Source organism: Pyrus communis, chromosome 2, assembly GCF_963583255.1.
Source record: "Pyrus communis chromosome 2, drPyrComm1.1, whole genome shotgun sequence".
NCBI classification, from domain to species: Eukaryota; Viridiplantae; Streptophyta; class Magnoliopsida; order Rosales; family Rosaceae; genus Pyrus; species Pyrus communis.
This window is the reverse complement of record NC_084804.1, coordinates 29,617,194-29,681,421: the sequence shown is the minus strand read 5'-3', so window position 1 is coordinate 29,681,421 and position 64,228 is coordinate 29,617,194. Positions and strand designations below refer to the sequence as shown.

The following is a 64,228-nucleotide window of genomic DNA, read 5'->3' as shown; positions in this document are numbered from 1 at the left end:
TTATCAGGAGGAGCGAGTCAAATGACTGGACTTTTGAGATCATTGGAATTAAAAGTACAAACTTTTGAAAACTAAGTGGGACTATTTACTTGATGTCCTGTAACCATACAAAATAAAGGTCGAAAACAAGATTAACGTGGATAAATAAGATGCACTTATGTTTTTTTTTTTTTTTTTTTGGGTTTGCCAATAATTACTTATGTTTTTCTAGTTGAAAAAAATTTATTCTAGTACTCAATGTAATTCAACTGTTTTTTTAAGGGTGAATTGCCAATTTAGTCATTGAATTATCACTTGAGTGAAGATTAGGTCCCTAAACTATTTTTTTTCAAAAAAAAAAAAAAAAAAAGAAAAAACAGTCCTTGAATTATGAAAATTTGCCAATTATATCCCTAATATTACATTCGAAACTACTATTTTCAATTTTTCGTCAATTTAAGTCACGTTACTTGCTTGTGATACACATTTGAGAGTTGATTGATAATTTTTCATAAAGAAATAGTGTATGGAGTTAACTTTGGAGAGTAAATTAGACGTTAGATTTGTAACATACATGAAATGTTAAGGCTTTACAGGCGAGAAAATGATTATATTACACTCTAATGTGTGTCAAGTGACTTAAGAGAAATATTTACACGTGCCGTGGTTATATAAGGAATATGAATACATTTAAGACTATAATATTAAAAAGAAATTTCTTATAGACTTACAACATCACCAACGTACAAAACAAATTTGGCTCTTCAGTAAAACGATAATTTAGCAACTGTAAAAATGGTAAGAGTAATTTGTTAATAAATGTGTATTGATAATGTTGTGAATAAGTAGTAGATACAGAGATCCTGTTTGTTAATGAATCTGTCTGTATGAATTATGAATGATAATGTCAATAAACTTGCCTTGTATATAATATAAGGCCTCAAAACAAATAAGGAATAAAAGATGACTTTGAAAAAATATTGTAAAAGCACCTCCTTAAATATAGGTTGACTCATCATTATAAAATAGAAAAATTGCTTAGTTGGATTAAAGTCAACGGACCTAAATTTATAAGCAAAATATTCAAAATTAAACCTAATGATCGACAACGAAATTGGTCTTAAATCTAATCAACCCTTTTTAATTATTTGTCACTCATACACATATTAAGATTAAGAAAGAAAGCAATTAATTTCAACCTGTGAAACCTGCCTAATAACAGTTTGAGTGAGTTAGTTTGCCCATTTTATTGGCTGGCAATGGGTTAAAACAATATCAACCTGAAAACTATTGGGTTGACCAATAATTTGGAGTCTAACCCAACCAACCCACCCAATGCAACACAAGAGTTTAATCACCAGAGTCTTTGTTTCTCAATGAAAGCCTTTGAAAATGTTTCCATATTTATTCTGCATGCCTATCATGGTTTAGGGTTTAATCATAAACTTAAGGCTCATTTGCCTATAGACATGTTATAAACACCACATTAGCTTGTGTTTTTAATCAAAGAAAGGTGGAGTTAAATACGACTTATGAGAAAGCGGTATAGAATGCTAGGAACAGTCGTTCACATGTGTATGAGTAACTGTCAATCGTTGATACATGTAAATTTCACAATACATTAATAGTTGACAACTTGACAATCAATATTCACCTGCATGAGTAATTGTCCTTAGCATAACAATTAGACATTATGGCAAATCTGAGTATGACCTATGCAAAATCAGCCATTAGATTGTTAGTGTACAAAATCCTGTATTACTTATCCCATCCTAATACAAGTTCCACTTTAATTTGGCTTGTAAAGCATGTTTACTATATAATCACTTCAACATGTGCTTAATAATATATGATAGTTTTCCAAAGAAACCCTAATAAGGCAAAATTGCAAATTAGGCCCCATGTACAATTTCACCCCCATTTCAATTTCCTCTGCAAAAAATTATACTGCCCAGACGTCAAGAACCCACTTGCTAATTTTGGTATATAATAATTCCATATTTCTTCATAATGAATTTTCAAGTTGTTAAATTAAACGAGGTGAGTATAACCCACATTGTTTGGCTTACAAGATGAAAAAACCCAACGAAATTCAATAATTCTAACTTAACCTCATAGTTCATGCAACAACCTCATCTAACGAGTTCTTCTACATAGCTCAATTTTAAAAATAAAAGGGATTTTAAAATCGTCTTCAGCTAGTTCTGTACCACTTAGTACTATGGTCTAGTATATTTCTATTCATTTCTCATTGAAAGGTTTTAGGTTCGATTCTCTCCAAATGCGAATTTGAATAACATTATTGTAGTCATTGTAAGTTTTAGTTCACTTCCCTAATCATTAATAAAAATAATATCATTTGTTAAAATAAAAAAATAAAATAAAAAAGGGGGTAGTTTGGCAATTATGAAAACTTTCTGAGGTGAGATGCTGTCTTCCTCTTCTTCTTCTTCTTCTTCTTTCCGATCTGGCCAACGCCAACACCTTCTCACTGTCTTTTCCTTTTCTGGCAATGTTGTTCGTGGGTTGCCACGAACTTCATCCTAATAGTTGGCTTCTTCCAACCTCTTGCTGGCTATCCTTTCTTTGTGGTTGTGCTCGGGACGTTCATCGAGGTGAGATGCTGCAATTACTCTGGCGATGCTTGGCTGTGGATGAGGACTTGATCGATTCACGATCGGTGGTGACTGGTGTAGAACTTTCTGGTGTTTGTGGTCTTTTGTGCGTTTTGGGCTTCAACTTCTGGTTGGTCCTTTGTAGTTTATCTTTTGGCCCTGTGGTTTGCTTGTTTATGTTTGTTTTTTGGGTCTTGGGTTTGTTTATGTATATGTTTTAGTTAGTAAAAAAATTGAAGAAGCATTTTTTCAAAAAAACAAAAAAAAGATAAAAAAAAAAGAAAAAAAAGACTGGGTGTCAATTTCAACGGCTTCTGCCTTTTGGCAACAATGGCAGGCAGGCGTGCAGCGCAGGACATGACACTGGGCAGCCTTGGGATTGGGAAGCTGGGCAGGATCTATGGCTCGATACACGACGGACGTGATTGGATGACAGGTGTTAAGAAAACGCCCAGAATCTGTGTCGTTCAGGGTAGAGTGATACGTACGTAGGGGTCGTATTATATGATTTAATTGTTTTTTTATTTTTTTTGGTAATTTTTCTGACAACAGATATGGGAAAACCAAATGCGTAATCATTGTACTTGTAGTTGTAGGTCATGTCCTAAACCTTTCCATATTTCTGTTTCGACCCATTTTTTTTTCTTTTCATGTCATGTCCTAAACGAAAATTAAATTTACATGCAAGTTGCAACATAAATTATGCATGTATGTCTTCGTAACAAATATATATTTTTTTTCTTTTGGTATTAAATTTATTATTTGCTTTTCTCCAGGAAAAGGTTAATGATGAAGAAAATTTCTTGGCCAAAGCCAATTTTTCGTTCTTTTTAATTTCATGATATTCTATCATACTAGTTCTTGCCCATACTATGACCGGAAAAAAAATAAAAAAAATCCATTACACAAAAAATTTTACCCTCCAACCTAACAAGTTTAATATTAATTTTTGAAAATTAAGATTAATAATAACTAAATTCTAAATTTTAAGTCCCATCTTAACTGTTGCATTTGTAGGTTTTAATGTGCGTTTTTTCTGCTAGATATCAAGGTGCGTTTAGGAGGAAAAAGAGGAAGGAGAGTATGAAACAAAAGCTTGAAAGTAGAACAACTAAAATGTGCTTTCAACATCTTTCCTTTACTTTTCGTCATTTCTCCTTTCTCATGGTTTTTTTTTTTGAACAAAACTAAAGCTAAAAATGATATGATTATCAATCTAAAAATGTATATGTTTAATACTTATAGTTAAGTAAAGAAACATCTCATAAAGTAGTTGAATATGAAATTAGAGGAAGTTTCATTTTATTTTGATAAATTACAACAATCTCTAAAATCTAAAATGTGAAAAAAATAAATAAATAAATTTTGGAAAGAGTTCTAAATAAATGTGTCACGATCATAATATTCTTAGTTATCCATCTCTTTGACAATGCATGCATGTAACTCAAGTGAAGAAATGTATCATGCATTAATATTCTATAAAGTGGCATTATCATGGGCCACCCTTGCCCTCATCAACCATAGTTCGGCATCCTTCTTCCCTTCCTTCACAGTCTCAATCAAATGTGTCAATCATTTGATCGGATGGACTTCACTTAGAAAAAGCTTTTAGTTAAGTTCATTTAATTGCTTTTGTGTTTTCTCAAGCCATGTGACTTCATGTTTTAAGAAAATAATAAAATGTAGATTTTTGTTCTCCTACGCACTTCTATTAATTTTTTTTTTCTTCTTATTTTGTTTGATTACTGTTGTCAAAGATAAAGAGTCTAGTGGTAATCATTTTCAATTATAAGTGAGAGGTTTTATGTTTGATTATCGTCAAAGGCAAATTTGAATCACATTATTGTTAACTCATTGTAAGGTTTAGCTCACTCCCCTACCTTCTTAGTGTAGATAATATCGTCTGTTAAAAAAAATATATATATAAAGAGAGGTGTGAAAAACTAAAAATTGTGTGTGAAAATTTACTCTCCATGTCTTATGGTTAAATGATAAAAACGTATCATTTTGTTCTCTTACATACCGTTGTTTAATCATTTTTATTGTTTTTGTGAGATTTATTCAATGTAATTGCCGTGAATAAAGATGATTGTGTAAAAAACTGAAAATTGTGTGTGAAATCAGCTCCTCATGTTTTATTGTTTGTAGTTTAATAAAAAAAAATGAGAATTATTATTGACACTTTAAAATTTTAATTTGCACTCCTCATAAGACTATTTTTCGTTCTATATATGAAAAGTTTGGCGTGCGAATAATAATGTTAAAACATGTTGTACATTGTTGTTATTGTTGCACATTGTTGTCACGCAATTTTGTTGTACTTGTACATTATGTTTCATATGAGAATGATGTTTATATAGTAATGTCTGAAAGTACTTATAAAAAAGCAGCATTGAGATCGATTTCTTATACTTGTAAAGAACTCGATCTTGAACAGAGGCTAAAAAGACAAACCTTATGTTGTGGGTTATTGGCCAAGGCTTTACCATACTTGGACTTGATCACGAATCCAATGTCTTAGATGAGTTTAGCATCCTGACACCTTCACTTTGCTTCGGTATAATTGTTTGCCTTTCAAATTTGCTTGTACGAGAGATGAATATGCTTCGGTACTCTATTCCCACTTTGGTTGATTGTGACGTATCAAAGTTGACTTAGCCAACCACAACCATGTTATCCGTAAAATTATATGATTCGACCAGAATTAAAGATCTTATCGCTCACATTTTTGCTTCATGATTTAGCGATTTATGTTAGCTGAGTCGTGATATTAATCTCTCTTTCTTGTCAGAACAAGGTGATCCCAGTGCCAACAAACGCCGAAATCAACAAAAAAAATTGGGATGATTCAACGGTAAAACCTTAGAACAAAAATATCAAGCCTCAAAGTTTATTTGATAATATGAATAAGATGAGACAAATCTTAGTTATTTGAATAGAAAAAATAAACCCTAATTTGTAAGGCACCATTGAATATTTTTTTTCCGATAAGAAAAGGCAAGACACCTTGAATTTACTAAACATAATAACAAAATTATAAACTTAATAGGATGATGAATTTCACTGGTGGTTAGAGCTTTTCTAGTCAATTCACTATGTCTCAGGTTCAAATTCTACCCTTACATTTTACTTACATTTTAGTGTAAATTAGTGTAGAGTATAGTTTATGCTAAAAAATTAATAACATATAAAAAATAATATCCTAATAAATACTCATTATTGTTGTAGGCCTATTTGATTGAATGATCTAGGGTTTAGAGAGAGAGAGAGGGGTTCGACAACATTGAGAGAGAAGAGAGATTGATTTAATTGTGAGGCATATTTGATTCACCCCATTGTGCCTTTATTTATAGTAGTAGCATAGGTAAAAACCTTTCCCTTTAGGATTACAAAATTGAATAGGTAATCTACTCCTAATAGGAATATAAGATACATTCCCAGATTCCCTAGGATTTACACAAACACATTCCTATTCTAAGTATGACTGCAACACTCCCCCTTGAGTGTGTAAATACTCAACAAACCATCGCATCAGATCTTCAACAGATCAGGTAGAATAGTTGATGAAGTCATCGGCATAACGGGTGATCACGAGTCTTAAATTTAAGTGAAGTATGCATTTGTAGTAAAACTCACAAAACCTCGCTATGGTAAAACCCAAGGCATGGAGAAAACCTATAGACTAAGAAGAAAAGTGAAAAGTATGCATAATGTCTAAAAACAAACGTCAAAAGTGGACGAAGGTAGTAAACTCAATGGAGTATGATCATCCCAGGATGGGTGCCTCATTAAAACCTCATTAGGTAGCAAAAACCAAGTGAGAAAAATGCTCCTAATCGTAGGAAAAAGAGTACATTAAGATCATATGAGTATGCATCTAGATACTCCTCCTGAGTTAGACATAACTTCTAAATAAGAGAACTACAAGAGATTCAACTCAGATAATTTACGCATACCGATTCCTTGGACGAGCTTCTGAAATGTAGACTTGGGCAATGAATTGGTAAAGAGATCGGCCAGGTTGTCCTAGGAACGGATTTGCTTGACTTTAATGTTCTGATGCTGCTGCTACTGGTGTGAGTAAAAGAACTTCGGTGCTATGTGCTTGGTGTTGTCTCCCTTGATGTATCCATTCTTCAACTGCTCGATACATGCTGCATTGTCTTCAAAGATTGTTGTAGGAAGGTCAACGACTGATGTAAGACCACTAGTGCTTCGAATACGTTTAATAACTTATCTCAGCCAAAATCACTCATGCGATGCTTCATGCAGGGCAAGAATCTCAACATGGTTAGACGAAGTCGCAACTAGCGTTTGCTTGGTAGACCTCCAAGATATAGCGGTGTCTCCAACGGTAAAGATATAGCCTGTTTGAGAACGTGCTCTATGTGGGTCAGACAGATATCTAGCATCTGCGTAACCAACAAGGCGAGAATCAATCCGAGGGCCACAGAGGGCGGCAACACTTGGAAATTCGCTGGTATAGAACAAGCCCAAATCCGTAGTACCTTTGAGGTAGCAGAAAATGTCTTTAACACCATTCTAGTGCATGTGTGTGGGCACATTACTGTATCTTGCCAAAAGATTCACAGCGAAGGAGATGTCAGGTCTAGTGCACTGAGCCAAGTACAATAAAGCCCTAATTGCACTTGGTAAGGAACTTCGGGTTCCAAAATCTCTTCCTCATCCTCCTTTGGACGGAAGAGATCTCGTTAAGCATCTAAAGTCCGAGTGATCATGGGTGTACTCGAAGGCTTCACTTCATCCTCATTAAAACGACACAACACCTTTTGGGTGTAGTTCGATTAATGTACTAGAATTTCATCCGAACAATGCTCGATCTCCAGGCCGAGACAATATCGAGTTTTCCCAAGATCCTTTATCTCAAATTTCGATTTCAAGTGTGCAGCAATTTCCTCAAGCTCTACGGGAATCCCAATGAGATTCATGTCATCGACATAAACTGCAACGATTGCAAATCCGAAATGTGACTTCTTTATGAACACGCATGGGCATAGTTCGTTGTTCACATAACCCTGACTTGTCAAATATTCACTCAGACGATTATACCACACCCGCGCGGATTGTTTTAATCCGTAGAGTAACCTCCTCAACCTAAATGAGAGAGTGTTTTGTGGTCTAAAACTATTTGAACTGGTCAATGAAAGTCTTTCTGGAACTTTCATGTAGATTTCTGTATCTCGATCCCCATAAAGATACGCGATTACCACGTCCATAAGCTGCATATTCAGTTTTTCGGAAACTACCAAACTGATTAAGTAGCGGAACGTTATAATGTTTATTACGGGGGAATATGTCTCCTCGTAATCAATCCCTGGGCGCTGAGAGAAGCCTTGCGCTATGAGGCGTGCTTTGTATCACATTATTTCATTCTTCTCATTACACTTCCTGACGAAAACCCACTTATAACCAACAGGCTTCACGCGTGGTGTTGTAGGAACAATAAGTCCAAACACTTTACGTTTCGCGAGCGAATCGAGTTCGACCTGGATTGCTTGTTTCCAGTTTGAGCAATCGGTTTTACGTTGGCATTCATCATGGAACGTGGTTCAATGTCATCGCTAAGCATGATGTCAGTAGCTACTGAGTACGAGAATGCATTATCGATGATCATCTCATTCCTATTCCAAACCTCATCCAATATTGTGTAGTGGACCGAAATCTCATGATTCTTGGGAGGTTAGTATGTTTCATCTGAAGCATCATCGTAATCTAGAATAACCTCATGCGTTGGAATGGATGAGTGAGCGATGGTCGGATTCAAACTAGGGCCACTAGTTGGTGCCATTTTCCTCTTCCGGGGTTGTGAATCCTTTGAACCAAGGGGTCTGCCATGCTTCAGGGTCAGAGCAGATGATTGGCTAGTTGCCAATGTACCTTGTCGCGTGGAAGGTGCGGCCTCTCCATATTCGAGGATGGTTCAGCCTTCCCAGGCGGGTTGTTGACGTACGCGGGGTATGTCTATCCTTGCAGGTGTGTTTGTAGCTGGTATATGTGATCTTGTCACCTTAACTAGATCATTAAAAGTATCCGGCATGCTTTGAGCAATGCTCTGAAATCCATAATTCGACACACCTCAGTTTCAGACTGGGTAGTGCGGGGATCTAAATGAGATATAGTGGGAGCATACCACGACAATTCGCGACGTTCTACGAGAACATTAGCATGCTTATCTCCCTCTAATGACGGGAAGACTGTCTCATCAAAGTGACAATTCGCAAGACGTGCGGTAAAAATATCTCTTGTCAAGGGTTCTAAGTAGCGAACAATTGATGGCAAATCATAACCAACATAGATTCCCATTTTTCTCTGAGGACCCATTTTGGCACGTAGAGGCGGCGTTATTGGCACATAAATGACGCACCTAAACACCCGTAAATGCAAGACGTCAGGCCCGTATCCAGTGACCAACTGTAACGGTGAATGTGGTTGAGTAGCGGTGGGCCTCAAGTGGACCAACATAGCTGCGTGCAATATTGCATAGCCCTAGGCAGATACCAGTAGTTTGGTTTGCATAACCAAAGTCCGAGCTATAATTTGAAGGCGCTTTATGAAAGCTTCTGCCAGGCCGTTTTGGGTGTGAACATGGGGCACAGGATGTTCCACATCAATCCCTACTGACATGCAATAATCGTCAAAAGTATGTAACGTAAACTTTCCAACGTTATCCAGTCGAATTAACTTAATTGGATAATCAGGATGGTGAACCCTTAGCTTAATGATTTGAGCTAGGAGTTTAGCAAACATGGCGTTGCGTGTGGACAACAAGCAAACATGTGACCATCTTGTCGATGCATCAACCAACACCATAAAATATTTAAATTGTCAGGAGGTTAGTTAGATTGGTCCACAAATGTCCCTTTGAATCCTCTGAAGAAATTTAAGGGGGTCGTGAATAATCTTTGTATGGGAGGGTTGAATATTCAATTTCCCTAAAGAACACGTTTTGCATGGTGGAACTCCAACATAGAGATGTAACTTATGCCCGTGAGAAGATTTGAGGATACGACGCATCATGTCACGTCCAGGATGTCCCAAACGGTCATGCCAAAGCAACAAAGTGTCCTAGAACTCAAGGATAGGGCCGGCCACACTGTGGGCTTCTATGCTGCGAATGGTTGTAATGTACAACCCACTCGGTAGCCGTTCTAACTTCTCATGAATATGCTTCTGGCTATATTCGTATAAAATGATACAAAGAAATTCAGAACCATGATCTTCAGTGGTTTCAAGATGATATTTATTATCTCGAATATCTCTAAAACTCAGCAACGTTCTTTTGGAATGTGGAGAATAGAGTGCCTCCTTAATGATCAATATTGTACCATTAGACAACATGATAGTGTCTTTCCGTATCCTACAATCAGGTTGGATGGGCCTGAGAGAGTTGTCAAATGATCTTTCTTGGATATTAAGTTAGTAAAATAGTGTCGTTCATGCAAGATGGTGTACATGGTTGCACTATTTGCCAGACAACTAACTTCCCCACTAGACATACCTAGAAATAAATTGATTGAATTGGTCACATGCATAGATATAAGTCCATTCATTCAATTAAGCAATTCGAGAAAATAATATCCATTCAAATAACAATCCATAATTCAAAACAAACCAAAACCAAATAAATTATTCCAAATACATAGAAAAATTGTTCAAAATTAAACCATAAACCCATCAAAATAGGGGGTAGGGCCAGCCACTCCGAACCCACTAGGGGTAAACACCCTAAAAAACATGTCTAATTTATTCATCCATAGGCACTGACGCCTCCTGAAAATCTGATATCTCCATTAGTGTAGTTGCATCTTCTGGATGATCTACATGTGCAAAGTTAGACTCATGACGGGAATGATACTTGGCAATAGCCTCAGGGGAAGCTCAGCATATGTGTGACTAATGATCCCTTGATCCACAGCAATATCACATGTCCATTTCAAGAGAAGCAGCCTGAACGGGAGCTTTGCCCTTGTTCTTGAAGTTTGGGACCTTAAGGGCGAGTGATAGACGCTGCTGGGTCGCAATTCTTCCATTAGGTGTGGCACTCTGTTGACCTTGGGCCCATTGGGCTTGCCACCCATTGCCACGGCCACGACAGTTCTTTAGTCATTTATGGCTGCTAGAATAGGTTACATGCGCTTCAGGCGCGGCGTTCGAGCCAGTGGGTCAAGCTTGATGATTCTTCATCAGAAGCTGGTTCTGTTTTTCAGCAAGAAGTAAAATAGAGATCAAATTCGAAAACTTGGTGATTTTTTATGCCCTATATTGTTGCTGCAGGACAATATTGGTGGCATGGAAGGTCGAATAGGTATTCTCCAAGAGATCTGATTCGGTTAGTTCCACTTTGCAGAATTTCAACAAAGAACGGATTCTACAAACTTCAGAGTTGTATTCATTCATGGACTTAAAGTCCTGGAAGCGAAGATGATGCCAGTCGTGTCTTGTTTCAGGCAAGTATATGTCTTTCTAGTGATCAAAATGATCGGCCATAGCAAGCCAGATAGTGCTTGGGTCCTCCTCAGCGAGATACTCAATCTGTAGTGCATCATAGATATGTCTTCGAATGAAGATCATTATAGTAGCCTTCTGAGCTTCGTCAACAGGTTTGTCGGCCATAGGTGTCTCGATGGTGGCTCGAATACCCTTTGCAGTTAAATGGAGCTTCACATCTTGCACCCACTTCAAATAGTTTCTTTCAGAGACTTCTAGAGCGGAGAAATCGAGCTTGTTCATGTTCGACATGTCCCTAAAACGAAGGGAGAAAATGTGATTAGTCATATGGTAAGCCATAGACATATATCGTATAACATACAGGTTTTATAGACATGTAGTGGTTTAATTTATGTATGAAAACTACGGGTTTCATCTGGTATGTTTTGAATGAAAACTTCAGGTTTCAAAGGTACTAAATTTGAAACTACAGGTTCAATTTAGTTTTTATAAACAATTAGTTCATAATGAGAGGTTCCTGCAAGAAACACAGAATGCAATATACTAATTTGGATATAGTGAATTTGAGGTTCTTCGCGAACTCAAGTGTGAGAGCTTTGTTACTACGAAAGTATGTGACGGTTCAAAGTATAAAAATAAATTATTGAATCATTAATGTCCAAAAGTGATATTCAGGTCAATAATTTTGGATTCATTATCAGATTAATGGACTGCATGTCACTTTTAATTAATTCAATAAATCAGGCCATACGAGGTCGATTGTAGAAGCAAAATAATATTATTGGTCGAAAAATTTAGGCCCAAAATAATTTGGGCTTAGTGCCGTGGGTAATATGGCACGGGTTTGGGTGCCTTAAGCATAAGGCAAGGCCCAAAGGACCTTGAGCAATGGCTGCAGGCCACGGGTGAGGAAGGGAAACCCTAGCTGCAGCTAGGTTTCGAAGTTGGATCGAGGGAAGGGGCACAGAAGCAAGCTCAAAAGTTTGCGGGTTTGGCGCGGAAAGCCCAACCGCGAGGGCTAGTTGCATGGGATGAGGGCGGTGGGAAAATCCTAGCTAACTGGGCTGGATTGGATGCAGGCCGGGGTAGGCAGTGAGCCCAGCAACCATAAAGGCTGTGGCATACAGGAGTAGACCCAGCCAATCTGGGCTAGAAGCGTTTTGGGCGTGGGGCTTCAGGCCCTGCCGAGTTGAAATCCAGGCTGTGGCATGGTGCTGTGTCCATAGTGATGGTGCGGTGGTATGCCGCACCATATCCCATTCCCATATAGTTTTCAAAATCCCTTAGGGTTTAGGAAACCCTAAATATGCTTCTAATTTATTTTATATATTTTGACTCACAAATTCCACATAACAATTTAATTGTGCGATACATGAAACAAATATATATATTGACAAATATATGAACATATACAATATATATATCGAAAGGAAAATATAAACATAGAGGGGTTCATGCATCATGGGAAATGTTTTCATGCTTCGTGGACGTTTCAAATATCTTCCTTTATTTTAAGCGTACTCGATTAGCGGAAAACGAATAAGCCTTTGAATGTGGTGGATGATAGCCTCCTCCTACAATGCGTCAATTCCTCAGCTTCTGGCAAGAGCATGCTGATAACGTGTTGTAGGCCTATTTGATTGAATGATCTAGGGTTTAGGGAGAGAGAAGGGTTCGACAATATTGAGAGAGAAGAGAGATTGATTTAATTGTGAGGTGTCTTTGATTCACCTCATTGTGCCTTTATTTATAGTAGTAGGATAGGTAAAAACCTTTCTCTTTAGGATTACAACATTGAATAGGTAATCTACTCCTAATAGGAATATAAGATACATTCCCAGATTCCCTAGGATTTACACAATCACATTCCTATTCTAAATATGACTGCAACAATTATGAAATTAAAAGTAAAATACGAAATTAAAATAGGAAATAATTGCCCAAATACTCATTATGAAACCTAGGCAAAACTCCAAGTACCTAAGTTTAGTCAATAATTATTTTTCTGTTGCAGTCCTATTGGAATAGGAATGTGATTGTGTAAATCTTAGTAAATATAGGAATATATATTATATTCCTATTAGGAGTAAATTACCTATTAAATGTTGTAATCCTAAAGGGTAAGGAATTAACTTTCCCTATTACTATAAATAAAGGCACAAAGGGGTGGAATAACACACACCCACAATTACACATCTATCTCATTCTCTCTCTATGCCGCACCCTCTCTCTCTTTCTGGCCTCCATAATTGTTCAGTAAATTATGCCTACAACACGTTATCAGCACACTCTTGACGCTGCGCTAAAGAGAGTTTGATCTTCAATCAAGAGAGTATTACGTTTTAATTATTCTTTTTATGATTAATTTATTGTTTTGAATTGATCTACATGCTATTGACTCAATTTAATATTTATGTGTTAAACGTGATACAACGCATTGGAGATGCAATTTCGGCTTTCCAAGGAGGATCTTCTACAAATTCAAAGGTGTGGAGCAAAAAATAATCACAAGGCGACACGTGGATTTTTGGACGAAAGAGGACAAAAATACCCTTGAGGCATAACCGGATTCCTACACGCGAGCAGCGGGCAATCATCCTTCAAACAAGTCAAAAGTGACCAAAGTAGGCAACAATTCAAAACCTATCTCATCAAATCCCTTCTACAAGGTAACTCTCAAAACCTATTTCATTCTATATATCTTTTACCTCACTTTCCCCTTTTTAGCTAATCAATTAGCTATTTATTTTATTCATTCGATAACCTCCAAAATTATTCCTTCTAAAAATGTGATATTTGGCTAATTAATGGATTAATTACCTAATTAACCCATTAATTACCAAATAAATCACCCATTAACCACAAAATACACCCAAAAAAACATCCCAAAGGCCGGCCACCTTTTCTCCAAAGAGGACCGGCCTTGCCCTATATATACTACCCATTTTCTCTAAAAACGTAAGTCTTCACTCTTGCTAAAATTCTCCAAAACTCTCAAACACTTTTCTCTCTAAATTCTAACTTTGGCATCAGAGGTTCCTCTGCCAAAGCCCCCCCCCCCCCCAATTCATTGTGGGCGCATGAGGCTCTTGGCCTTGACCTAAGGTGTTAATTGTTTTGTAGGTGCAATTTTGTCCAAGAAGAAGAAGACGGAAATTTGCATCCACAAATTGATGCTTTCATTGAGAGCTGAGATCCATACTCGTAGAAGACTTTTGCGTAAAAAGGTTTTTTCTCTATTTTTTCTATTTTCTAGTTCCCTTGTATTTTTCATACGTTCTTATTATTAGAATTTTTTAATTGCAAAGATTCTTTGATAAAACGTAAAAAAAGGAATATAATGGCTAGAAATTTAGAAAATTCCACAAGTGAAAATTCCAATACTTAAGAAATGGGACTGCGGCGATCCACGAGGCTAAATGTGGTCATAAGCGGAGTGGCACCACCACTACGAGGTTCCACCATGGCCGAAGCCGTGCCATCCAAGCTTGCACGAGCCCGAGCCCAAGCCTCGCACTCACGTGCGCCACACGCTGAGCAGCCTACTCCTGTGGCCCAGCTTGCTTCCACCAAGCAGCCCATTCTCGCGGCACAGCCTGCCTCCCCCGAGTAGCCTACTCCTGTGGCCCAGCTTGCTCCCTTGGCTTTTCTAGCAGCCCAAATCGGTCCAAGATTCGTTCAACTATCCTTACTCTAAATTTTCAAACCAATGATCGAAATCGGGAGCATTTTCATCACATTTTTCTGCGGATTTGACATTTCCCAACTCAAATCTTGTGCCTAGAGTCTACCACACTTCCATTGCTCAAGGAGATACATTCCTTCCAAACTCTTTCAACCCAAATGGAAAATAACACTTGTCTAGACAAGTCATAGAGTTGACGAGCGCCCTTGCACAACAGAAGACCTTGGTGAACCAACTCTTGCAGTGCACCGAGATACAACGTGCCCTAGACGAGGTGTCCTAAAATAGGACAAGGGCAGACGAAAAACCTCTCCAGCAGCGTCCTGGCAAACAGCCACTCGATCAGCCACGAACCGAACGTTCGGGTAATGTACACTCCCGATTGGACCCTCGAGATAGCATATACTCCCATCTTAGCGCGCGGAGGAGCGTGTACTCTCGACTAAGCCCATGGATGAGCATACATTCACGGTTAGGGTCACACTCCGATAGTCAATATGAGCAGCCTTCCAGGCGAAATGTTCATTTGCCACTAAGCCCGCAAAGAGCATCCTCCACCTCACGTCGGAGTAAGCAGAACAACGGATGGAGAAAAACAGTCACTCAATCCGGCTTAAGTTCAACCGGCAGCCTGCGAAGAACTCGCTCGCCTGCTAGGAACGTACCACACTCACCGTATCTGCGGCATAAACGAGCCAAACATATGAAAGAGCAGCCTAGACTAGCAAGTCACGGCTAGGGGCAGCCAAGAGCTCCACTACCCCCAACAAAGACAAATCCAGGAAAAAGTAGAGAGACTCTTGATTAAGCGATTATGTGATTTCCAATGCAAAGAGGTCACCGACGAAGCACTACGATGAAACATGACCAACATAAGCAGGTCACCGTTCACAGATGAGATCGAGCAGGCAGAGCCTCCACGCAAGTTTAGCATACCATATTTCACAACTTTCAAAGGGGATGAAGACCCGAATGGACATTTAAAGAACTACCAAAGCGCAATGAGCCTTTATCGAAACTACGACGATCTCATGTGCAAGATATTTGCCACCACTCTACAAGGCGAGGCGCAAGATTGGTTCTACACCCTGCCGCCATAATCCATCCGGAGTTTCTACAAACTTTCTGTGGTTTTCACCAAAGAATATTCATCATATCGTTCGATAAAAAAGAAGTCCGACCATTTGTTTAACGTCAAGAAGAACCCAAAAGAGTAGCTTCGTGACTATGTGAAGAGGTTCAAAGAAAAAAAGGCAAGGATAGTTGGATGTAACGACTTGATAGCTAGAGCAGCCTTCCAAAAAGGACTTTCGGCAGACCATCCGCTATTTGAAAAATTAATCATGAAAGAAGATCTAACTCTGCCATACTCTTTCACTCTAGTAGAGAAGCATGCACTTTAGGACGAGGCTCGCCAATGCACATTTAAACACTTAAAGAAGTAACCGACATCACCTCCCTACTATCCAAACCAGAAGTCTAGGAAGACTGATTCACATGTTTGATGGTATCTGAAGCAGCAATAAGCTCTACCATTATACGAGAAGAGTTGGGGGCCCGACTACCTGTATTCCATAGTTCAAAAGCTCTCATCGATGCTATCAGAAATTCAAAAGCTAACTCTGGCGATAGTTGTTGAAACCCGAAAGCTTAAGTTTTACCTTCAAAAGCATGAAGTCATCCTCATGACGAATTATTTCGCCCAATCCAAACGCGCGACGATAAAGGCGTAGACCCTGGTAGATGCAAAGTTTTCTGACGAACGCAACAACTAGGCCCAAAAGACACTCCAAGGGCAGACGAACACTGGAATGACACACTCGGAAGCAAGTTTTGTCCTCGTCGCCCTAAAAGATTTTACATAGGAGCAACATGTATCGGCAGTTGAGCACTACCTCCTACTGTGCGCCACACGGCCCTAGCTAACCTTTGCTCCATAATTTAGCTTTAGAATGGTCCAATACCGGCAATTAAGCATCTCCTGGTAGGTGTAACATGGCTTCATCTCCACGACTCCTTACCATGCACCAAGATGCTAAGAAGTTAGTACAAAAGTGCAACCGCTGCCAGCCCTACAAGCCGATACCAGCACTGCCTGCCAGCAAGCTATACCCGTATACGAGTCTTTAGCCGTTCATATAGTAGGCAATTGACCTGGTAGGACTTATGCCGCCTGCTACTGGGGGCAGAGGCATGATGATCGTGGCAACCGACTACTTTACCAAATGGGAATAAGCAGAGCCCAAGACGACCACGACTCAAACGGAATAGAGCACTTTATATGGAGGAACATCGTTTGTCGATTTGGCATCCCATAGTCCATCGTCATTGACAATGGCCCGTAATTCGTGGGCAAAGGTATGGTGAAGTTCTTCCAAAAGTATGGCATTAGGCAACACATGTCCACGCCGAGATATCCTTAAGGTAAAAGGCGGGCCGAAGCATCTAACAAGATGATCCTCGACTACCTCAAGAAATCCTTCACCAACAAGAAGGGAAAATGGTCAGACGAACTCCCTAGATGTCTACAGGCATAACACACCACCAAAAGACGAGCAATCGGTGAGACTTCTCTCTTTGGCATTTGGCTCAGAAGAAATCATTTATCCCAATGTCATCAAGTTAAGTATCACCGCTTTACTACTAAGTATTGAGTAGAACAGTAAAGAGATGGCCACAAACTTAGATCTGGTAAAGGAGAAGCGTGAGCAGACTATCATCTGCATCGCAGCCTACTAGCAGCAGCTCCACTCCAACTACAACAAAAGGGCAAAGATCCGACAGTTCCAGCCCGAAGATCTAGTCCTAAGAAAAACCTTCATCATTGCCCACAAAGAAAGCTCCAAAAAGATGGATCCTATCTGGGAAGGTCCGTACAAGATCAGCAGAGTAGACGGTAAGAGTAATTATACTCTCGCCACCATGAAACGACAAAAAGATCGAAAAGCAGTGAGGCGCCTACAATCTGAAGAAGTACCATGTGTGACCTCCCACTACATCAAAGCCCGAAGACTCAAGCAGCTCGACGAGGACCACCTCACAAGCCAAGGACTATCCAGTTGTTATGTAGTTCTTACCTTATAGCTCAGTTCTCATTCGTTTCGCTCGTTTTTCAATGAGGAATTCAAAAGTAATCACAACTTAGCTTGGTTGCATGCTTACAATAACTAATCACTCCTACACTTCAAAAGAAGACCGCGCCCTTCTTAGGGACTCATCGTAGGAATTACGCCCCCCGAATGACCAACCATGCTCTCTAGTGTGAGAGGATAAACCAATTCCCCAACACCCACATGGGTCAGCTCTCCAAGACAGAAGGATAAACTCTACACTCCAAATATCCAAACGTGGATGAGCCTGGCTACTTTAGTATAACTAGATGCATGATGGCTTACGCCAGGATTCCTAGAAGTAGCCACAATGGTCTTTTTCAAGGCTTAGCTAACTGAAGGATTTTGGGTTTCTTGGCCTAATCTGTGGGGAACCGGGCCTTAGAGACGGAGGGGGCACATTACGCAGTATATTCGATGGACGGCTGCCCTAGAATCCTAAAGCTGCTACTAAGTGCACTAAGGTAGCCTACGGTTTCTAGAAGACTGCCTATGGCTTGCCCTTCGAGCAGTAAAGCCATGCTAGACTTATACAACCGCACATTCTTGTGAAAGGTTAAACAAGCTAGCATGCATATACGAAGCTTTATCCACTGTCGACATGCTACGTAGTCGATAAGCTTCACCTCTGCCAAGCGCGGAATGACTTACACCAAGTCTTAAAGTGTTGTGATACTTGCTACGCAACCTACGGAATTGGAGAAAGCCAAGGTTAACAGCCTAGTGGTTATGCGGATTTGTCTGCTTCTGTAAGTAAGGCATCCGGCTGCCAAGCCTATGGCTAACAACTTTGCAAAGTTCTATACCAACACCTACGACTGCATGGATTATGCAGGCCTGTCTACTTATAGAAAAGTAGCACGCGTAATGAAGCTCAGAAACTGCAAACTCAAGATCTTGAATATGAGGTATGTAACATCCAATCTCCTTTTCTGCACTTTCATACTTAACTTGGATCGCGTCAAGCCTAGTTTGCAAGACAACGATATCTTGGCGAGCGGTCTCAAGCTGCAGAGAAGTAGGGGCAGAAATATTAGACCCTTTTAAAGCAACGAACTCAAAGTCCAACCTCTTGATCTCCTCTGACGAGGAATAAGCTTCAGCTGCCATAGTCTTCACCACCTCCTTGGCAGTCTTGCTATATATGCATCATAGCAAGTAGAGCAGTCATTCTATATTGGGTCGTATGCTTCACAAAGGAACTTGGGCAAACAAACTTTTTTAATGCCATCAACAAACTTGGCACAAACGTCCATGTCTTGAAGCAGATCTGGTTTCAAGAGCACACAGATCTCAGCAGCCTTCCTAGAAGCAGGCTTAGTGGATTTCTCACAACTGCCCACGCGAGCAGTCTCCTCCTTCTTAGCAGGCAAATCAGTCTCAACAGTAGAAGAAGTGGGCCTTGGCGCCACTTTAGCATCAGAGTCCACCTTATCACTCTTTATAATAGCAAGCCTCTCCAAATATGAACCAAACTTAGCTCCCAACAGACATCTCGGTACAGAGTTTGGCACTGGGGGCATGATAGGATCTTTACGTTGAGCAATTTTGTCAACAATTGTACTAGCCATTCTCGACATGGCAGACGCCACAGGCTCAGATCTAGCAGCCTTATTTTTCTTCCCATTGGAAGAGGTCATGTTAATCACAGGTTTCTCAGCAGCAGGCAGACCCTCACAAGCAGCAGAGGAAGTTTTCAGTTTTTCTCAACCGGCATCTCTTAAGTAGGCGGGGAAGATCTTTTCTTTCCACCTTCATTCATAATAGGCTCCACGACAGCATTCAGACAAGCTAATGCATCCGCCTTGATCTTATTCATCTTCTCTCTTGGGAGCAACCCATATTTTTTCTTGACGAAGAAGACTAAACAGCCAACGTTATTCGTGGTACTTAGCAGGGGAGTTCAACTTATACTGGCTTTTCCCTCATTTTTTCTCTCGGACTAGCAGGCAGAGGATTAGCATGCATGGCTCATGCCTGCCTAGCATTCTGGCAGCCCATGAGGCCCGCAACCTCATCATTTCTCTCAATCGTCGGCCTGGTCTGTGTTATGTCCAAGAACCCAAAGGACATGAGCCATGTAGCCTACCTAGCATTGCACCCAACGCCATAATCCGCGGCCCCAGCCACACAAGTTGCCCTTGGTTCTAGCCAAGCCAAGCAGCCTAAAGCAGTGGTCCCTGCCACAACACCTCCTCAGCCCATGCCGAGTCGACTCCTGGCCCCTGCCAACCGACGTGCTGCACCACCCCAATGGCTGCCCTGCGACAGCACTATCCAAGAAGAAGACAAGAAAAATGAAATTTTTCTTACATCAGTGCGGTATGGAGAAAATGAAGAAAGCAACGAAAGATGCTCCTTTGCACGGGCAAGATGTAGAAGATTGCTAGAGGAAGGGGAACAAATATCCTCTAAGCTCTCTCTCTTGTAAGGTATAATAAATCACTCGTCAAAGTTGATTTAATAACCCACTTAAGGTGGACTTAAATAGGCTTTGAGAGAAATTTATTTCCCTTTCCTAGAAGGATTTAATTTCCTATTAAAGAGGGAATCTACATCAAAATAGAAAGCAGTCCAAAGTTTCCTAAAGCAAGAAAATCTCTACACCTATTGCCCTTTTCTGCAAGCAGCCCAACAGGTGTGGGGGCATTTGTGGAGCCAAAAATAAAGGCGACACATGGATTTTTGGACAAAATAGGACAAAAATACCCTTGAGGCATAACCGGATTCTTACGTGCGAGCAGCGGGCAATCATCCTTCAACCAAGTCAAAAGTGCCCAAAGTAGGCAACAATTCAAAACCTATCACATCAAATCCCTTCTACAAGGTAACTCCCAAAACCTATTTCATTCCATATATCTTTTACCTCACTTTCCCCTTTTTAGCTAATCAATTAGCTATTTATTTTATTCATTCCATAACCTCCAAAATTATTCCTTCTAAAAATGTGTTAATTGGCTAATTAATGGATTAATTACCTAATTAACCCATTAATTACCAAATAAATCACCCATTAACCACAAAATACACCCAGAAAAACATCCCAAAGGCCGGCCACCTTTTCTCCAAAGGGGACCGGCCATGCCCTATATATACTACCTATTTTCTCTAAAAATGTAAGTCTTCACTCTTGCTAAAATTCTCCAAAACTCTCAAACACTTTTCTCTCTAAATTCTAACTTTGGCATTGGAGGTTCTTCGGCCAAAGCCCCCCCATTCATCGTGGGCGTGTGAGGCTTTTGGCCTTGACCTAAGGTGTTAATTGTTTTGTAGGTGCAATTTTGTCCAAGAAGAAGAAGGCGGAAATTTGCATCCACAAAAGGTTTTTATTGTTTTCTGCCAATTAGGTACGCTTAAAATAAAGTAAGATATTTGAAATGACCTTGAAGCATGAAAACATTCCCCATGATGCATGAACCCCCCTATGTTTATATTTTCCTTCCAATATATATATTGTATATGTTTATATATTTGTCAATATATATATATTTGTCAATATATATATATTTGTTTCATGCATTACACATATATGCTATGTGGAATTGTGAGTCAAAGAATCAAAATAAGTTAGAAGCAATTAGGGTTTTTTAAACCTAGAAATTTAGAAAAGTAAAAAACAAGGTTACGGAATTTTTTGGCTAAGGCCACAACTTGGGTTTTTTACTGTTGCTGGATCCACATACTTGGGTTCCACACGATTGGGCATGCAACCTCAATCCCTACGTCGACCCATCTCACCAGAAGCTAGCCTTGCTAAGCTTCTTGGCCCCAAACTTGAAGCCAACATGTGATATCCCGTCCCCAAAATTATTATTTTATTTTATTCTTGACGTATTTCGAAGTTTTGATTGGAACTAGTTCGTTAATTCTCCAAATTTGAGAAAAACAAAGTGAGGGGTACTTTAGTCATTTCTAATTTTCTCGACCTTTTCGGTTAACTCTTGAATTTGTTAGGCAGAGTTCGATTCCATGAGCGTGTAGGCATAAACGGATCTTATTTTCGAGTCAGAACGGAGAAATTGGAGTCGTTTCAAGTTGGTGGCATTTCGGTAATTTTACCAAAATGCTATAAATGGGAGTGAAACCTCCAGAAAAGGGGAGGTTTTCCGAAAAGAAAAAAAAATGGGCAGGGAGCTGCTACTAACCCGTTTTAGGGGGGATTTGGACCCGTTAACCCGCAAACTTGACCCGTTTGTATCTTCTTCATCCGAGCTCCGTTTTGGGTGATCTTGGTGTCCATAGAAAGCTCTTGATGAACCCTACATCTTTGTAGTGTTAGATTTCCCAATTTCTTTTCCATTTTTGCAATTCGAAGCCACAAAGCCCACGTTTTCGGCAGTTTTGTCATTTTTTCCGATGATTCCGGCAACCATTTCTTTCGAGTGAGGTATGAAACTTCATGTACTCTTAATCTTCAAGTTGGTATGCTTAGTTTGTGCTTTCGTATTCATTTTAGAGTTGGGTGTTTAGAACCCTAGAAATCCGGTTTTCTCCAGTGAATTTGGACGGTTTCCGGTTAGAATTTATCGTCGGCCTAGTTGTGAAAAGTGTTTCCCTCGTTTAGCTCTAGCTACCACATAAATTTGAGCTCATCTAGTTAATGTTGAAAATTCGGGGTTTCTAAACCCTCCATCTTGACTACCATCGCGTGTGGCGGTGCGTGGGATCGTTCACGAGTGTTTTCTAGGTTCCAAATACCTTCTAGTGACCCTGTGAACCTATGTCTAGCTGGGTTTCCCAAAACTCAAGTGTTTGGTGTGGTGATCAATTTGGACCGCCACTTGTTTGTGTGATTGACGACAATCCGACTGTTGGATCATAATGAAATTTTAGTATGTTATTCTTGAAGCATAATGTGGACTTTGGGAAGTTATGGATCATAAATCTGAGGTGCAGATCATTGTGGACCCCATCATTGACTGATAGTTGAATTTTGGTCAACGTCTCGAAACGTTCTAAATAATAAAATTAGTACTATGGGAGACTTAAGTGAAGTCTAGTGGGCCTACATTGGTTAGAGAGTGACTTGAACATATGTGATATCGTTATTACCTTGATTTCTTATATTGGTATCATCTGTAAATATGACTAGGTTTTATAATGTGATTTCTATTGAAATGTGATTATATATATATATATTTAGCCATAGACCTATGTTCATTAAACATGATTCGGCTTGTGTACTGATGAAGATCGTGATATGTGATTTGATGTGCATATTCGAAGGGTGGTTGATTTGCATAGATGGTATGATATGATGAAATGTGAGTGACTCTAATATATGTGAATATGAAATGGTTTTATAATTATGTTTCCTATAAATTGTTAATTTTATATTTAGCCATCGATGTAGTTATATGAAGTGGGATTTGACGTGCATATTGGAAATATGGTTTGTTTTGTGTGATTGGCTTGATTTAATGAAAGGTGAGGGCTAGTAATGGACCGTTAACCATTGTTATGGGGTTTGTTGCTTCGAAACATGTGTCAACGCTTGTGTCATTATTTCATTCTCGTTTCGTTGAGTCTTTGTGACTTGAGTAACTTGATTAATGGGTTGTTTCATTGATTGGTTTTTATGCATTGTGCTCCATAATTCCATTGTGTCATGATTTGGATTCCGTTGAGTGATGGTCCAGAATCCTTCCTACTCCACTCCACGATTCCATTGAGTGATGGTCCGGAATTGTATATTGGTTTGGATTCTGTTGAGTGATGGTCCGGAATCCCTCTTACTCCGCGATTCCGTTGAGTGATGATCCGGGATCGCATCCCCCTTGGATATCATTGAGTTTGGATTGAGATAGCTTCAAAGATGTAGACTTCGGCCGAACTATGTCGCTCTAACCTTACTTTTCATTATGTGTATGAGAATATGGTTGTGAGATGTTGTGGTTGTTTCAGACGAACCGTTGGATGTTTGGGTGACTCCCTTGGAGTTTTCAAAAGTTTGGTATTGATTTCTTATGAATGATTTATATTCAAGGTTTATAAATTGTGATTGATGGTTGGTTTCATTAGTGTATCACATGCTTATATTATTGTCACTTACCCGAGCCTCGTAGTTTATCTGAGTGATTGATTTGCCAGTGCACTAATCCCATAATGCAGACTTTGACTTTACATATGACAAGTCTAGGTAGATTACGAGAAACCGCTTGATATTTTGGTTCCATTGAGTGGTCCAGAACCCGATGTCGTTGGATTCCGTTGAGTGGTTCGGAATCCTTGCTCTTGTTCATTCCGTAAGGTGATCTTAGAATCCTAAATCAGAGTAGATGGGAATTACCCACAATAGATATTATGAAAATAAATTAGAATTACCATGTTTATTACTCATAATCCAAGTGGGGAATTATAGAGTTTCTTAATTCGTGAAATGTTTTGTTATCGCATTGCTTGATGAACGTAATTATGTGCTCAGATTGTACATCTTGATTCACGAATTGATTAATTGACAGGACTGTGGAGTGACATTGGATATGAGTGTTGTGATTATGATTAGTTTAGTTGATTAATATTTCTAGAGAATAATATTGTGCTTTGTTAATTCTTTAATATGTTACACGCTATGAATTGTGATTTTATGTGGGAAACGTGATGATTTATGTGATTGATGAAGTGGAAATGTTATTCGTCATGTGGGATTATTATGTTGGATATCATTGTTGTTATGATTAGACTTGTTGATAAATATGGCGAGAGAATATGATTGTGCTTCGTTGTTTGTTCTTTGAAATATTGCATGATATGCAATGTGGTATTTCGTTGGGACATAACGACTTATGTAACGAATGTTCGAGTGTAGTGAAGTAATGAACTACGAATGGCTTGATCCCTATTTAGGGTACGTAGGTAGTCTAACGAGGATGTTAGATGCAGCCATAAAGTCTACGAAGAATAATTGTGCAGTCGGATCTTAAGTTATGTTTTACCTTTTTCCGGAGGCGGGGTATGTTAGAGACGAGTATTTGGTGACGTCACGTGTCGATCCTGGACGTATGTTGAGATCGAGGCGTCACACAGTGTGCTGGGCTTCATCCATGATGAGCCGCACCAAGCCAGCAGCTTGTGCCAGCGTCACAGACTGGGTTTGTGAAAGTTGCTAGGCCCGCAACCCTTTAAGCAACATATCAGCACGTGCTAGGCTTTTCCCATTCCCTCGGCCCAATCTGCAACAAGATTACAGCTTGCACTGCAGCGAATTGGGCTGGTTTGCAGCCGTTTCCCCAAGGCCCAACTGGTTTGCAGCCTTGTCCTATGTATTGCAACCAACCTAAATATGTTGGGCTGCGTCCCTTTTTTTGACCTGATGCCATATTTTGGCATCCCTCGCTTCTTAACCATACCCAAATATTTTTGGGACATTTTTGGTTAACGCTAATTAAGTTATAATTCACTTGTCACTTGGTCCGCCGCTATCTAAAGTGAATATGACCCGAAGTCATTATGTTTGCTTCTACGATCGACCCCGAATGGTCCTGATCTATTAAATTAATTAAAAGTGACATGTAGACCATTAATCTGATAATTAATCCAAAATTATTGGCCTGAAGCCCACTTTTGGACATTAATGATTCAATAATTTATTTTTATACTTTGAACCGTTGACATACTTTTGTAGTCTCGAAGCACTCACACGTGAGTCCCTGAAGCAACTCAAATCCACTACAGTTAGTTGTATATTGCATTATGTGTTTCTTGCAGGAACCTCTCTTTTATGAACTAAACATTTATAAATTAAATTGAACCTCTAGTTTCAACTTTAGTGCCTTTGAAACCCGAAGTTTTCATAAAACAATACACCCATGAAAACCCGAATTTTTCATGAAAACCCGAATTTTTCATGAAAACCCGAATTTTTCATGAAAACCATGTCTTAGGATATAAATGTTCTAACTTTGATGCTTATGGATGATTCATTCCTATAGCACCAATCACAATCTTATTCCCTCCAATTTAGTGGATTGTCGAACCATCAAAAGTTATATTTCCTGATTTGAACGTTTTCTAATAAAAACCACTTTATGTGGGGTACAAGACGTGAATCTCCACTTGACTATCAAGAAGCTGAGAAACCATTGAAGCCAACAATGGCATGGAAGGCTGAATAAGCCTCCGCCATGATCTTCATTCGAAGACTTATGACCAAAGCATTACCAACGGAAGTACCTCATGAATGACGATTCCATGGCTCTTTGGCTCGCTCATACGGACTGTCTAATCATGAAAGACATTGCCTGAAGCACACTATGATTACATCTATGAATGAGTACAATTCTGAAGTTTATAAATCCGATCGAATTTTGACTGGAGAATACTTTTCTCATCCTTCCATGTTTCTAACTCACCCCTGAAGCAGTAGTGTAGAAAGCGGGAGTTTACCAAATTCTTAGATTTGATAACTACTACAAACATAGGGTAGAATCAGGGCCTGCCAAGGTGTGGCATCATGCCCGAAGCGTGATCCTTGGTACCTAAGATCTAAAACTTCAAGAATAAGGGATAATATTCCCGAGCCTCAACCCTGCAAAATCTACTTCCGTATCGATGGAATAGATCATTAGCTATGCACCTGTTCGTGCCCCTACCAATGTTATTGAGGAGTACCATTCTAGTAGTCAATATGTGAGACTAATTTTGCTCCATCAAACATCATTGGAAGAGCAGAATTTTGACATGGATGGCCTTGTTGATCGAATCCCCTTAAACCATTTACTTTGTGAACATTTTTCCATGTTCTTGGATTCAAGCTTGGTGTATGTTTTACTTATGGATAATCTTATTAATATTGTCCTCGAATATGAGTTAATTGAATCATGTTTCTTAATACATGTGACCAATTCAATTACACACATGATTAGGTAGGAATGTGGGAAAGTTAGTTGTCTTGATGAATGCGTACTACGCACACTAACTTTACACCTAAATCACATATCTAACAACGACTTCAGGTCTATCCAACTTAATTAAGAGCCTTGGTACGTTCCTCGTTGTATGAATGGTACTGAATTACCATTTAAGGGACCTTAAATTCTCCCTGACGTTGAGTTTTTAAGGATATTCGAGATGACAATGATCATAAATGAAACTACTAAAGAAAATAAAGTGAAATATCTTTGCACCACCTCCAAAAATGAGCCTGAAGCTTTGATTTGGGACCAATGGGTTGTCTTCCAACTGGGAATACACCACATATGGCCGACCTGGAGCTTGGTGATTGAGCAGTTTACTTACTTTAGCACGACCTTTTGGGACACTTAGGTCAAACAATGATGCTACAACGCATCTCCTTATCTGAAGTAAGGATATTCTGCCTACAAACACACTTTGCCAAGCATGCTCATTAAGGAACTTGATTTTCTATATCATTCCTCATAAAGATACGACACGACTCTCTTTTCATAGTGAATTCAAGGGAATATATGTGGACTAATCTAACCAAAATACGGACTATATAAATATTTATGGTTTTGGTTGATGAATCGACAAATTGGTCACATGTTTGTCCACACACATTGCTGCTAAACCTCATAGCCGATTAAGTGTTCACCACCCTACTTATCCCTTAAGGTCTAGGAGACTGGATAATGCCAGAGAGTTTATATCGATGGTTTTCGATAAAGTATTGCATGTATTTTGGGTTTATAATTGAACATTGAATTCCCATGTTCACCTCAAAGAGCCTGGCCTAGTGATCATAAAGCGCAATTTAAATGATCACCCGAATTTTGGTAAACGTACCAAGTTTTCGGTTTCTGTGTAGGGCTATGCAATCCTTGTACGCAGTTATGTTGGTTCACCTTAAGACCCATTGCCACCCAACCTATATGACGTTAAAGTTGGTTACATGGTACGAACTTGACGATTTTCGTATTTACGCATTTGGTGAGCATTCCATGTGCCAAGTTGCTCCACTGCAACGTACCACCATGGGTCCTCAAAGAAGGATGTGTATCTTTTGTCGATCATGATTCTCCTTCACACTAGCTCTTTTAGAGCCCTTGCATGCGATCTTTTTACCGCTCATTTGCTGGTTGTCACTTTAATGAGATAGTCTTCCCACCATTAAGGGGAGATAAAAACGTCAACGTTCCTATAGAATTTGCATGGACGTTGCCCACTATGTCTCATCTCGATCCCTATACCGCACAAGTGTGATAAGCAAGTGCGATGAATTCTAGTTTTTAGAATGTTACCCCAGACGTATTCCTCTGATTTAGCTAAAGTGACGAGATCATATACCAGCTGCAAACATGCTTGCAAGGATAGACGTACTCAACAGACATCAAGTCAACATCCTTAGAGGGTGTGCCGCCCTTGTTGGAAGGTTTGGACGCCCCTGTTGGACAGTCCGGTAAACGGGCGGATAGCCAATCAATCTGTCTTGGCCTGGAACACGACAGATCATTCGATTCTTAGGATTCGCTTCCCTAGAAGAGGAAAACATGGCACAACAATGAATCTAAACTCAATCGCTATCTCAAATCATTTCCATCTCATGAGATTAATTCGGATTTCTCCCGAGACTTAAAGTTCTTGGTCTAGTATACTAGTTTGGATAAGCTAAATGGAATTGAAATGAGATTATCATCGATGATGTTTTCACTTATATGGTAGTTACCGACATAAATGAAAAACGATGATATCGAACCGTGTTCTATTGATTAAGTGGCAACGTAAAACTGATTGGACAACTGAAATTACAATCCAGGTCAAATTTCTTACCAAAGTGTGTATTAGACCTGCTGTTCCTACACTGCCTAAGGTAACCCTATTGTGTTACGAGTGGGAAATGAAGCGTTATGAGATGAATGAAATAGTGCATATGATGCACGCCTTACGGCGCAAGGTTTATCTCAAAACGTCCTATGATTGATAATAGCATTATGAAATGTGGTTAGCGTTTTCTCCATAGGGATATAGATATGGAGATTTACATCTAAATTCCTGAAGAATTACATGGATTGGTTCAAATAGTTCCAAAACCACGAAACACCCTCTTAACTCGTTTTAAGGCATTCACTTACAATCCGACGGATATGGTATACCCGTCTAAATGATTATTTGATCAGTCAGGGATATGAATTATGCCCTTACGTGTTAAACTATAAAATCTTATTCCATTGTTCTAACGGTATTTTGGTCTACCAGTCGAACTACACCTCGAATGTGTTACTTTTGAGTAGACTTTTGATTGTCCATATGTTATATGCAAATGAGACTCTTGAAGAGGTTATGGAATCCGAAATTCCATATCTAAGTTCAACTTTGTGTTTCGTTGTACTTCATTGTATTTAGACAAGACATCTCTTTTGCTGTTGATCTTGGTAAAGATGCAGCACTGTGCCTACACACAACCACTGAATTGGTATTAAAGACGTACTCTGAAGGTACTACATGGGCAATCCCAACGCATCTCGAGCGGATCCAACCCCTTGATCCTCGAAATGATGCTTACCTTGTTTATTATGCTGACACTGGTTACTTATCAAATCCACACAAGGCAAAATCCCTGAATGGTTATGTCTTTACCATTAGAGATATCGCAATATCTTGGAGGTCCACGATATGACCGTAGTTGCGAAATCTTCGAATCGTTCCAAGACTCACCTCACTTCACTACGCGACAAGTAAGACATGGTTAGGAGTTCTTGTTGAGCATATTCGAAGTACTTGTTGTGTTTTCATCCATCGTTGAGTCCCGACAATGATCCATGAAGACTATGCCAAATGTATCCACCCGACCAAGACATGATACATCAACAAAGTCAACGCCAAGACATACTGCGTCTACATCTACATCAGCAGAGCATCAGGAGATTGAAGTCATGCAAGCCGATCCCAGACAACGTTGCCGACCTCTACATGACATCACTGTTGAAGTCAACCTTCTAGAAGCTTGTTCGAGGAATTAGTATGCCTAACTATCATATGCAAGGCTTGTAGTTCTCATTTGGAAGTTATGTCAAACTTAGTGGGAGTGTCCAAAAGTATACTTACTTGATCTTAATGTACTCTTTTTCCCTACGATTAAGAGCATTTTTCCCATTGAGTTTTTGCTACCTAACTAGGTTTTAACGAGGCACCCATCCTGGGCTAATCATACCCTTGTTAGCTCTTCTACTTGCGTCCAAAAGACGTATAGTTTTGACTTAATGCAACTTCTCACTTTTCTCCTTAAACTATAGGTTTTTCCCTACCTTGGGTTTTACCATAGCGAGGTTTTGTGAGTTTTACTTTTTTATGCATTCTTCCGTTGATTTGAGACTCACATTCGCTCATTATGCCAACGACTTCATCAACTGTACTTACTTCAATGTTGAAGACCTGATGCGCCATCTGTTTGAGTATTTACACACTCAAGGGGGAGTGTTGCAGTCCTATTGGAATAGAAATGTGATTGTGTAAATCCTATTAGATATGGGAATATATCTTATATTCCTATTAGGAGTAGATTACCTATTAAATGTTGTAATCCTAAAGGGTAAGGAATTAACCTTCCCTACTATTATAAATAAAGCCACAAATGGGTCGAATAACACACACTCACAATTACACATCTCTCTCCTTCCCTATCTATGCCTCACCCTCTCTCTCTCTTTCTAGCTTCCATAATTGTTTAGTAAATTATGCCTACAACATTTTCTTATTTTTTGCTCCTGGTATGGTGATGGTGTCCAAATATCAATCAATAACCTTATTTATGGCCCCCAAAAAAAAAAAAAAAACTTATTAATTTATTATATTTCCCTTATAAAGTTCGATGAGGATTTCATGTGGATGTTATTCATGCAGTTTTGTATGTATGTTGGTTGAGTCATTACACCAAACTCTAATTATTAAATTTCATGGTACAACTCTAGCCGGCAAGTTGGTCTCGAGCACAAATAAACCAAATGAAATCCACAAAACCGAACTGGTACTTGTGATTAGTCACCTTATCCTTTTTTATACAACAGATTAATTAAAAATTAGGAAATATAATAATAGAAAGGTGCCAACTGTGATCTAGTTTGTATTAGCTCAGTGCTAATTGTTGAATAACTTAGTCTAGAAAAAAAAATAATAATAATCGAAAGCCAAGGAAATTTGGTTGGCCAATTGACAAAAATTGTTTGGATATTTCTAAACTAGGTGACAAAGAAGATTTATGTTTTTCTTTTGGGTTTAATTAGGGGTGGGTTTGGTTCCAATTGGTTCAGTTTTTTGCAAAAATCAAAACCAAATTGAACCGAAGGTTCCGTTTGGTTCGGTTAAAAAAATTTCGGTTCGGTTTTTTTGTCCGATTTTGGTTCGGTTTCGGTTTCAGTTTTATTCTTTGAATACTGTCAAAAGATGGAGATGTCAACTTCTTACAAAGAAATAATATGATTTTGAAGAAATAATATTCCAAATTTTACAACGCATTGTTCAAGTGTGGATCAAATTAAGAGGTTTTAATTTGATATGGAAAATTATGCTTGAGCTTAAATGTTTTAGACTCTAAACAAATCTTTGAAGATTTCTAACTGTTTTTGATGGAGAAAATTTTGTCTAATAGGAATAACTATCAAAGAAGGATAAAGTGAGGAGGTTCCTCAAAGGAACATAAATATTCATCATCAATTGAAGGTGGCTACAGCAAAAGAAAAGGCAAAAGAAAATGGCCAAGGAAGAATTTGTGTCAAGTTAGTTTCCCAGGTAGGCTTGGTTTAGCATGTTCATTCATTTTCATAATTAATATATATTAAATAATTAATAAATATATATCGGTTCGGTTTGGTTTGGTTCGATTTTAGGACTATCAAAATCGAAATCGAACCAACCAATTTCAGTTCGTTTTGGTTGTCTTAGTTCGGTTTGGTTTTTTTCGGTTTTCGGTTTTTTGAACTCACCATGTGATACCCCGTCCTAAATTTGTCGTATTTTTATATTATCGAATGTATGAAATTACCAAATTGCCCTTGAGGCATGAACATTGACTTTCGTTGACCGTCTCGACGTAACGCTTGTGACTAATTTTCTTAGTGTATTCTTATCGTACTCATGCATTCATAAAACGGCTTGCATCACCCTCCGGTATCGGCCAGCACGTGGCCATCCCACTATCCTTCGGACATCGGGATCGGGGCGTGTCACACCCTTAGGTATAATGCTATAGCTGCGAGTCTAGTAGTATTAGTATGAATTTGGAAATAAGAAGTAGATCATTTAAATGTCTTTTTAGTCAAAATAATCATTGAAATTAGCGTAACTCTTTACTTGGGTCTCTAACAAAGAAAATTGATAGAAGTGGTTTCTAAGTTTCTCCATCGAAAATCATTTTTGGTCAATCTGTCAATATTCTCTTTAAGTGGAGGAGTTGGTTTGACAAAAAATACCCTTAAAATGGTGGTCACATGGTCATTCACGTGACAATTTAACAAGGATGTTGATAGATTTTTCACGAAATTACCAAAATGTTTTCGTTTGTAATAAAAAAAATGTTGGAATCAAATTCATGCGCCACCGGCTACATGTAAGAAAGCAAATAATCGAAGTCAAACCTTAGGTACCTATGGGTACTGACCAAAAGCTTTCCGACGGTCTAGTTAGTAAGCAATATTAAGACTTAAGCAGTGTGCAAGAGAATAGACAAAGAGTCTGCACGAGTGAATTGTATTACCAAATTGTTACCAGAGATTTTCTCTAGATAAGGGTATTTATACTGGTCGGGAAAGACTCTTTTAGGATATGAAATTCGTGTTAAACCAAGAGAATGCAAGAGGATATCTATGACTAGAAACTTTTTTTTTATATTTTTTATATTTTTTATGAAGTGAGATTACCTATGGCGCACGCCAATCCCTAAATTGTAGGAATCTTCATGAATATAGGAAACTGAAATTGGTACCAAGTGGAATAACATTCAATTTAAAATCTATATACGTGCTTATCTGACTAGTCAACAAGACTCATCAACTAAGCTCAGATATGATAGTTTACTCACAGCGAAAGAAGTCAAATTAAAGTTTAGTTTACTAAAAAGTTCCTAGTTAACTAAGATCCAGTTTAGTGCACATTTTAATATTGACAAGCTTAGTTGCAAGGACTTATCTATTTGTGGATAATGATGAGCATATATCATAGGCAAAAGGAAGATAAGTGAACTAGAAAAGCGATAAATTGCACGAGATGTTTTTGGCCGAAAAAACCACCTCTAGGTTAAAAAACTAGGGACTCTCCACTGAGTCCAATCCACTAGTGAAATTAAGATTCTTACAAAGTATCCACACAAGCTCAATCCTTAGATCCTAATCTACGGCGCAGCTTGTACCTGTGTGCAACCTTGCCTTTCATGATATGGATTCCTTTGGTCTTCACGAAGTGGTAGCTCCTCCTAAGCTCTTCACCTTGTGGCATCAAAATCCAATCAACTTATGCAAATGATGTTATGATGAAGTTCATGCAAATTTGGATTTGATGTCTAGTCAATTTCACAAGTCAAACACTTGAAAGATGAAACTGACGCGAATCCAAAAAGTGGTCAACTTAAAGATTTGAAACTAGAGAAGCTTGACCTAAAACAAAGATCAAAATCACAAAAGCAATGTTATCCTAATAAGCAATGATGTGGGTGTTTAGTGCATGAATGTGATTTTGTGGCTAGGGTTTTCCAAGTAAGTACCAAAGGGTAGCTTCAAGCTGAAAACAATCTTTAACAGAAAATAAAACTTTCCTAGCCAAATGAAAAAGAAACCCTAGATTGTGCTTTTATAGTATGGCTTTGTTTCAGACAAAAAGAGGGAATGGAAAGTTTACGTGTCATGTGCAAAAGAAATCAGAAAGTATCTAAGGTTGAAAAACACTCTATGGGAAAAACTATTAGAAAGCCCATGTGGGTTGTCTTAAAATGTGTGCCCAGCTTGCGTGACAGCAGCAAGAAGAATTGACTAGACATAACCACTAGACATAATGAACTAGAACTAATGGCATGAAATGTATATGAATGAACAAACCTTCGATGTAGAGAAATTAAGCTCTTGAGATGAATATTTCTAGCAACATGATCCCAAAGAAGTATTTTAACCCTAAAACTAACTAGAGCATGTGTGGTACAATTTATAACATTTGATAAGGGAAGCCAAACAATAAAACTAGAATTCAAAGAAACTCATCTGATCCCCAGTCGGATCAAGTTTTCATATCTTGCCGAACAAGAATGGTCAATCTTAGTGAAGCCAGGGAAAATTCGCCCACCTTTCCGGAGTACAGTAAGATGTGGTGGCATCATTGGTCTGTTTGCGTAGCTCAATCCGATCGGAGTTGTCGAATACAGAATCGACTTCTAAGGTATGCGTATTCTGATTTGCCTTGCTTTAACCCTAAAAAACCATGGTTCCACAATATCAATAAAACTTTAATGGTATTGAATGTGGCATGCATCTTAGCTTTTGATATCAACTTACTCTGCTGAAAAACTAACTATTGATCCGGTATGGTTCCCTTTTCAATATAAAGGAGTTCTCAAGTTTAAATTCTAGCATCTCTATTGATAAGAAAAAACCTAAAAAATAATATTATTTTGGAAACAGAGGTAATTAACACTATGAAAAATTATTATGTGTTCTAAATTTACTAAAATATAAAACAAAATAACAATTTTAGAGAGAGAACCTTTTCTTTTAGAGTGTCAATAATGACACCTTATTAAAGATTGGGTTTCAATATTCAAAAGGGTGGTTTTTTTTAACAAACAAGTGTGCATATGACACTTTACGCAATGGAGATCAATCATACATATGCGCTTTGGTGCGGGTTTGATCATCATAAATTTTCGTCTCTCTAAGACCATCTCCAACCCTTAGTTAAAGCCTAAAATTTTTAACCCAGAAACAGTTTTTTTGCTCCAACTTATGGGTTAAATTTTTAGTCCGAGATTACTAAATAATGAATTTTGGATAATTTTTCTTGAAGTAACTTTCTTAAAAATAAATTTATGTAGACTATTCTAATTTAATTTTATGAACATTTTAACTTAAAAATATTTAGATTCCGATAAATATTGAAAAACCACTAAATTGACACCATGAAACTTGTTGAACACTATGTGTCACATCCCGGCCCGGGGCGGATCACTTCCCGGGCCCGCTCCACCACCGTAGCACGATATTGTCCGCTTTGGGCTTACCATTCTCTCACGGTTTTGTTTTTGGGAACTCACAAGCAACTTCCCAATGGGTCACCTATCATGGGATTGCTCTAACCCCCTTTTCGCTTAACTTCGGAGTTTCTACGGAACCTGAAGCCAGTGAGCTCCCAAAAGGCCTCGTGCTAGGTAAGGATGAGAATATACATTTAAGGATCACTCCCCTGGGCGATGTGGGAGGTCACAATCCACACCCTTAGGGGCCCGACGTCCTCATCGGCACACACGCGGCCAGGGTTAGGCTCTGATACCAAATTGTCACATCCCGGTCCGGGGGGGGAACCACTCCCCAGGCCCGCTCCACCACCGTAGCATGATATTGTCCGCTTTGGGCTTACCATTCCCTCACGGTTTTGTTTTTGGGAACTCACAAGCAACTTCCCAGTGGGTCACCCATCATGGGATTGCTCTAGCCCCCTTCTCGCTTAACTTCGGAGTTCCTACGGAACCCGAAGCCAGTGAGCTCCCAAAAGGCCTCGTGCTAAGTAAGGATGAGAATATACATTTAAGGATCACTCCCCTGGGCGATGTGGGATGTCACACTATGAAAGAATATGAAGCATATATCTTTTTTATAATTATTTTAGCCATTAGATTTAAATTTGTACCGTTAGATTGTTTGTTTTTTTACTGTTAGATTTGATCGTATAAGATCTTAATTGTTAGATTTAATGAATTTATAAATATAAAACTAAAAAAATTCACATACATGATGGGCAAACCCACCAACTCAGAGGGGAATTATGACCTAAATTTGCTCCACTAAAAAATAAAAAAATTCACATATATGATGGGCAACCTACTAACTCAGAGGGAAATTATGGCCTAAATTTACTCCACTAATGAGTTTTGGGTTAAAACTCATATTTAACTCAAGGATTGGAGCAAGTGAAGTGGATTTAGAATCTAAAATTTGAGTTTTTCTCTAAGAATTGAAGTAGTTCTAAGAATTAAGAGTTTAACTTACTTACCAATAATTTGTCAAAACAAAACAAAAACGGTGCTTGTGTTGTGTGGCTCACCAAAGGAAATAATAGGAAGACGTGTCGCGTACGTAGAAGGGAGGATCGGCTTCACTGTTCACATTGTATGTGTATGACGTCAGCTATGACATGGTTAAGACCCACCAAATAATGGTTTGTGGGTCCCATATTGGACGCAAAGTCTAGGAGGCTTTTATTTTGTCTCAGGTTTCCTCTCTCTGCACATTTTCCGTTTCATGCATCCGGCTCCGTTTGGACATTTGCAAAGTTCCATCTTCATTTCAACACCTACCCAATCTTCAGTTTAGACCATCCTTTTTATTTATTAATGTTCTAACTTCCTACGTTTTACTTTTCACTCTACAAAAATATCAAAGCCTTTTTTTTATCTTTCCTATATTAAGGGTGGCTGAACTGGCACACATTAAAAGAAAGAAAAAAAAAATTCGTGTAAACGATTTGTAGATAGAGTGAATAAGAGCATTCATCTATTAACTTGAGAGGCAACAATATGATTGATCATATAAATAAGTTACAATATGATGTTTTCGGTCACAAATAAGTTTTATCAAACATCTTGGTCTAATCAATTGTTGATTTTGGCTAGTTTTTAACGCTCATTTTTTAGTCTTCTATACTTCACCTATAAGGAAGAAAAAAGGAAAATATAAAGTTAGTCCGATGTAAACTTAGCATTATTTAATATACAAGTTCTTTCGATCATCATTTTAATTGATTGCTCTCGCATGTTAGGGTTAGGGTAGGTCCCAATTTATAAAAATGCAAGAGAAAATTTGTATAGTGACGAGTGGGATTTGACATTTTGGAGTGCCAATACTAATGCCGTATGCATTGCTATTAACACCTTGAAAAAGTCATTGTATACTCCTTCTAAGTGTATTTTTCAAGATTCTTAAAAACGTTAGGTGCTGGTCGGGTGGCGAGCAGGGGTTTAGCGCCTAGTAGTTTGAGCGGGAGCCTAGGTGAGTACGGGTTTAGCGCCTAGTTGTCTAGGCGGAAGCCTAGACGATATTTTTTTTTTAATTTTAATTAAATATATTATATACCATATATATAAATGTCTAGTTATACCTAAAAAAAAATACATAATTGTATTAGGACTCATAAATTGCAAAGTAGAATGACATACAAATTATAAAGTATTAGAACATATTCAAAACATGGGGAACGAGCATATAATGATTGTTCATCTAAGTATCTAACAAATCTCTTACAATTTATTGAAAAAATAAAATGCAAAATTGAAGTTATCTATTTTTTGTCTTAGTCAGAGTCGTGACCTAAGTAGGTCTAAGCTCCCTTTTCCTATTTTGTTAAATGCTTAGGGATTAATTGTGACAGCGATCAGCTGTCTAACATTTAGGTGGGACCTAAGTGGCGCTAGGCATGAACTTTTAGAACACTGATATTTTCAATTATACTTATATATATTTAGAAGGAAAAATAATTTATTTTAGCGTGTCAATAACAATAAAAAGTAATAATCGCATAATATCCTCAAACAATAGAATTACATGAAAATATATTGGACCTATGATCATTTAATCGTGAGTCACCATGTACCTGAAAATAGGTAGACAAAAGGGAAGGACTAACCATCACAATGTTTTCCCATGCAAGCTAAAATTTTTGTAGACGACAATGTTTTGTGTTATTTACTTATTTGTACCATGTGTTTCAAAGTGTCTATTTAGGGTAAAAGCATGTGACACCATCTAATTTAATCCTCATACTTGAAAATGGAAGAATTTCATTCTATATGGATAAAATGGTGTCCATCAATCACAAGTACTTCAAAGACCATCGTTCGACTACAAAAATCATGGTCATCAACTGCTTGACTCTAATTCAATAGTTAATTGGTTTTGACATATTTGTACCGAGCCAAATTAGTTAAAACAGTGTGCTCTTCTTTTTACATCTAAGTTCAAATCCCCATTTTCAGATATAGATAACTTTAGTGTGCTCTTCCTTTTACATCCAAGTTCAAATCCTCATATTCGGTTTTATATTAATGTGGTCACTCTGGTTTAAGACTTGTCCGGAGTGGTTATTAACTTATTGTGAGATCGATATGATCACTTGTGAGAAGAAGCACCTTTTCGTATGCTTCATCGTAAAGTCACTTAAACATCGCTCCTCCAAGTGATTTTAGTAGTGCCAAAGTCATTCTCAAACGTACTCTTAAATATGTCATCTTAATGAGGGTTGCAAAACAAAAGAATATGGAATACTGGTTTTTGTTATGAAAAACAAGTGGAGTAATTGTGTTGATTCAACATGTATAACACCACCCGTTTTAAAAAGGACCCTATGGCACCTTTCTTGGAAGCAACAACTCCTATGTTCCTACCAACCACAATCTGACATGTATGCATAAATAACTCATAAAGAGAAGAAGCGAGGGATTATCCTTTCACATACCACAACCAGAAGCTTACAATCCTGCACTTGTTTTAGGCCCACTTCAATATCTTCCCAGTCCAACACCATATTTGTAATGGGCCAGGCCCAAATTCAAACCTCAACCCTCATAAACCCCTCCTCCGTTTCCCTCCTGAGGTTTAAGGTCCAGTGATTCATATAGCTGCTTCCTCCATTCGTGCACTCTCTCCAACCAAAACAAAACAGAGATGGGGAAGAAGAAAAGCAAAGATGGCGATGGCGGCCGACCGAGAACCGAAAGCGAGCACTCCCCCTCCACTATCTTCGTCTCCAACCTCCCCTTTTCTTTCACCAAATCTCAGGTGCTCTCTCTTTTCCCCCACCCCCCTATTTTGCGTCTTTATTTCTTCCCTTACTGAAATTGGATCACTCAAATTATCTAAATAGTTGAATTACAATCTGTTCATGCGATTTATTTTATAATTGCTGTTAAATTGTAATATTCTGTGCTGTTTTCGTAATGCAAAGTCCTTTTAATTTGTTTGTTTTTCTTTTGAATTTCAGCTGGAGGAGACGTTCAGCGACATTGGACCGATTAGGAGGTGCTTTTTGGTTATGAAGAAGGGTAATCCTAAAATGTTGCAAAAATTGGAACTTTACTATTTGATTTGTAGTTCTAACAACTTGTGTTTTTCGAGACCTTTTATTTGTTTCCTGTTGTCTTGTTAATATTTAATTTTCTAAAGAGGGGGCCAGAGGCCTATAAGAAACCGAATTAACTAACAGCATATGTACCGGGGTGGTTCCAATGTTTTTGGATAAGTTTTCTGCATCCCATGATTAGATTTGTGTGCCTTTGTTGGGATGGTACTTATCTGCCTGCAGAATATACTTTAATGCAATTAGTAAGGCTTAGAGCTCAAGTTTGATTACTTGGCCAACCCCCAATGTAGTAGCACACCCCAAAATCTGATTAGAATTGGAGCATCACAACACCATCTTCAGAAAGCAATCCTCCCTTGCTAAACCAAGGTTTTAGAACTAACAACTTGTCCACCCTATATAACCCCGTGTAGTATTTGTTAGCACTTAAAAGGAAAAGAAACCCAAAAATAGAAGGGAGATTCTCTAGCTCAGGTTAGGCTTAACCATCTCTCATTGTACTCATTGGAGGCGTCACTCTCACTATATTCATAGTGGTTCCCATCTCCTTGCTCAGTAAAGTGTAAATTGATCCTAGTCTTCTTCAAGTTGGAGAGGGAGATTAGAGGATCTGCCATCTATTAACATCTCTCACATACACCCTTTGTGTAGGTGTTATGCTGGGATGTTTTTGTCCTAGAATTACTTTCCTTTCTTGATTGGTCCCTTGATCGTTTTGTATCTTACAAAGATTTGCCTACTTAAACCTCAAGTAGAATCTTTTCTTGTATTTGAAATGTTATAGAACTTGCCCATCCATTGATTCCTTCAGGTCACCTTGCTTCTCATTCTTTTAGCGAAAGCTTCAGTAGTCAGGGCCACTAGCTTTCTCAACTCCAATTGCAGCCAGAACTTTTTTCCAGCTTGAGCCTTGAGGTGATATTTGAGTGTTAACTTTATAGGTATGCCCTAGCACTAGAACTATACTTGCTTTGAGAAGGGGTTTATATTCAAATGCTTTTGAGGAACAGTCTTAGCCGATCAGTTGTATGGGGAGTTTCCTCCAAATCAGCTTTGACCCCATGCCTTTACTCAAGGATCACCAGTGAGTGGCCAACAGTAATATAGGAACCCTACATGAGCACAAAGAGCAATTCCTCCCTCATATTGAACTAAACAACTTAACAGTAAATTACCTAGATAAAATTGGAAATCTCTCCTCAAATGCCATTGTCAGGTGAAGTAAAATCACTCTGGGTATGAGATACAAGCATGCTTTAAACAAAACAATATGAAACATGTCTGTCTTATAAATTATTTGCTGTGCAGGATTGTGGAAGTGATTGAACGCACCACGAAGAAGCTTGATCAATAACTTGTTTCAAAATGAGATTCCATGTGTCATATGATTTTCATTTCCTTATCTTGGTTATCAGTAGCTTTTTTATTTTTTATTATTTATTTCGTGGATTTAACTTGGTTTTTAACAGTTAAGTCAAAACTTTTCTAATCTATCTCGTTATATTGTTTACAGGGTCAAGTGAGCACCGTGGTTTTGGTTTTGTTCAATTGTAAGTGAAGTTCATTGTTTTTCCCTTATTATGTATCATTTTTTTCATTGTTATGTTCCCCAAGTTAGGATAGTTCTTTCACTTTTTATTGGTAAATCATGGTGGGCACTAGTATTACGGTTTATTAGTATTCCTCTTCACCCGTAGGTGGGAGGTCTTAGGTTTGACTCCTGTAGATGGTGAGTTCAATACCACATTATTTTTTTCTATTGTCAAGAATACCGCGTTATTATGACGGGCGCATTGTACGGCCTAGCACAAATCCCCGGACCCCTTAGTATAAAATGTTGTTGCATGAAAAAAATCATGAAGAATAAGATTAAAAAATTGTTTTGAAATTTCTTGACATGTTTTTGAGGATTAAAGGGTTTCTTCAGGAGTTTTAGCTTTAGGAATATGGCAACAACATGAGCCTATGAAATTGGGTTTGTGGTTACAAACTTTTGAACACTTTTTTTTTTTTTTTTTTGGTATTTTGCATCTATTTGTAGTGCTGTAACAGAAGATGCTAATCGTGCTGTTGAGCTGAAGAATGGTTTGTCCATTGGAGGTCGAAAAATAGCAGCTAAACATGCCATGCATCGTGCTCCGCTTGAACAACGAAGGCCAAAGACTAATCAAGGTTAGTATTACTCATCTTACTTTTGATTTGAAATGAAAATACTTTATGGTCCGCTTGTTAATGTTTTTGTTTGTAATTAAAAATACAGAAGGAAAAGGTAGAAGAAAGTGATAAGAAAGATGATAGAAGAAAGTGAGAAGAAAGATGATAGAGTTGATGAAGAGAGGACTAAAATACATAGACTACTTTAGTAAATACTGAAAACACTTTTAAATTAATTTACTTATGCATTCTCCTCCCTCTCTTCTTCACCCCTCACATCTTGCCTTCACTTCTCATCTATTTTGCATCTTTCCTCTGTTTCCAACAGGTTCTTAATAGTCTCAATTACTTCTTCTTCAAATTTGGTTTGTTTCCTTACTACCTTTTGGTTTTAGGAACTGACGTGGATGAGACCGTGAAGACAGAAAATGACAAAGATGGTGACAATTCCCAAGGGGAAAAGGATGCTTCAAAATTGCAGGAAAGAGGTCAATAATCTTAACATTTGAATCCTGCTATTGTAATCACCAAAAAAGAATAAAAGTTAGCTATTGTAAATTTCACTCATTTTGCTTAGCTATTTGCAGTTGTGGCTTCGGAAAAAAATACAAAGAAACCTGTGAAGACTAGAAAAGCAGTAGCACTAAGTAATGATCAAGTGGCAAAAGTGGGTGGTTCAGAAAAGCAGAGGTAGGTAATTTCGAGATAGAAAGTTGATTGATAGCATCCGTTTCCAGAAATGTGGCCTGATGTACTTAATCACTTGTTATGTAGGGTTGCTAGAACTGTCATATTCGGTGGTCTTCTTAATGCTGGTATGGCAGAAGATGTTCATCGCAAAGCTAGGGAGATTGGGGACGTATGTTCCATCATTTATCCTCTTCCCAAAGAAGAGCTTGAACAGCATGGTAAGGGAATTTTTCTTTCGTTTTTGTTTCTTCCCCGGCAACTACCACCTGCATGTTTTGTTACTTTTCAAAGTAAATGAGGTTAGTTGGTATGATTTATTGAGTTGAAACTGAAATTTCTTTTCCTTTGTCCGTTTTTTCTTTAGCCATTGTCGCTGGTGAGTTAGTTGGTTTAATATAATGAGTTGCAAACTGTTTAGTGTTTTCTTTAGCTATTGTTGCTGGAAATTGTTGTTAAAGGAGAATGATACTAGCCATTCCTGTAATTTTTTACCTCATATTCCCAGTTTATTGGCGTTGCAGTCATTTGAACAATTGTTTGTAGTTGTACAACAGCACGTACATCACACACAAACCTGTAAGACAAGATTCTTTTTACTGGCATTCTTTTAATTCATCGGAATGCATGAAGCATGGACAAGCACATGGAAAATATTAATATATATGCTGTACAATTACTGATACATGTATGTGTAATTTGTGTGACATACTCAATGTAATTCTTCATAACCAGATGGAGGATAAAAACTAGGATTTCCCAGTTAATGTAGAACACAAGAAACATAGAAAAACTCTTGCAGACTAAAGAATAAAATGTCTGTTAGTGTTCTGATGTGGCATTTGCATGGGGCCCACAAAACAACTTAAGACATAGATTAAACCAAAATAATTTTTTTTTTTTTATAAAAAGAAATTAAAATGTTGTGCTTCTGAGAGTAAAAACCTGATGGACATCCGTCCCTCATTCATCACAATGCCGTGGTCTATTGATTTGTCCTTCTGTTGATAAAAGACTGCATATGTTTTGGATCTTTTGTAATTTAACACCGGGTCATACTAGCAATCTAGCATGTGAGAGAGACCATCCATAGTTTTCTGGTAATTAGTTTGGTGTAGGGGTGGGTTTGGTTTCAATCGGTTCGGTTTTTTGCCAAAACTGAAACCAAACCGAAATTTCGGTTCGGTTCAATTTTTTTTTGGTTTTTGTTCGGTTCGGTTTTTTTGGGTCCGGTTTCTGTTTATTTTTTTAAAACAATATAGACACTGGAAACACTGATCCATTAAATCTTATGGCCATAGGTTCATGTAAAAAACCTGCATATATAGGTCTAAAAATTTTCTTTCACAGCAATCATATTGTCCCTTTGTTTTACAACAACAATGAGCAATCTCAGAAGCATTTCCCTGAATTATCCAATTTCAGGCCGACAATTCTTGTCCTCTTCGATTTCTTGGACCTGAATGATAAAATTTGGTGGCCAAAATAATCAGCACCACTTCATTGCAAGAACATTGTTTGCTTTCAATTGTGGTTATGGCATCTTCCACTTTGTGTGTTTGTTGTTTTATTTTCTCTCCTTTGCTTTCGATTCTGGTGGCATCTTCCACTTTGTGGTTATGCCATCCTGTGGCTCATTGCTTGAAAGGACAGACTACAAGTCCGACCTCCAATTGAGTTCAAACTTTGAGTTCACGTTGGCTTGAAGATGATATATATTAAATATGTAATAATATATATATTATTATATATATGTATATATATATATATATATATATATCGGTTCAGTTCGGTTTTGAGACCACCAAAACCGAAAACCGAACCAACCAATTTCGGTCCGGTTCCATTTTTTTTGGGTTCGGTTTTTTCAACTTCGGTTCAGTTTTTTTAGATTTTCGGTTTTTTAAACCCACCCCTAATTTGATGCCCATGATTTTGCATTTGCTGGAGAAACGCTTGTCCACGTGTGATATGTATATGTATACACATAAATCATATAGCTTTGTTTGGTTTTTTCTGAATTAAAGAAAAAAAAGAAAGGAAGCCACCTTACTCTCTCTCTCTCTCTGCAAACCACCTACCACACCATTCCTAACCCAGATTTCGCCCCATACCCTTGCCCAACCAAAGTACCCCATGTATTGAGATTTGAGAAAGCCTTCATTATTAGAATATTAGAGTCGGCCAGATTGACCCGACCCTCTCTCTCACTCTCCCTCCCTGTCCCTCTCCGGCTTTCCTGACGTCGTCCCCTTCCTCAGCCACCCAGATTTCCCTGTTCCCCATCCCCAACCCACCACTTTCTCTTCATTTAAATCTTTTTTGGTTTCCAAAATTTTAAATTATTTTTTTCAATTCTATACTATTTTTAAAAATTGATTCTTGCTATATTTAATAAATGTGGCATCACATGATTGGTTGTGTGGTCTCACACAAAATGCCACATCAGTACACTAACGAACTTTTTAACGGAATAGACGGCAGGGACAATTTTGATGACCAAAGCAATTGATAAAGGACCAAAACAGATGAAGGACCATTTATCAAACTCATCAGTTCTCTTGATAAAGAAATTTTGATGACCAAACTGAGGCGTGTTGGGCGTGAGAGTTGCTGCCTTAGTTTCGGGGAGTGAGCGGAGGCGTCGCCGGAGCGCGTCTATTTCATTTTAAGTTCCTTATAATTGCTCCACTCAATCCTTTATTTTCCTTTAAATTCCCATAATAATTGCTCCACTCAGCCCTTATTTCATTTTAAATACCCTATAGGCTATAACTACTCCACTTGGCCTTTATTTCCTTTTGAATTACTTATAAGTGCAACATTCAACCTTTATTTCGCTTGAAATTTCCTATAATTGCGACCACTCATCCTTATTTTCCTTGAAGTTCTCTATAATTGCTTACAGTAAAGTAAATAATTACAACATTTTAAGACTATATGTATGATATAGTTTCCAAGTACAACTAGACTTAGTAATAAAGAAGATGATAATATCTTTGATTTAGTTATAATTATATTTGATTTTACAAAGTATTATATGTTATAATTATACTTATATATACTATATATTAAAATTTTAGGTTCCATGAGGCTTTGCCTCACACCTCACACCTAGGTTGGGCTATCCATCGGATGCCTCGGCCACGCCCCCACCTTTTAATACATTGTTATTCATGCAGAAAATGATGCATTTGAGGCGTTGATCTTGTCCTCGCTCCCTCAGTCATGCTTCTCCTATATTCCTTTTTTTATTTGTCTTTGCCTTTGATTCCTTTTTATTTCCTCATCTCTTATAAAAGGCTCAACATAATGTAAATTTTAGAGAGTACTACAAATTGTCCTCCTTTCTTTTCAGTCTCTGTCTGAATTTTCTGTCTCACTCTCATTTGAATTTGACATTTTAATTTAAAAAATGGATCAGTTCTCTTGATAAAATAACATTTTAAGTATCTATCGTCAAGTAGAATTTACATTTCAGGTGACTTGATTTAAATTTACATACTCAATACTCACATGACAGTTGCAAAAAATTACTATAGGGAAACACTTGATACTTTTAGTTTGGCCATTATAGTTGATTACATGCTTTCCTAATTGAAATTTGAAGCTTAAATGTTGTTAGACGGACAAAAGTTATTGTGTGCACTCATAAAGTAATTTTGTCTTCACTATATGTGGTGGCCTTTCAGGTCTTGTGCAAGATGGATGCAAAATGGATGCTTCATCTGTACTTTATAACAGTGTCAGATCAGCTCATGCTTCTGTTTCTATGTTACACCAAAAAGAAATAAAAGGCAGTATTGTTTGGGCACGTCAGCTGGGTGGGGAGGTAAATTATACGCGTACAGCTTACTACAAGTTCAAGCTGAATTGCTCTAGCTTATACATCCTTGTTTGAATATGAACCAATTCATGGAGTTCCATTGCTTCATTTTTTCAATGCAATTTTGGCTTTGGATTGTTCTCCGTTCAAATTTAGTTCTTTTTGAGCTTGGCCATGGTTCAGTGGATAACAAAAAAGATGATGCAAGGATGTAATATGTTTTAGCACTGTCTGTTAGGGAAGTGCAGGGATCAGAAATAACAAGTATACATTATAGTAATGTTGATAGGCTCTTTGCATGCCATGCAAGGCCAAACTAGCATTTTGATTTATAAGAGATAAAGTCTGGATTATTTTTTTTTGTTATTCAAATTAGTCATTTACTTAGCATTATGGGTTGTTATTGGTGTTATTTTTGTTATTCATGTTATTGGTGCTGGTGCTATTATATTGCTTCTAAACAGCTTGTTTCTTTTTGTTTGTTCAGGGTTCCAAGACTCAGAAGTGGAAGCTCATTGTTAGAAATCTTCCTTTCAAGGTTTTTTGTTCACTGTATTTTCATATGACATTTTGTTCTTAGGAAGAACTTCAACTGATAGTTTTCTTACACAAATGCAGGCCAAAGAGAATGAAATAAATAACATGTTTTCACCGGCAGGGTTTGTCTGGGATGTTTTTATTCCACATAATCCTGAGACAGGGTATATTATTATTGTCCAGTATTGTTTCTCACAGTGAAATATCATGTTATCTATTTCTTCATCCCTGTTTATTTTCCTTGTTTGCAGGTTATCTAAGGGTTTTGCATTTGTCAAATTCACACGCAAACAGGATGCGGAAAATGTACATTGTGATTCATGCTTAAATTTTGGAGTACATAATTAACCCGTGTGTTCTTGTGCTGAGTTACGTGAGCTGACATGTTTCCTTTGCTTTCTCAGGCAATAAAAAAGCTAAATGGACAAATGCTTCATAAAAGATCCATAGCTGTTGACTGGGCTGTTTCAAAGAAGATATATGGTGGCATTAATGCCCTTGCTTCAGAAGATGGTACTTGTTATATTACTGTAACTCCTTTCACATTTAGCACATTTTTTTCTTACTGTTTTATGTAGAACGGATTAATAATCAATTGTATCTGAGTAATCAACTGATGTTTTGTGCTTTGTTCTTTGTGAAAGAGAATGATGATGATAAGATGATTCACAAAGTGCCTGATTAATAAAATGCATTTAATTGTTCATAATTTTCTAAAAGATGCCTTTACACTCCCCATTTTGAGTTACTTTGTGATATTTGAAAATGATTTTATCTTGAACGATTATATCAATAAATGTTTACCTCATTTTTTGTACTTGTTTCTACATTTTTATGATGCAAAAGCACTGATTTTACAGGACAAGAGGATGAAAGAGATGGGGAAAGTGATAGTAGCAGTGATGATTTTGAGGACGATGCTGGGGATGTCTGTATAAAGTCCCAGCACCATGATGGAACAGACAATGCTCTAGATGACTCTAACACCATAGAGAAAACAGACATCCCTACTGAAATTAATTTTGAAGAGGAAGCAGACATTGCAAGGAAAGTTCTAAAAAACTTCATCACACCCTCTGGTACAGCAACCCCTGATGATGGTTCCACACTGCTGAAAAGGAACAAGGAGACATCTATTGATATGTCCATTGACGAGCCTAAGAAATTATCTTCTGAGACTACAAAGACATCAGAGGTTGATAAGCCTGGAAAGAAAAGCAAGACCATGGCATCAAATCTTATTGATGAATCTGTTGATGAGCCTAATTACTCATCTCTTGAGACTGCAAAAGCATCAGACGTTACTGAGCCTGGAAAGTTAAGTAAAAGCGCGGCATCAAATCTTGAACAGGCAGACGAAGGAGAAGATTTGCATGGAACAATTTTCATAAGCAATCTTCCTTTTGAGATCACTAATGAAGATGTCAAACAAAGGTTTTCCACCTTTGGGAAAGTTGACTCTTTTGTCCCAGTCCTTCATCCAGTCACCAAGTATATTATTTTATTTGTAGTTTGATATGATTACTGCATTCTTTTATGTTCGAAACTACATCTGATATCATGTTGTGGCAGGCGACCCAAAGGATCTGGCTTTCTCAGGTTTACAACAAAAGATGGAGCTAGTTCTGCCGTTTCAGCTGCGAATGCAGAATCTGGTTCGGGAATTACTCTGAAAGGTAGACAATTAACAGTGTTGCAGGCTTTGGATAAAAAATCGGCTCATGATAAGGAATTAAATGTGGCCAAGAAAGAGGACCTAGACCACCGCAATCTCTATCTAGCAAAGGTTATTTCTTCAACAAGCCTCCTCCCCCTTCTTTATTTTGATTTTACAGTTTTTTGTGTGTGGTGGTTATTTTAACGGATTGTCTTGAATGGCTGGCATTTTCTTTCCTCAAATATTAACAGGAAGGTCTTATTCTTGAGGGAACTCCAGCTGCAAAAGGGGTTTCAGCTAGTGATATGTTGAAACGCCAAATGTAAGTTTTGCTTATATTTTTGTCCTCTTACATATTGCATATGCATACTTTGTCCATGCTATGCTTGGAGCATGGTTCAATTGGGTCTCACCTGATTTTCTCCAGACATAAAATCTTTTGTAAAATCATTTTCCATTCTTTGTCCTTGTAGCATTTATTTACATTTTAGTTACTATGTATGTATTATTTTCTTATAAACATTTGGATGGGATTTCTCCTGTTTTATAGTTCTCAGCCCGTAATCGTATTAACTATATTACATGAATTACAAACCTCGTAAAACTTCTACAAGCTTTAAAAAATCTGGTAATTTGTCAAGAATAAATATCAGACTCAGTTTATAACAGCAAATGCTGATTATTCTGCTGCTACTTCATGGTGTTTTACATTCCTTTGCGACAGGTTCTAATGATTTTCTGAAACTATGCAGGGCAGAAAGAAGCAAGATGTCGAAACTTCAATCTCCAAATTTCCATGTTTCCAAGACGAGAATAGTTATAAAAAATTTGCCGAAGTCCATGAATGAAAAGGAACTAAAAAGACTTTGTATTGATGCAGTCACCTCACGAGCTACAAAACAAAAACCTTTTATTCGACAGGTTAATTAGTAGTTAACTTTTGTCTTTGTTATGGTTTTTTCGTTTATATTTTAAGAACTTTCCCTTATTTATTTTTGGCATTGAGCATGCAGATAAAGTTCTTGGAGGATGTGAAGAAGGGAAAGCTTAACACAAAGAATCACTCTCGTGGAGCTGCTTTCGTTGAGTTTACAGAGCATCAGCATGCACTTGTGGCCCTCAGAGTTCTTAACAACAATCCCGGTAAGTTATTTCTTCAACGGAATTGCATAATCCATGTTGACATAGGACACTGATAACAGTAATCTTTGGAAATAGATATCGAATACATTGAATCCATAGTGTTGTAATTTAATGTGACACAACTTGTAGAAACTTTTGGTCCTGAGCATCGCCCAATTGTGGAGTTCGCACTGGATAATGTCCAGAAATTGAAACTACGAAATGCAAAGATTCAAGGGCAGCAGAATACAGCTCGTTGTAATCCAGGTGTACAGCAAAAGGATGGCTCAAATAGACCAGATGCCGATCCAAGCCAGAAGTACAACAAACGGAAACAAGGTGGTGACAAGCAAAATCTGGATGAATCAGTTCCAAATAAAGAAGATGAAGCGGAAAACAGGGTTGGTGATGGAACTGCTACTGACCGAGAGAGAGCTTCTAAGAGGCAGAAGAAGGGTCCATTTGGAAAGGAAAAGAAGATCTCATCAACAAAAGTATCAGGAGGCTCAACAGAGAATGCGGAAAGCTCAAAACATGAACCAAACAATCATCAAGATGGCACGAAGCCTGGTCGTGGGAGATCATTCGAACGTGAATCCATGGCCATTGGTGCACAAACATCAAAATCTATGGGAAAGGCAAATGTACGACCTCAAAAGAGGAAGCTGCAAGCGCAGAAAGAGCTAGAGGGGGGAGAGATTGAAACGAGGAGAAAAAGGCCAAAGAAAAATAGAGACCCGTTAGGGCGGGACGTCGTGGATAAACTCGACATGCTGATCGAACAATATAGATCCAAGTACTCACAACGTAGCTCCGCCCAAACTGATGGCGAAAAGCAAGGTTCCAAGAAGCTTAGAAAATGGTTCCAATCATAATTTTTCGTTTGATCTTGTAAAATTCCATGGTGATAAATCTCTCAAGAGAGAAACTGTAAAAGCAATTGCCTGTTTAAAGAGGTATTGAATTCGCCGTCCACGAGATTTGAACCTAATACCTTTCACTTACAAATGAAGAGACCAGATCAGACTGTATTGGTAAGTGGCAAAATCTAATGGTTAAAAATTGTGAAATATACTTCTTCCAAGTTCGAAGCACTACAAAAGAACTTTCCGAGAGTCCAAACAATTCCATGCTAAAAAAGTCAATAGGTTGAAGAAAAGGTACTTTATAATAAAGGAGCTATGGTCCTCTGTAGATGCGTCCATCGTATGATTCTACAATCCAACCCCTCAACGAAGTATTCCCACATTTCTTCTTCCAAATTCCAAATTCTACGTTGTCTGGTTTGGGCGATGAGCTTCTAGAATCTCCGCCATGGCCAAACCCAAAGCTCCGAGGCGAACGATCGACTCCTACACCGTCAAACCCATCAACAAAACCGTCAGAGGTACAACACTACCACTACTCACTACTCACAATTCAACTCCCCAATTCCAAATATTCAAAATTCCATCGAATTCTCTGTAAATTTGATTTCTCTGTTTGTGGAGCAGCCGGGGACTGCGTCCTGATGCGCCCGTCGGAGCCGGGGAAGCCGTCCTACGTCGCCAAGATCGAGCGGATCGAGGCCGACAGCCGCGGCTCCACCGTCAAGGTCCACGTCCAATGGTACTATCGGCCTGAGGAGTCGCTCGGTGGCCGGAGGCAGTTTCACGGCTCCAAAGAGGTCTTTCTCTCCGATCACCACGATGTTCAGAGCGCCGACACCATCGAGGCCAAGTGTACGGTCCACACCTTTAAAAGCTACACCAAGCTCGACGCTGTTGGAAACGACGACTTCTTCTGTCGTTTTGAGTATAATTCCTCCACCGGGGCTTTCAATCCCGACCGCGTTGCCGTGTATGTTTGTCTTCTTTTCCTTCAAATTGGTTGAATTGGGATGGAGATTGAATTGTCAAATCTTAAACTTTTCTTGTTATTTGGTGTTTAGTATTGATTTCGTGCTTCAATTGATACGATTTGGTTGGTTTCTATTGTTTTTGGAGTGCATTGAATATAAAAGCGATGAACTTTTGCTCACTCTTCATTGTTATTTCCATCATACATTGTAGTAGGTGGAAACTTTAAGAGAATACGTAAAACCAAGGGCCCGTTTGATAACCATTTTAACTAAAAACTGTAACTTGTTTGATTGTGAAAACTTAAAACTGAAAACTGCTCGATCAGGGGCCATAGAAATGCGCTCTTAAATCACATTAATCAGGCTGTGAAGAAGTTCACAGGGCTATGAGACCCGGTTAAGTATAGGAATCAGTGATGGAAGCCCTAGTAGTAAGCATAAACTTTAAAGTATCCCCAAGCTCGTTCATAAGCTCAAGATAGCCAAGATGGATGGTAGTCGAAATTTGGAATACTCAAAAAAGTAGCTTTCAGTTTTCATATTTTTTTAGAACTGAAACAGTTACCGTACAATTTTTCTGTAGGAAAAACAAAAATTGAAACTGAAAACGAAATGGTTATCAAACGGCCTCTAAAACTAAAAGCTCAAAACTTTTCTTCATTGATTTTAGTTTTGTGCATCTTCATTTGGTCCTTCACCTTTAATTCTCAGTTTCCTATCCTTCTGGTAATCAAAGGAGCTTGATGATCAGATTTCATTTGCACTCTTTATCTTATATAGGTATTATATGGGATATTTGAGTTGATGAAATCATAAACGAAACATATTTGAGCCTTGAGCTAAGTTTCCATTATTTTATTAGTTATATAGGTTTCCCACAATTTTTGTTTTTTGCTCATGGCCGTTAAGTTGTCAGCCTCTCTATTTGATCTTTTGTGAACAAGCTCAAGTATTTGCAACATTGGGTATTGGAATGACTGAAATTGAAATGCCTCTTTTTGGGTTTCTGATGTTATGTGGCAGGTATTGCAAGTGTGAGATGCCTTACAACCCTGATGACCTCATGGTTCAGTGTGAAGGTTGTAGTGATTGGTAAGTTAATTGTTTAAGTTTATTCAACTGTTTGTGATCTACCCACACTTTTGCCTCACGGAGGGTGGATTAGATTCTTATCATAAAGTTGAAAAGTTGGTCCTTCTGAATATTTCTTGTATCTCTAGGTAGATTATTATTTATCATGTTTTAATTTACACATGCATTCAGTTGTTAACCAGGTGCACACTGAAACTTGACTGTTCCCTTTTATTAGATCTGAAAGGTTATGACAGACCATTCTGGAGTGAAAGGATTTTGAAAATCTTCACCTGGTTGCTTTTATTATTTTACAACATTGTTTTTCTGGGGTATAAGTAGCCGATAAATGCTGGAAGGGAAGTTTGTGAAATTGAAGGGGATGGATGATTATAAATCTAATCTTAAAGTAACTTTTCTTCATACCTCGAGGGGAAATTAGGGGAAGTAATTGTTAGTTCATGGAAATAGTGTTCGTACGCTACTCCAGGTTAGCATTCAATTTCAAACATACATGGTCAAGGTGCCATACTGTCATGTAAATAATTACGAGGAACTGTTTGAATGTGAATCTGCTAGGCATTTTGTTTATTTGTGCACCTGATGAAGTCTCGAAGTGTTGCTGCTTCTGAAGAAGTTTACCATTTAGAGGAACATTTTTTAAATTGAATGTATCGCTTTTTCCTTTTTTCTGTATGCATATATCTCTGATGTATGTCCCAAATTCCCAAATTCCTTATGCTGGTCTGCCTTGAGTATACAGTATGTTGCTGAGCTGCTTTCAGCAGCTTTTGAGGTTGACACTTGAGAGGCTATTGCTTGAGAATACTGAATACAAGGCTTTGAAACATGGATGCCTATGTCTTTTTTTAATTGATATGTTTTTTTTTGTCTATTTTCACGTGTACTTCCTTCCTCTTGTCAATCCTTTTACAATGCGAATGCAATATTCAATTTACTGCACTTGATCCAGGTTTCATCCTGCTTGTATAAACATGAATATACAGGAAGCCAAAAGACTAGATCACTTCTTCTGTGAAGGCTGCTCTTCCGAGGGTCAAAAGAAAATGCAGAATTCCCATACTGCTTCCAGACACCCGGATACAAAGGTACATTTCTTTCGTAAGTGTTGGATAAACTTGAAGTTAGGTTTACCATTATTATTCTTGGTTGCTTGCGGACTCAATTTGAATTGCATGTCCTCTGGAAATTGACAGGTTATTGAACATGTTTCAAATTTCTTTATCTACCAATTTTAATGATTAATTTGTCTTTTTTTTTTTTTTTTTTTTTTTTTTTCCACTTTTCATTCCATCTATTATTAAATGACCCGAATACACATAGGGGCTTGTGATGCTTTTAGACCAGATTTTAAGTTGAATAGAAAGAACGGAAAAGGGTGTTAAAAAGAAACTATACATTGAACAGAAAGAAACTTATTACAAATTTCCAGGACTATTGGTTGTAGGCATCATGAGTCAGGCTTAATGAATATCATACGGGAGGTTACGAGGCAATGGCATAATAAAGCAAATATTCTTATATGCTCGTTAAGTTGTGCGACTTTATATGAATTTTAAAGCGTATAATTTGTTATGATTTGGAAATGTAGGTAATTTAATGGGTTTGATTTGAAACTTGATTTTGTCAAGGAAAAAAAACCAGGGCAGTGTTTATCATTGATAGTTGTTGATCTCTAGCATCTCTTTGAGGCCAATGGTCACAAAGTATTTTTGAATTTCCTTCATGTTGTCTTTCAGGTGGATACAAAGCGGCGTCGGAGGTGATATTGCATCACAAGTTGTGATACGAAAACTAGCTTGAAAACCTTTTTATGCAATTAAGTAGATCCTCTATCTATTGAAGGTAGAGGATGTGTTTGTATGTATGTAGTTATGTAATGTAGAATTGTGAATATTCTGAACGTATTTTCCTCTTACCACTGTAGCAATGTACATATAATCATGTCTTGAGAGTTTGTTCATCCTTCAAGATAAGAAAGATTTGAGAAATGATTCAAAAGCTTCGGAGCAGCTCTTTTCCGATGATATTGTTTCCCTTTTAACTTTTCAAGCAAACCCAAATCCATTAAGCCTAAAGGCCAACTTGGGTAATAACTTAGATACTAAAATACAATCATCAGCCATGGGTGACCCACATCCTAACATCCAACCAAAATGAATGATAATACTCACAAATAAAACTGAACTTTGTTAATCGGATTACTGCTCTAAAGGTACCACATGGAAAAGACCATATCACTCTATCATGATCTTGCAATCACCGGCAAAGAAGCATTATTATAAGTTACTTACAAGTCTACGGAAAAGGATCCTTGTCAAATCCTTTTCCTGGGGATCCTAAGGATCTATTGATCGTGACCGTTCATCGTACATCGTGCGATCAGTTTTCGTTAAGTACTATTTATATTTAATTTTAAATTTTAAATTTTGAAATGATTTTTGACTGCGCGATGTACGATGAACGGTCACGTTCACGGGATTCCTAGGATCCCCAGGAAAAGGATCCGGCGATGATCCTTTTCCCAAGTCTACAACACACGTTGAGCTTCTTTCTTTGTCTTTTTTTTCTTTCAAGTACACAAACCACAAGAAGCACAAAATACCACCATCTCAAACTCTAAACTATACTTCACTTCTAAGTTCCGAGTATGATCAGTAAGTCATATCCACTACAAAAGGTTTTCCCCAACAGAGCTAGTGAGAGACTATAGTCACGAAAGTTTTCTTCGACACAATGAAAGAGTGACCATGACCCATAAATGGAAATGGTTAGAAGATAGGAGAAGTGAGGTAAGAAACCAAAAGAGATTGCCACCAACCCCTCTTGGCTAAGGATAAGAGTTGATGGCGGATAAGTTGTATGTTTTTTTTCGTATTTTTCTCCCTAGCTTTAGGATTTTTTTTTTTTTTTTTTTAATATACTAAGATCATCTCTAAATTCTTGGGTTAAAACCTGTTGAGATCTAAAAATGTCACACACCAACCCAATCAAAATTCATCATTTTCAACTGTTTTTTATCCTTTTAATGCTTAGGAGAACGAAGTTCCATCATCTTCATCTTTAAATTTGTTATCCGTTACATACCAAAGGGTATCATTTTCATCTTTAAGGGCCCATGGATGTACAATTTGACCTACCTCAAATTCCTCATGGGGTATCACACTTAGGCCTGGCAAACGGGTCGTGTCTATCGTGTTCGTGTCGTTTTCGTGTAACACCTGTTATCTTAACGGGTCGTGTCGTGTCACACTCGTTATCTTAACGGGTCATTAACAGGTCGTGTCACTTTACCCAACGGGTAAAGTGACCCGACCCGTTATGACCCGTTAAGAAAAAAAAATATTTTTTTAAAATTTGCACATACCACACATTGCCACATAAATATTATTTCAAAACATTAAAACATTTCTCGTTCAAGTACTATATCTACACTCGAAAATAAAAGCCTAATAAAAAAAAAAATACATACACTACTAATCTATTACAAATATTAAATGTGCAAGGATAAAGAGTTTTTGTTTTTAAGATTGTAAGTCTTTCTCAAAAGTTTACACCTCCATTTACAAAACCTTCAATTTACATCGATCATCATGAAATTGTATTGGAACTTTGGCTTGATCTATTGCCTTCAAGAGTTATGTTGAAGATGTTTTCAGTAAGATTTTCCACGTCAGAACTCTCTTCCGCATAAACGAAGTATAGAAAAAGCAAACATTAAAAATCATTCAATTATGAAAAGTTAAACAAAATAATTATGAAAAGAAATAAAATAATAATACTATACCATATAAAAATATATTACCTCCTTTTCCAAATAGTTGATTCATACTTTTATTAAGTATATAAATTATAACATAAGATTTTGTGATATCCACATCCACTAGTGTAAATATTTTAAATTGAAGATCAAATTCATTCTTTGTATTCATATAGGGTCAAGGAGTGTAGCTGTAAAAATTCATCAAAATCAGAGTTAAAATAACCGTTAAATCTTGATTTTTCGTTTATAACCGTCGAAAAGCTTTGTCCCGTTACTTGATCTTTGAATGTTTTTTTTTTGTGATTTTTTGCTGATGTGATCTCCAAGCATATACAAACAATTTTGACGGTTTGGATCGTTGAAATTAATTTTGGAGAATTCGTAAAACGATAGATTGACTAACACTTAGAGTTTATTTATACTTTCATTAAGTATAACATAAGATTTTGTGGTATCCACTTGTGTAAATATTTTAAATTGAAGATCGAATTCATTCATTGTATTCATATAGGGTCAAGGAGTGTAGTTATAAAAAATCATCAAAATCGGAGTTAAAATAACCGTTAAATCGTGATTTTTCGTTTATAACCGTTGAAAAGCTTTGTCCCATTACTTGATCTTTGAATGTTTTTTTTTTGTTATTTTTTGCTGATGTGATCTCCAAGCATATACAAACAATTTTGACGGTTTGGATCGTTGAAATTAGTTTTGGAGAATTCGTAAAACGATAGATTGACTAACACTTAGAGTTTATTTATACTTTTATTAAGTATAACATAAGATTTTGTGGTATCCACTTGTGTAAATATTTTAAATTGAAGATCGAGTTCATTCATTGTATTCATATAGGGTCAAGGAGTGTAGTTATAAAAAATCATCAAAATCGGAGTTACAATAACCGTTAAATCGTGATTTTTCGTTTATAACCGTTGAAAAGCTTTGTCCCGTTACTTGATCTTTGAATGTTTTTTTTTTGTGATTTTTTGCTGATGTGATCTCCAAGCATATACAAACAATTTTGACGGTTTGGATTGTTGAAATTAGTTTTGGAGAATTCGTAAAACGATAGATTGACTAACACTTAGAGTTTATTTATACTTTCATTAAGTATAACATAAGATTTTGTGGTATCCACTTGTGTAAATATTTTAAATTGAAGATCGAATTCATTCATTGTATTCATATAGGGTCAAGGAGTGTAGTTATAAAAAAATCATCAAAATCGGAGTTAAAATAACCGTTAAATCATGATTTTTCGTTTATAACCGTTGAAAAGCTTTGTCCCGTTACTTGATCTCTAAATGTTTTTTTTTTGTGATTTTTTGCTGATGTGATCTCCAAGCATATACAAACAATTTTGACGGTTTGGATTGTTGAAATTAGTTTTGGAGAATTCGTAAAACGATAGATTGACTAACACTTAGAGTTTATTTATACTTTCATTAAGTATAACATAAGATTTTGTGGTATCCACTTGTGTAAATATTTTAAATTGAAGATCGAATTCATTTATTGTATTCATATAGGGTCAAGGAGTGTAGTTATAAAAAATCATCAAAATTGGAGTTAAAATAACCGTTAAATCATGATTTTTCGTTTATAACCGTTGAAAAGCTTTGTCCCGTTACTTGATCTCTGAATGTTTATTTTTTATGATTTTTTGTTGATGTGATCTCAAAGCATATACAAACAAGTTTGACGGTTGGGATCGTTGAAATTAGTTTTGGAGAATTCGTATGCCATCAATCAAGTTCCGTGTGTGTGTGTGTGTGTGTGTGTGTGTGTGTGTGTATTTATTAAGTAGATTTAAATCTATTTATTTTGTATGTATAAATTATAATTGACTGGTACACGGAATAGTACATACATCACGTGTCACGTGTGTCATTATAAAAATAGTGAGATATGTCATGACAGTCATGTATGTGATAAAAAGTTAATAACTTAAAAAAAAAAAAAAAAAATTTCTCACCACTTCTATTAATTTTCATTTTTCCCTCTCTTTTTTGTTTCATTTTCAACTTTTTCTTATCATTTTCACTTTTCCCTCCAACATCTTTCCTTAATTCCCTCACTTTTTTGTTTCATTTTCAACTTTTCTTAACATTTTCATTTTCCCTCCATTTTTTTTTTTCAAAAAGGGCGGCAAGTTGGCAACGGCAAGAAATTCATTATTGAAATTTGAATGGAAACAAATCACATCAAATTTCAATGGATGCAATGCAATGCATCATATTCATGCATATTAAATTATTAATTAATAATTATTATAGTTTTTATAAAATTTAATATATATATATATAATTATTATAGATAGACTTAATATTTTGGGGGTATAATTATTATAGTATATATAATTATTATAATTATTATAAATTTTATAGTTAATTTAATATATATATATATATATATTATAATTTTTAGGGGTATAAAATTGTAAAATTAATGTATATAATTATTACAGTATTTTTTTAGGGTTATAAAATTATAAAAATAATATTCTGCTTATCGTGTATCGTGTTACCCACGTGTATACCCGAACCAACTCGTTATCTTAACAGGTGCTTATCGGGTTACCCGATAACGACCCGATTCGTTATCGTGTCGACCCAAACACCTGTTAATTTCGTGTCGTGTCGTGTCGGGTTATCGGGTCGTGTCAGAAATTGCCAGGCCTAATCACACTCTTTCCTTCAAGTGAGGGTCCCATGAGAAGTGCTATTTGATCACAACCAATTTCTACACCACGCAAGTGTTTTGTGATTAGCGGCAGCGGCAGCGGCAGTGTGAAACAATCGTAAACTATATTGGGTTGAGAAAACGTCATCTCACCAAGGTGAGTTTGTCGAGGACCATCAATATCCGTTTCTATTTTTCGAGGTTTGACTTGATTTTTTAATTTTTGGATCCTCCAAGATTGTTGAGTTGCGAGAGTGGGGGGATGAAGGGTTTGCAATAGATCCCCTATATATATATATGTTATAAATAAACAAAAGTTAGAGATATAACCTTTCTAAGGACAGGAGTGAAACATGTGCAAAATATCATACTATAACTTTAGTAGCTATAACACAAAAATGATGGTAGATAAAGAGAGGGAGGGATACTGATATTATTTCTCTTGCTTTCTTTTGTAGTGTATTTGATAACAGACGGAGTGCTCTATTTATAGAGCGACTCTTGTAACTACAACCATCCATAAAACAATGATGATACCTTTTGAAAGTATCAAACACTATTCCTAAGTCTTGTTCTTTTTGAGTGGGCATTCATTCATCCACCAATCCATCAATTTTACAACACTCCCCCTTGAATGCCCACATATCAACATCAGTTGCCTCTTTGAAACCTTGCTCGGAAAAACCCAGTGGGAAAAAAACCATAGCGAAGGAAAAAGAGTACAACTTTACCTGGATTGTTGATATAGTGTTAAGTATGTTTATGTTGCCTCGTTAAAACCTTGATAGGAAAAACCTAGTGGGAAAAATCCTAGTCGAAGGAAAAAGAGTACAACAAACATGTATCATGGATGCTCCCCCTGATATTTATCTCCCCTTGATTCCGTATTCTTCAAATTTAGCTGATTGGTAAGTCGACGTAATCCGATACTCTGCACTAACTTCTGAAACGTGCACTTTGGTAGAGATTTGGTGAACAGATCTGCTAGATTTTCATTGCAACGGATTTGTCTGACTTCAATAACTTTAGCCTTCTGAAGTTCATATGCACTGAAAATTTTTGGAGATACGTATTTAGTTTTATTGCCCTTGATGAATCATTCCTTCATTTGGGCAACATAGGCTGCATTATCTTTATGGATGATATATGGATTGTCTATCTTCGAAGTTAGACCACATGAATTCTGAATATGATGGATCATTGATCCTAACCAGGAACATTCACGACTTGCTTCATGTAAAGCAAGTATTTTCGAGTGATTTGAAGATGTAGCAACTAATGTTTGCTTTGTTGAGCGCCATGAGATTGCTATATCTCCATTAGTGAACACATATCCAGTTTGTGAGCAGGCTTTATGCGGATCAGAAAGGAAACCAGCATCTGCGAATCCAGCAAGGATTTGGTCATTTGTGGATTTTCCTAAGTAGAAGAGACCCATGTCTGTTGTCCCATGAAGGTATTGCAAAACATCTTTGACTCTTTTCCAATGACGAATTGCTGGAGCAGAGCTATACCTTACTAACAAGTTAACTGAAAAAGCTATATATGGTCTAGTACATTGCGCTAAATACAATAAAGCACCTATTGCACTCATATATGGTACTTCTGGACCAAGGACCATTTCATCATCTTCTTTTGGACGGAATGGATCCTTTTTAATGTCCAAAAAACGAACGACCATTGACGTGCTAAGCGGATTAGCCTTGTCCATGCCAAATCGCTTCAGGATTTTTTCAATGTAAGCTGATTGGTGGACCAAAATTCTATTAGCACAATGCTCGATCTGCAGGCCGAGACAATATTTTGTTTTCCCAAGGTCTTTCATTTCGAATTCGCTTTTCAGATATTCAGCAGTTTTATTGAGCTCTTCTGGAGTTCCAACTAGGTTTATATCATCAACATATACTGCCACTATAGCAAATCCAGAATTGGATTTCTTAATGAACACACAAGGGCAAATGACATTATTGATATATCCTTCTTTGATCAAATATTCACTGAAACGATTATACCACATTTGTCCAGATTGTTTCAGCCCATACAATGATCGCCTTAATTTGATCGAGAGCATACCTCGTGATTTGTTAGTTGTTTCAGGCAACTTAAGTCCTTCTAGGACCTTCATGTATATGTCAGCATCTAATTCTCCATATAGATACGCAGTGGTGACATCCATAAGTCGCATGTCAAGCCTTTCTGAAACCACTAAACTTATTAAGTAATGAAATGTAATTGCGTCTATTACAGGAGAGTATGCCTCCTCATAATCAATTCCAGGTCTTTGTGAAAAGGCTTGTGCAGCGAGTCGTGCTTTGTATCTTGCAATCTCATTTTTCTCATTGCGTTTTCTTGTGAATACCCTTTGTAACCCACGGGATTTACATCAGGTGGAGTTTGGACTACCGATCCAAAAACACTTCGCCTTTCCAAGGAATTTAATTCTGCCTGATTACATCTTTCCACTTAGGCCAATCTTGTCTCTATTTGCATTCATCAACAGAGCGGGGCTTAATATCATCACTTAATATGATTTCAGTGGCTACTGCAAATACAAACATATCATCGATGATTATTTCATTCCGATCCCACAATTCATTTGTATATGCATAATTTATGGAGATTTCTTTGCTTTCATGTACTGCTATCTCTTCAGGGACATGTGTCTCGTCAAGGACATTTTCTTTTTCTAGAAGTATAGAATCATGAATTGCGGATTTTTCATTCATTTTCTCTTCTTGAATGATTTCATTTGGATTCAACTGTGCCCTTGTCTTTCTCTTTCGAAGGGCTGAATCTTTTGAACCTGGGGGTTTACCACGCTTCAGGCGTGCACCAGATAAATCATTTGCTGCCATTTTATTTTGCACTGCCATTTTATTTTGTCCAACAGGGACATCAATTCTTGCAGGTGCATTTGCAGTTAGTATATGTGATTTTGTCACTTTCATAGCATCATTAAATGCATCTGGCATTTGATTGGCAATACTTTGAAGATGAAAGATCATTTTCACTTCATTTTCACATTGAGTGCTACGTGGATCAAAATGAGACAAGGTGGGTACAACCCATGTCAACTCTTGCCGTTATTCTGGAACGGTATTTTCTCCCCCTAACGATGGAAAGACTATCTCATCAAAGTGATAATTAGCAAAACGAGCTGTAAACATATCACCTATCAGGGGTTCCAATCTAATGATAGATGGTGAATCAAAACCCACATAAATTCCCGGTCTACGCTGAGGTCCCATTTTAGTGCGTTGCAGCGGTGCAATAAGCACATAAACAGTACAACCAAAAACTCGTAAATGTGAAATGTTTGGCTGATGTCCAAACACGAGTTGTACTGAGGAGTATTGGTGGTTGGCTATAGGTCTCAATCAAACCAATGATGCAGCATGTAATATGGCATGTCTCTATGCAGAAATGGACAATTTTGTTTTCATGAGCAGAGTGCGAGCTATTAACTGAAGCCGCTTGATCAATGCTTTTGCTCAACCATTTTTGAGTATGGACATGAGGAACAGGGTATTCAACATCAATGCCCAATGTCATGCAGTAATCATCAAAGGTTTGAGACGTAAATTCACCAGCGTTATCAAGTCGAATTGCCTTAATGGGGTAATCTGGGAACTGTGTTCGCAACTTGATTATCTGAGCAAGAAGTCTAGCAAAAGCTACATTCCGAGTAGATAAGAGACAAATATGTGACCATCGGGTAGATGCATCAACCAAAACCATAAAATATCAAAATATTCCATAAGATGGTTGAATAGGTCCACAAATATCCCCTTGAATTCTTTGCAAAAATGATGGGGATTCAGCATCAACCTTTAGTTGTGATGGTCTAATTACCAACTTCCCTTAAGAACAAGCCTTGCAAGGGTTATCATTTGAGATAGCAATGTCTCTGTTCAATAATGGATGTCCATTAGGGTTGGTAATGATCCTATGTATCATGGTGGATCCTGGATGACCCAAACGGTCATGCCAAAGCATGTAATCTTTTGAATCAATGAACTTTTGGTTCATGACAGCATGTGATTCAATTGTCCTTATGTATGTATAATACAATCCACTCGACAAACCAAGCAACTTCCCTAATATATGCTTCTGGGTATCATTGGAGGTAATGCATTGATACTCCACATTTTTTGCACTTTTCGTTTCAATGTGGTATCCATTTAAACATATGTATTTGAAACTCAACAAATTTCAAGTAGATTGAGTAGCATACAATGCATTCTGTATGGATACTATTGTTTCATTTGGTAACATAATCTGGGCTTTCCTTGTGCCTTTAATTACGTCTGGATTGACCTGATATTGTTGATACCCTTACTCTTTTAAGCATCAAGCTTGAGAAATGCTTTCAATCATGAAGTATTGTATATGTGGTTACGCTGTCTTCAAGACAAATATCTCCGTCATTTCTCATGTTTTGAGAATAACCATAGCTTCTATCCATGCTTTCTGAGTAAAGGGGATTACGGTTAAAAACAACTTAGAAATTTAAATGCCACTTTTATTGAATTGAAATGCGAGTTTTTAAACTATAAGTTCAGAATAATAAAAGTACATCAAATATAAATGATTCAGTCAGACCGATACACTTCATTCCCCTTTTCCACAATGAAGTCCTAGACATCTAGGTGGGCTGTGTTCAACTGTCCTGATAAGTTGCACACTGGATCAGGTATATCCATTTGTCTAGCCTGGTCGAGGAAATTAGTCTCGACACCTTTCTCCTTAAGGGAGGTTTGATATAGATCCACCAGATGTTTTGGGGTACGACAGGTACACGCCCAGTGCCCATCGCCACCACACCTATAGCAGGCTCCATCAGAGTTTCTAGGAGCATTGTTCATACAAGCTTTGCCTTTGTGGCGATTTCTATTTTTAAAGCTCGGGCCTGAATTTTGCCTTGGAATCTGGTTGTAAAATTGACCACGATGATTCTTGCCTTTCCTATTCCACCGACCTCGCTTATGGCCATGTCCTTATTTATGATTATTGCCACCAGAGGATATGGCGTTCACTTTGAGGGAAGCAGCATTCATTTCTAGGAATGGTGCAGATCCAGTAGGTCGGGATTGATGATTTTTCCTCAAAAGCTCATTGTTTTGTTCAGCTACCAAAAACACAGATATCAGCTGGTTGTATTTAGTGAAGCCTCGCGCTCTATACTGCTGCTGCATGAGCACGTTAAAGGGATGAAATGTGCTGAAAGTCTTTTCCAGCATATCTTCCTCAGTAATGGTATCCCCACAGAGTTTCATTTGTGAGGTAATTCTGAACAACGCAGAATTGTACTCAACCATGACTTGAAATCCTAGATCCTTAGGTGAGTCCATTCATAACGAGCCCTTGGAAGAATCACTGTTGTCTGGTGATTGTATCTGTTTCTCAATGCTTTCCAAAGAGCTAACAAATCTTCAACCGTTAAGTACTCGCTCTTTAGTCCCTCATCAAGATGGCGACGAATAAAGATTATGACCTTCACCCGTTCTTGAGAGGCTGAGCTGTTTTCTTCACTAATGGTATCTCAAAGATTCCCTGCTTCCATATGGATCTTGGTATCCAATACCCAGGTAAGGTAATTCTTCCCAGTAATGTCTAGGGCAGAAAAATCAAGCTTTGCCAAGTTCGCCATTTTCTTTTCTTTTTGAAAGAAAAATGAGATGCGTAAGAACTTGCAATAATATGTATTCCTGGAGGAATATAGCGTTAAAACTTCTGGTTCTTACAAATTTTCATTTTGATCTTCAGGCCAAAAATGATAAGCACTCGAAAC

At 37.6% G+C, this 64,228-nt stretch overlaps 3 protein-coding genes across 4 annotated transcripts; 2 read left to right on the top strand and 1 right to left on the bottom strand.

Moving 5' to 3' along the window:
* Window positions 1–38,614: 38,614 nt before the first annotated feature.
* On the top strand, window positions 38,615–50,160 carry LOC137725129 (uncharacterized). Its single transcript, XM_068463718.1, has 18 exons — window positions 38,615–38,779; window positions 38,982–39,042; window positions 40,594–40,630; window positions 41,122–41,252; window positions 41,630–41,722; window positions 41,822–41,924; window positions 42,009–42,142; window positions 45,614–45,753; window positions 46,235–46,285; window positions 46,366–46,448; window positions 46,536–46,590; window positions 46,689–46,797; window positions 47,145–47,775; window positions 47,857–48,070; window positions 48,193–48,263; window positions 48,694–48,862; window positions 48,955–49,084; window positions 49,214–50,160. Exons 1-18 carry the CDS (start codon window positions 38,666–38,668, stop codon window positions 49,936–49,938), a joined length of 3,051 nt encoding a protein of 1,016 aa, XP_068319819.1. The 5' UTR covers window positions 38,615–38,665; the 3' UTR covers window positions 49,939–50,160.
* Window positions 50,161–50,199: 39 nt separating this feature from the next.
* LOC137725130 (chromatin remodeling protein SHL-like) lies at window positions 50,200–54,019 on the top strand. Of its 2 annotated transcripts, none has more exons than XR_011067471.1 (5): window positions 50,200–50,450; window positions 50,557–50,902; window positions 51,927–51,995; window positions 52,982–53,083; window positions 53,735–54,019. XR_011067471.1 is itself a non-coding variant. In XM_068463719.1 (5 exons), exons 1-5 carry the CDS (start codon window positions 50,378–50,380, stop codon window positions 53,759–53,761), a joined length of 651 nt encoding a protein of 216 aa, XP_068319820.1. In that variant the 5' UTR covers window positions 50,200–50,377; the 3' UTR covers window positions 53,762–54,019. The 2 variants fall into 2 exon arrangements, 1 of the variants encoding a protein (XP_068319820.1); XM_068463719.1 differs by having other exon boundaries at window positions 52,948–53,083.
* Window positions 54,020–59,533: 5,514 nt separating this feature from the next.
* Window positions 59,534–60,613, bottom strand: LOC137725026 (secreted RxLR effector protein 161-like). Its single transcript, XM_068463637.1, has 2 exons — window positions 60,511–60,613; window positions 59,534–60,180 (listed from the first exon to the last, which is right to left on the bottom strand). The coding sequence occupies exons 1-2, from the start codon at window positions 60,611–60,613 to the stop codon at window positions 59,534–59,536; spliced, it is 750 nt and encodes a 249-aa protein (XP_068319738.1).
* Window positions 60,614–64,228: the final 3,615 nt, after the last annotated feature.

Excerpts from the sequence above, each read along its gene's own strand:
- LOC137725129 (XM_068463718.1), top strand. The coding sequence starts at position 38,666 with ATGGGGAAGAAGAAAAGCAAAGATGGCGATGGCGGCCGACCGAGAACC. Across the intron at positions 38,780-38,981 it reads TTTCTTTCACCAAATCTCAG|CTGGAGGAGACGTTCAGCGA; the intron begins GTGCTCTCTCTT and ends TTTGAATTTCAG. Across the intron at positions 46,798-47,144 it reads TGCCCTTGCTTCAGAAGATG|GACAAGAGGATGAAAGAGAT; the intron begins GTACTTGTTATA and ends CTGATTTTACAG.
- LOC137725026 (XM_068463637.1), bottom strand. The coding sequence starts at position 60,613 with ATGGATGTCACCACTGCGTATCTATATGGAGAATTAGATGCTGACATA. Across the intron at positions 60,181-60,510 it reads AACAACTAACAAATCACGAG|CTTACATTGAAAAAATCCTG; the intron begins GTATGCTCTCGA and ends TCCACCAATCAG.
- LOC137725130 (XM_068463719.1), top strand. The coding sequence starts at position 50,378 with ATGGCCAAACCCAAAGCTCCGAGGCGAACGATCGACTCCTACACCGTC. Across the intron at positions 50,903-51,926 it reads AATCCCGACCGCGTTGCCGT|GTATTGCAAGTGTGAGATGC; the intron begins GTATGTTTGTCT and ends GTTATGTGGCAG. Across the intron at positions 51,996-52,947 it reads TGTGAAGGTTGTAGTGATTG|GTTTCATCCTGCTTGTATAA; the intron begins GTAAGTTAATTG and ends CACTTGATCCAG.